The sequence below is a fragment of the Amblyomma mixtum genome, chromosome 2 (genome assembly GCF_055824585.1).
Source record: "Amblyomma mixtum isolate Tamu chromosome 2, ASM5582458v1, whole genome shotgun sequence".
In the NCBI taxonomy this organism is placed as follows: domain Eukaryota; kingdom Metazoa; phylum Arthropoda; class Arachnida; order Ixodida; family Ixodidae; genus Amblyomma; species Amblyomma mixtum.
The window spans coordinates 182,520,341-182,581,037 of record NC_143013.1 but is presented as its reverse complement, the minus strand read 5'-3'; the positions used below and the strand labels follow the sequence as shown (position 1 = coordinate 182,581,037).

General features: G+C 47.7%; 2 protein-coding genes across 2 annotated transcripts; one reads left to right on the top strand and one right to left on the bottom strand.

Annotated features, from left to right (window-relative positions):
• The first annotated feature begins 6,045 nt into the window (after positions 1-6,045).
• On the top strand, positions 6,046-12,052 carry LOC149361766 (monocarboxylate transporter 12-like). The gene is made up of 4 exons (XM_089568148.1): positions 6,046-6,265; positions 10,510-10,653; positions 10,954-11,829; positions 11,922-12,052. Exons 1-4 carry the CDS (start codon positions 6,067-6,069, stop codon positions 12,050-12,052), a joined length of 1,350 nt encoding a protein of 449 aa, XP_089424274.1. The 5' UTR covers positions 6,046-6,066.
• A 19,638-nt stretch (positions 12,053-31,690) lies between these two features.
• On the bottom strand, positions 31,691-60,230 carry LOC149361765 (uncharacterized). Its single transcript, XM_089569583.1, has 4 exons — positions 60,054-60,230; positions 40,176-40,918; positions 38,077-38,231; positions 31,691-32,019 (listed from the first exon to the last, which is right to left on the bottom strand). The coding sequence occupies exons 2-4, from the start codon at positions 40,808-40,810 to the stop codon at positions 31,883-31,885; spliced, it is 927 nt and encodes a 308-aa protein (XP_089425709.1). The 5' UTR covers positions 40,811-40,918; positions 60,054-60,230; the 3' UTR covers positions 31,691-31,882.
• Between the last annotated feature and the right edge of the window lie 467 nt (positions 60,231-60,697).

Below are 60,697 nucleotides of genomic sequence, written 5' to 3'. Positions count from 1 at the left end.
CATTTACTGCAAAATGTTGAAGAAAAGCAGTGCACTCTACTATCTTCTTTCCTTTCTTTCTACCCTTTCTCTCTTCGTTTTTACTTTCATTTCTCTCTTTCCGCATTTTTCCTTCTTTTGTATAAGAGGTTCGTCGTATAGAACAAAACACTCAAAACAAATAAATACAACTTCTCTCCGCAATTACTCTGTGGCTGTGGTTTTGGGCTTCTGGACTAAAGGTCGCAGGATCAATCTCGCCCACGATCATGTTTTCTTAGAGACAAAATTAAGCCACCCACTTACTAAGCTATTTCAGTGCACGTTACTGAACCCCGGGTGGTCTAGCTTAAACTGGAGCCCTAAAATACGGCATGCCCTCTAGTCTACGTGTCCTTTTGCGAAGTAAATCACTGCAGTTGACAAGATGTACAAATTCTGCTCTTCGATACCTAGAAGAGCCAAATGCGATCTTAAAATATAACTGACTACTGTCATACTGCGAGAGGTGATATTACATTTGTAACATAGCGCGAACTATTTCAATATCTTGATCACTTGTGGTCCGGTCAAACATTCACTTTTGTTGACCGCTTTTCATGAGATATGTACTGCTCATTCAGAAAAAAAACTGCTTAATCATTCTCAGTAATTCCTCAAAAAGATAAAAGCCGTAAGCGCAGCAGTGCAGCAGGCACTGCATTTGGTTAATGAGAAACAGTTCAGGAGATAAACTGAATATTGTATCAGCATGAAGAGAATAGCATCAAGATATCAAAATATGCACCATAACGCACTATCTGGGCCAGTTCAAGAGTAAAATCGTAGAAGCGGCTAAATTAGGAAGAATGCTGGCAGCGTGTGCGTTCACAATTTCCATCACCGAATCGAAGAAATACCTAGACTTCTTGAAGGAAAGCCAGCGCTTCGGATAATGCGTGCGTTTTTCAAATATTTGCTACATGACTTACACGCGTTTTCAAGCGTTTTTTTTCTTTATAGTGCCATGAAAGCGACATGTCTGCTCCTTCGTTTTTTATATGTTGTTCCGTTTGGATACTCTCAAAAGACTTGTCCACTTTTGATGCGCACACGTGTGTTGATATCTGTAGTATTTCCATCGCATATTGTGCGAATAAACTGCAGTAAGTTAGCACAGTGTTATTGCACGTGGTATTTTTTGTAAGGTGTAGGTCACATGAAACCTTGAAGCACTTGAAGGAAGGACGCTGCGATACTAGAAGCTATATTCAAGACGACAGTGGCATTGGCACGTGTGCACACCTCAGCGCGTGGACGCCAGTGTAATTTTTGAGTGACTACAGCTATGATAGCTGACATCAGGGAAGCTGAAGTTTCTTCGCTAGATGTCGCATGCCCGTGAAGCATTGTTGCGTTTGGCAGTGGCAAAAGCAGAGCGTCCCTTCGCCCGAAAGCGCTCGGCCGGAATAATTTCTTCTCTTCCGCAGGTTGGTACCATTTTTTTGTAATTTATATGTCGTAACTGCGAGCACTGTCTCCAGCGGCACTGCTTGTGGCTTTGTAGGAATGTCTGGTCTCTTGCCAAAATGTTGGACCTGGTAACGCTTCCTCAGCAGACCATTTTTCTACCTCAGTGGGTATAGAGGAAGCTGTCACGTGAGGACCAGTTGAAGCATTGGAACAAAATTGCTTTGGTGTGTAAAAACCGATTTTCGCTTTTCACTCTCACAAAGCAGAAGTTGCGTCGGTAAACGGCGTAGCGGTTTTGACTCGACTTGGGGGGCTATCGTGCATTGTGCGTAATTGAGTCGGAAAGGTGTTAGCTATGAAGGAGAAGTTGAACGATTTTGAGCGGAAATTACAGAAGGCTTCGCAACTGACAGATACTGAGCAGAGTGGTCAGACAAAAGTAAAGCCTTTGAAAAAGAGGATGACATGTTCTACAGACGGCTGTCTGTTCACAGCGCTGCAGTCATATATTAACTTCCAAGTAAAGCGAATGCACAGATCATCAGGAGACGAGCGCAGAATTTGAAATACACAGAAAATGGTCTGAACCAGTAGGACAGACGAGAAAACGTCGCAATTGGTTGCCTGTATATCAACGAATATGGTAGCCTTTGCCTGATATCAGTGAGTTCGCTGTTACTGAGCCGTTCGTCGTTGGCTGAGAGATTGAAACTAACCGCGCAAGCGTGAGGTAAAACTTATAGCTTATTTCCGCCAAGTTGAAGCGGAAAGTATGCACTAGCCTCACCTAGCCCATGTAAATTTACATAAAAGATAAGGAATACCGCTATATCTGGAAAAATCGGGTAAGCAGATAATTCTGCAGAAAAAAATACGTCACGACGTGCAGCTCTTTAGATGAGCAAGGGAGTATTCGCATCAAGGTAAGGTCTGCCATAAAATCAGCCCTGAAAACTTAACATTTCAATGATCACTGATTACAGAAAATTATTTACGTATTTTTCCACTACATCTTAAACATCGCTCAGGCTATTTGTCCCAATCTTCATCCTTCGTTGAAATGTCTCGATAGTGCAACTGCCGGCTAGATATTTTTCAACTGCACTAGGGGTTACCTGTACTCGGCATGAGGCCACAACCCTTGTCGCGACATTTTTGGAGCAAAATGTTCCAGTGCTTCTTAATAATTTATTTTCATGTAGTAATCGCTCGCGTTCACAATTTACAAAGCCTAATCTGAATGAAATATTTCAGAAATGAATGCTGTTTAAAAAGAGCGAGCCTGCTTAGTATGTACGAAAAGCGCGTAGCAAATGTGCTGTCGGCGGCAAAAGTTTCCGTGATCTGCGATGTGTGGCGGAGCGAAGCAAAACTGCATTGCAGCACCATGCGCCACACAGAGGGGCGCATGATGGCTCACGAGACACCCGGTGCGGCAGTCCTGTGAGTGAGCCTCGTAACCACGATCTTTCACGGCAGATGGCGCAGCAAGGTAGTTAGCTTTGCTACGCCACAGACCACTGAACCCGCAAACTTTTGCCGCCGACAATACAGCACCTGGAGAAACCCAGTCAAATAGACCGAGGGCGAAGAAATACAAGGCCCACATACGGCGACTAGACTATCAACCGTAGTTTATTCGATACATAGCACTGAATGCAATAGAAAATTTACTGTAATGCAATATCTTAATAGCAACGAAAGTTTATTCCGGGGTGACGGGAGCCTAGAGCGCGAATTTTTCGAAACCTACTTCATCACGATGCATAGCCGTTATTGAAATCATTCAACCTCGGTCTACTGGCTCGAAAAAAGGATTCATTTCTAATTACTGGACATAGGTTTCCTATCCTCCCTCTGTTGTTATCGGGTGATTGATCCTGCTCTGCTGGAAGTTTTTTTTTTGTTTTTTTAAATCAGCGAAGCAGAGTTGATAGCCTAGTTTTCATGTGAGTGCTTTTTTTTCTCGTTCTTCGGCTGTTTGGCAGCTTTCCTTTTGAATAAATAGCAACTAGTGCATATTTCGAGTCTCGTGAAGCAAACGAGCCGGTTGCGTAATAGAAGCCAACATAATTCCTCTGCGCAAACTTTTCTTAACAGCAAATCAAGACAGGGGGAAACGCGTCACGTAGTCACGCACATTTTCGAGAGAACAGCGATAAGATTCATTGATCTCTCATTCAAGCAGCACGTACACTTATCGAAAATAAAATGCCTTCAGCTCCAACGTAATCACTACGCGCTAAAATGGATTTCAGCGCTGAGATTACTTAACGTGGCAGCTTGGGAACCAGCAAGACTGATTTGAGCTAGTTGGTTGTAGCATGACATGGCTTACGCAGAAAGCGCACTGGCGCTAAAAGACGGAGACAACACAAGCAAGGCAGGACTGGCGCCAACATTTACAACTAAGTTTATTCACGCAGCGCTTGTGTTTGCGTCCTTCTCGTCTCGGCCTTGTTACTGCTGCGCTGCAATTTTCCAGTATGCAGAACCAACTAGCCAATCACTATGTTTTGAGCAAAAACCACTTAATGACCACCTGACCATCATCATCATCATCAGCCTGACTACGCCCACTGCAGGGCAAAGGCCTCTCCCATATCTCTCCAATTAACCCTGTCCTTCGCCTGTTGCGGCCACCGTATTCCCGCAAAGTTCTTAATATCATCCACCCACCTCATTTTCTGCCGCCCCCTGCTACGCTTGCCTTCACTTGGAATCCACTCCATTACCCTTAAGGACCAGCGGTTATCTTGCCTTCGCATTACATGCCCTCTACAAGCCCACTTCCTCTTGATTTCGACTATAATGTCATCAACCCACTTTTGTTCACTCACCCACTCCGCCCGCTTCCGATCTCTCAACGTTACACCTATCATTTTTCTTTACATAGCTTGCTGCGTTGTCCTTAACCTAAGCTGAACCGTCTTTGTTAGCCTCTACATTTCTACCCCATAGGTGGGCAGGCAAAAAGATAAAAGCAAATAAGCTATAAAGGGTGAATTAACAAAGGCACCCGGGCCAAAAAGTAGTCTGTCAGCGTTATAATCATTGCTTTGGTCCTTTTTGGCCCGACTGCCTTTGTTGAATCAGCCCTTGTATCTGATTTCCTTTTCTCCTTTTGCCTGCTCGTGTGGTTATTAAGTGGTTTTTCCCCGAATAAACTTAGTCGAAAGTGTTGGCGCCAGTCCTGTCTTGTGTGTGTTATCTCCGTCTTTCAGCGCCAGTACGCTTTTTGCGCAGACTATGTTACCTTGGGAAGTTGATCACATTGATTTCTACTGCAAAAACTAGATACCAGCTCTCTATTGCGGGTTGCACCTGAATTGGCCGGAGCACTGATCAATCCACAACAATACAGTGGAGGCTGCGCAGACATCGTGACTGGCTCCCACACGCGTCAGCACGTGGCAGCCTGAAAAAAGGAATTTTTAATCGCGCGCATATGGTTTGCAAGTGCAGCGATAAATTTTCATAAAGACGTAGAAATGTGCACATGCGTCTTGCAGATTGACTTTAAGTTTCTACTTTAATTTCTATTTTTTTGTCGTTTCATTTTTCGATGCCGCTGAACCTTTGTAAAACCACATATCTTTCTCGTGAGCTGAAGCCAATGTTTCTTACATAACCGTGTGTGCGTCTTGGACAGACGATGCGCTGCGAGTCTGTGTCTGGGCCTAATTGCATTGCTGGATGCAATTAGACCCTCACGATCTAAAAGAAACACGTTATATATGAAAGACGTAAAAATAAAAATGCTGCTTCCGCTTCATCTCTCCTGTAAGAGTTGATTGGTTATATTTTAAATACCTCTTAGGGCCATTAAGAGTCAAAACTAGGCACGCATCCTTAGGTGTGTGGTTTAAACGTTGCTGTCAACTTAACATTTCCTGTACGTACGACGTCAAATCAAATGGCAAGGAGGGTTTTTCTCTAAAAAAACAAAGGTGCTGCCATTTGTATACATGCACATATCTTGTCAGTATATGCACATGCATATTTTGTATGTATCTGCTCAAGTAGCGCCTCGTACACACGTAACCTGAAACTAAAAATAGAATATTCTGGGGACATCCGCGAATTCCTAGAACACACGCTGTCCATTTAGCTGAATCTTTAAGGCTTTGAAGTACCGTCCACTCTTACTTGGCAGTATTTTCGAAAATGTGTGCGAATGTTAACACCGCTTTAATCTCAAACACTACTTATGGGCAAAAATCAAAACTGCATTGATGCAGTCCTGCTTTTTGCCTATAAGTAGTATTGTATTCCTTTGTGTTGTAAGCAGAGTTGCAAGAGTGTATGGCTTTCAAAAGCGGTTCTTGGCTGACATAAGACAACTACACACAACTGAACCGTGTACACTGTCATAAAAATTTGAGAACAAATTGAGAGAACGTTTAGTAGCAGAACGTCGAATGAGAAGAACCGGAAATTAAGGTGCTAGCCCAACAGCGGCCAGTGCGTGCTGTCTGGTGACGATGTGGAATGGGTTGCTGCAGAGGTTCCTCTTTTTGCTTCATATAAACTGTAATTTTCTATCACTTGCCGGCTTCGTCACGTACGATTCACAGTGTTCTAGGAAAGGCGGAACTGCACGAACCAGCCAGGCGTGGATCCTCATCGGATGCTATGCATACCGCTGGGCGAGCTGCTCTGATGGACCGTTGCTGGGGCGTGCCCTTAGCCGTGGCATTGTCGGCTTTCATGTTGGTCATGGTGAGCTCCTGCCTCGGCTACATGACAATGCTCTTCAAGGAGAGGTATCTCGTCAACCACGAACAGGCCTCCAGGGTTGCTACCACTATGGTCATCGCTAGTGCCATCGCCGGTAAGATGTCGATCGCCGAGGATGGTGACCCTCACCTCCGCTGTGCCAACGCGCTAATCAGCTTTCTTGGTCTCAGCTCTCCTAACAAGTTTTGCTTATTTAATAGCAGTGCACTATAGTTCACTCCTTGAAGAAAAGCTACGCAGTCACTGCCAAATTTGCCGCTATTATTCTTTATTGATCTCCATAGCTCATGGCAACAATACGATTACCTCAACACAGGTAATGAACATCATATGATTAGCTTATAAGACGCCCACGCTGTTTCCTTTAGGCAAGCCTCATGTGCGCTGCAAAACTAGACTGCTTTCATATGCGTTCGATGAACAATCATAGAATAAAGCTGGGCAACTTTGCCTCCGTTGTATTTTTTACTATTGGAGGCGACGTCAACAATAAAGGAGGAGTGTGGAACGTTTTTAGTTTCTGCTTTAATGAACGTGTGTGAAAACCCACTTACACCAAGGATTCACACCAGCGACTACTGCGCCCACATTCCTGTGTTCTGAAGCAGCACTTCTGACCTTTCTGTGTTGCACGTGGCCTCCCAGTAAGCTAGGGGTCAGTTTTAATTATTTGCTCTCCTGGACTAAGGGGAAATGACGGCATACAGTGGCTGAACGGTCACACACCCTGCGCCCGCGGCAGGCTCCTGCTGCCTGCCGCTTGCATACAGTTGCAACGTCGTTCAGTACCTTCCTCAAAGCGCGCGTTGGCGCGTGGCACTATCATCATCATCATCAGCCTGGCTACGTCCACTGCGGGGCAAAGTCTGTCCCATGTCTGTCCAATTAACCCTGTCATTTGTCAGCTGCGCCCTGCGTGTCCTCGTACATCTTAATCTCATCCGCGCACCTAACTTTCTGCCGCCCCCTGCTACGCTTTCCTTTTCTAGGAATCCACACCGCTACACTTACCTACAGCAACGATATGCTGGCAAGATGGTTAGAGCGCACGAATAAACGAGAATGGGCTTTAAGCTAACCAAGCAGCCGTGCAAAAAGAGTTGCATAGTTTTAGCTTCACATATCAAGGAGGGGAAACTGTGATCCACATTGTTCAGAGCCCCGAATGAGTCATGAATTGGGTAGCCCATTAAAGAGCGCCTAGCCGCCGGACCGAGAACGACCAGCGCTCGACATTTCAAAAAGCGACCTGCACGAAACAGTTTTGTTGCATTAGCAGCACTACGCCAGGTTTTCGCCTCGTCGCATAGCCGGTGGCCGGTAGCCACGAATGGCCTTGAACAGCCGTTGCCTAGCAACCGTTTCAGCCGAGCTCCGCCAGGTGGCGTCGCCGTCGCCGGCGCCGCGCGCGTACGACCGGGCCCTCCGACTGCCTGGCCAGCCCATTATAATCCCAAGGCAGACCGCGCTACACACCGACAGGACCACCGCGAACACCTTCGCAATTTGCGGCACATGCGACGAACCCTTCCGTCACCCTCCCATTTCCTTTGCCGTGCTGACGCCACTCTAATTCGATAGGCACAGACTACCTCCCTTCCCTCCGAACTGTATTTCCACTATATCCTTCATAAACCGGGTAAACCCGCCTGTCTCGTGTGCGGACAGCATCCCTCCAACATTCATACATATTGGTTATGCCCCCGCGCCACTAACTCTCCCACCATACCTTCCTCGCATACCTTGCCTCCCCCCTTTCACCTCACGTGGGCACCGCTCCACCAACCTCTCTGCAGCCCACCCTCTGGCCGCTCCTGGCCGCACACATCCGACACATCCAAGGGACACGTGGCCCCACTCCACCACCGCCGATAAATGACGCCCACCAAACGGGCAGATAAGGAGGCTCGGACTTGAGCTGAAAAAAAAAAAATTTATCTCTCTCTCTCTCTCTGCCGCGCGCGCAGTCGCTCGCTCCCGCCGGATGCGTGCTCTCCGCTGAGGTAGAGGGCGAGTAGGTGGCGCTTCGCCTCGTTGGAATCTTATCGCTATGGGGAGCGCTAAAGAGAAGCAACGGCGACACTACCAAGCTAGAAAAAGAGAACGCGCTCGAGAGACAGCAGAAGAGCGCGCTGCACGACTCGAAAAGCGTCGCAGCTAACGCAACTGACCAGGCTTAGCCACAGCTAAACCACAGCTAATTTATTACACGTTGATAAAATCGGGTTAAAAAGACACGTTTCCGCAGTCGTTACTTCTTCAACGGCGCTCGTTCTTCACGACTATCTCCTTTTACGACAAACTCTTGATTGCTCGTTTTCGTCGGCTGGTTGTGGTATAAGTCGCCTGAAGCAGCGGAAGCACCCTTCGATATGAGAAGGCTCTGCAATACGAAGAGAACCGCGAAGAATATGAGTACAGACATTAGCAAGCTTCACTACAGTGCTTGAGCGGTGTGTTGCGTAACAAAGTGGTGTATTAGAGCAGCAGATCTCTTAAGGAGCACGAAACTGAAGCTTTTATCGCTCGCTTGCGCTGGGCACCGCTTGAGTGCAAAGATTGTCTGGTGCTCAATACCTGTAAAAAAATTTGCCTTCATTTAATTCGCAGCAGGCCGCTCGAGCACTGTAGTCAAGCTTACTCACCTCTGTACATTGCGCAAAACACCGTCCATACGTTTTCTTCTTTTCGGCTTATACCGAGCCTCCAAACCCAAGCACCAGCCGGCGCCAAATCCTCCTCAGTACTGTTTTATGTTGAGGCGTCTGGCATGAAGGTCCACTCACGCAGCTCTTTTCTTAGCATCGGCACTCAGTCTACCCTCGGTTGACCTCGAATAAAGTGTTAAATGCTGAATGCAACATTTTGACCACGCCTCCATTGCCTTTTAAATGAACATTTCGTTCATGAGTGTACTGCTGTGGACTTTCGTCTTATCTCCGGTGTCATTGCCTGTTTTCAAATGGTCTAATAATGCAGGGCTGTTCCACGCCATTCGATGCAGGTATCCCCAAGTAGGCGGTAATGGCAGGATGGCGCCCGAATTTAAACTGGCTGCGAAAGGACTTGCATGAAGCATACATACAACAGTATTGAACGGACCAAGGTCTTATTGCATTCGTGGGGTAAACTGTTTGAATTCGTCAGAAGCCTAGAAAAACAAAGGAACACACGTTCTGAATTTTGAGTGAAACTGGCCCCTCACGGAATGCGTTCGCTTCGCAGGTCTTTGTGCCCACTCAGGGGATCTTTTCGTGTCCGTTATAATATTTATATGTAACAACAAAAAAGTCATATTGCTTCCCTACCTTACTGTTAACAGATGCTTTAAATAGGTGTCGTACATCTGATCTGTTTGTGGAAACCCGTTTTCCGAGCTCACATCTGGCACACATTAAATGAGGCGCCACCAGGTGATTAGCCAGTGAGCCAACACTGCAGCGCCTCAGTCTTAATAATGTGATGCTGATCAATTGAAAAAAATGCTGAAGTGGTAGTTTTCTGCTGCTATAGAAGATTTTATAAACACCATCTAAGGCTCCACGATACTCTTCTGCTACGTCTGTCGCTTTTACGGCATATGTGAACAAAGTGCCCAAGTTTTTCTGTGGCCCAGAAAAATATTTAAACGCGCGTGCCGACACACATTCTTCTTCGATGAACTGCTGCGAGTTGAGCAGCCTCACATTCAAATAACCGTCGAAAACTATTAGCTTTATCTTACACTAGTGTCCGGGCAAACGGGCCAGTTCCAATGTGCTGAGCATGTTCCATATCTTCACCAGGATGTTCAATGTGCGCAAGTGCAAAAAGCTTCTGTGCAGGGTTCGCCCGTTGTCCTCAATCAGCACGAAGAGCACAACCACGCGTTACTATTCCCAGTTCTGTCATAGATAAACAGTCGATCGCTCAGTGGAACGTGATCCCCTGATTACGCACCATAACGGCAGCCGCTGTACCAAAGCCATTTCTACCGTGCCTGCTTCGAATCATATCACTGCTATAGCCTAATCACCTCAGGCACCACTGATGTTATGCCCAAGCAAGTTTAAGCGACCAGGTAGCCCTAAAAAATTGAGCTTCTTTCACGATCGCCTAGAGATTGTTCTGTAGAGTGGCAATTTGGGCTAGTTCTCTGAATATGAAGAGGCAAAGCGGCGCAAGAAACAGGAACGACAGGAAAAAAAGGCAAACAAGCATTGACTAAGCGCATGAATTTTCTTTGTCGTCTCGTTCTTTGCGATGCTTTGCTTTTTCGTAATCCATAAATATCTACCTTCGATAACCGGCTGCAGAACTTGGTATCTGAACGGCATCTCACTTTACGCTTCTCTGCAGGCCTTCTTGTCAGCCAGATGCAGCACAAGATATCCGTCTATCACATCACTCTCATAGGAGGCTTGACAGCTTCTGCCGGCCTCGTGGCATCTGCATTCGCTCCCAGCATCACCTGGATGACATTCACGTTTGGCGTAATATACGGTAAGTGGCTTCGCTTTACTGATCAGCTTCAGCATACAGCAGAGTCAAATGGTACGGCCAGCTGGGGCTATGGGTGCCAGCCATGGACACAATCAGTTGTGAACCCATTCAGAAATAATGGCGTAGCACATACGATCGAACCGTGTGCGCGTTGATGCAGCTCATATCGCATTTTTTCTTGTAAGACTACTATGTTAACAATAACAGACTTAACATCGTGGAGCCATGTGTTATGTACTTCACGGTCTGTAAATCTGTTACTACAATTCGTATTACTTCCCTCAATTCAATGCTTTTCAGGCACAGGTTTGGGGATGGCATTGCTTGGCCTTTGCTTGTATCTGCTGCTGTACTTTGAAGAGTACAGAGGGACGGCCACCGCCATCATGTGGATGTTCAGAGCTGCGTCAGGGATGGCGGCTACGCGACTCCTCTGGTACCTCACGCAGGCGTACGGAATGGAAGGCTGTCTCCTTATAACCGGTGGGCTGATGACCCACGTTGTGCCCCTCATCATGCTCATCAAACGCCCTGAACCTTGCACTCTGCCCTTCTCAAGGCTGGCAACACGCGTGACTCAAAGTTGCAAAGACTCAAACAAAGAAGTAGTCGATGTGGATACCAAAGAGGAGAAATTGTTTTGCTCGCAGCGGAAGGCACACTCGCCGTGTCGCGAAAACTCTGAGGAGAAAGCAACAAGTACCGCCCAGGTTGCTGTAGAGAGTTTTAAATCATTGGCCTTTTATGTGCTGGTGCTCTATAGTGTCATCTCGGAGTACGTGTTTGTTACGTTCTCAATAACCATCGTTGCGTATACTGTTGACAAAGGATGGGAACTTGAACACGGCAATGAGATTGTTATCTACAACGCCGTTGGTTATCTTCTTGGTCGAGCAGTGGTGCCCTATGTGTCCGACAAGATCCGCCACAGCCGCTGCCCAATAGCTGTCGGCACCTTCTCAATCGCCGCCGTCTGTTTCCTTCTCTTGCCTCTGGTGACGACCTTCGAGAGTCTCATCGCCTTAACCATCATTTTGGGCGTGGCTCAAGGGTACATCCTGTGCATCAAGATTGTCCTCATCGCTGACTACATGGCGGTGATCAAGGTTAGCTTTTGCTGTGGAGTGGCCGGCCTGGTTAGCATTCCAGTGTGGCTCGGGGGACCATCCATTATTGGTGAGTACTATATCTTTGTCTTTTTTCGTGTCGGGAAAAGGAACAAACTTGCATGCTGAAAAGTTTCCATTTTGTATGTTCCTACTTTCCAGGCCACTTCCGTGACACAAGGGGCTCTTACGATATCCTTTACATGGTTTTTTCCATATTGTGCGTCCTCATCGCAACGATGTTAGCATTCCTCGCCTGCTGGGACAGAGCTCGACGAAAAGAAGTCGCGTGAAATGTCTTGCAGTGTTGAAATGAAATGTTATGTATCTCACCAATTAAGTTGCAATAAGCACTGAGCGAGAAAAGGAGTCCAGTGCATAGCGGCATTGTAGCTGGCAAAAAGGAAAGGGACATTTACAAGGCTGTTCCCATCGATCCATTGAGGAGGCGGAAAAGGTAATTTATTGACTGACCTCACAGGCCAATTGCAAAAAGACGAAGTGTTGAAACGTTGTAGCCACGAGAAGCTTGTTGAAAATAGTTGAAATAAAATACATTGTTCTCTTGTTCTTTTGCATTCTTTTTCTGCGCCCCGCTCAAAGTAGTCGCTTTTGCATGCTTTTCCTGCGCATCGCGCAAAGTAGTCGCTCAAATAATTTAAACCCGCCGCATACGTCAACTTAGGATGGAAGCTGCGGGTGGCTTACGCCGTATAGCGTTCAAAGATCAGGCGCCAGAACTTTGTTTTTAGAGGCCACCTCATTGCGGATGTACAAAAAAGGAGCGCCTTTTGCTGCCTACACTTCGTTCGGTAAGGGTGCGATAACCTCTACACGGAATCCTCTCACGTCCGCCTCACCTTCAAGCGTTGTTTGATGGCGGCTCTTAGGTGGCGTCCAGATCCTGCTGATTAAGCAAGTCACCTATCAGGATTTAGTACCACACGTATAAAATTGGAGGTATTGGTCTGCATAAAAGTCTAAGTGCTGTAATCAATGTTTTACGCTCTTGCATGAAAACCATACCGCAAAGAGATCCCGCAGCAATGGAGGCAAACTGCATGCGCAAACTGAATGTCAAAATACAGATATTTAATTTCATTTATCGTTCCCTTAAAGGCCCGAAGGATATAGGAACATCCGTGTCAGTGCCGCCCGTGGGCGAGGTCATACGCGACGCACATCTGCCAAAATTAGCTTCTGTTTTGTGCATTCCTCCTTGCCTTGTGATTTTAAAGCGTGAAAAGAACAATGACAGCACCTAAAAGTAAATTCAAGTACATGCCAGAAAATACTCAAAACGATGGGCACAAATTGATGCGCGATCCGAAGAAATTCTTACTGCACAAATCGCCAGGCCGAATCTGCAGTTCCTCGAACGAGCTGCCAACAGACCGTCGATACTCACCTGGGGTCTATTAATCTTCACCTGCAGCACAAACTTCTCAGCGGAGCGTCTTGCGTTCGTCCAACTGCAGGCTGCCATTCGCCATTGTAAACGGCACATTGGCGTCGCATGCAGTTAAACGCGGGCATTGTAATGTTACTCCAGCCCTGTCATCTGATGTAGGTCCCCCATCCAATGTGCCCTGCAATGGAATTCTTATTTTTTCAGTGCTACCTCAAAAAAAAAAAGCGAGATTTAATCACTTGTGAAAATTTAGGGAGCTCTAATTTTCATTCAGCCATCAGATGCCAGGCCGCCTATAACTCGTAATACAAAGGCAGTGGCCACTGCTGAGTGCAAGTGTGCGGTGCACTAAGTACGGACGATTTGAGACCGCTCGTAATGTGGCTCATCATTAAACGCGGCCTTCATGTGATATGCAAAGAAAAACAACTTTCTAATGATCGAAATAAGCCGCAGAATATTTTTTCATACATGTCATGACGCTATAAGCATCATTGGGGGCGCGATTGGTACATGTAATAGACACGAAGTCAGGTGGCAGTTTCAAAATCACTGTTACTATTTTTCTGAATTTGCATTTCATTACCCTAATAAAATGAATGTGAAGTTTTTTGAAATTATATTGCAAGGTGATTTGTGCTTTAATGAACCTATGCTTAGTGAGTCCAGCCGAGCTCTGCGAGGCTGTTGAAAAGAGCAGTGGGAATATTTCCGGAAGACCTGCATTACCGTGCGCCTAGTTTCTTGCAAATATTCAACACATGGCAGTGATGATGATGATGATTTTTTTCATGGCAATGTCGTTGTAGTCAGTGTGTGAGCATTGACTTCATCGTTTGTTCACTTCATGTGGCTGTTAAAGAGTTGCTATTACAATATCTTCTTTCTAGAAAACTTACCCTTCTGTAAGTCGCTTCATGTGAAAATTCGGCATTGTGAACGTTCTCTAGCCAAGCAAATCCAGTTTTCCTCAGCACATGAAATGTGTTGAGGTTTGCCTTTCAATAAAGGAGATATGCCTTCGTGTTCCTGGATTCAAATATTTATGCCATGAAATTCTCTCACCTACTCTCACTCTTTCCTCTATTTTATTATTAAATGATGTTTGCTCCTACGTAACAGACAGCTTGGATGGCGGCATGACAAGTGTTGCTCATGGTCCAAAACGAGTCGCCACAGATGAAAGCATTTTGAAGCGCAGCGCAAACCGCGTGTATGGCACCATGCATTATGCCTGAATTTCAATGAAAACGTTCCGTAATAGAAGCAGCGTTTACCTCATGTGTAACAGATGAACTCTTAGATTCCAGCAAGTAATAAACGCTCAGTTAAAGCTATTAAAGCGCTCCTGATATTGCTTCTGCAGGTAGTATTTCTGATTTTCGGCTTTCATTAAGCCCTAATAATTCAGACCAATGCTCAAGCACACGTAAGCTGGATATACCGCTGTTGCCGAAAGTGCAACGTGTGCAAGGGCCCGCTGCGGGAAAATTATAGTGCTCCCATAATACGTTTAACTATGGGGACGCGCCTACGCACTTTACCGTCAACTGCGTATGAAATTGGAAAGCACCTCAACAGCCTTAGTGTAGCCCTGGCACGTTGTCTTCACGCAAAAATAATCCCTGGATTACGCGTAAGCTCTTGCACCTAAAACGAAAACTAAAGCGATTAGGTCTCATTAATAATGCTTCCTGGTGTTTTTGTAAAGAAAAAGACCGTGATGCAGAAAGCGCAAAAGTGGCTATGCGCACTTCAACAGGGAAATTCCGTATGTCTTATGGCCTCGTTTCTGGGTTCAGTGAAGGTGGCGATGCTGTAACTGGGACAGCGCGAGGGGGAACGCGTAGCGAGGAGAGTAAGACGACAGCGGCGAATAGTGTGTCGCCATACTAAGAAATTCTCGACAAGTGCATATATGAACGGCAAGCTGTTTATAAACGAGATTGTTTCATACATCGAAATATTACACTATAGCAATCAATATATCCTCAAATCGCCCCTTGGCAGGCTTGCATTTTCTTATTTTAACGTTTTCGTTATCGCCAAAAGCCACCCTCTGTGGGTTTTCGTAGCTGTTTCAACTACTCAATGTGAGCGATGGACAAACTTCAAAACAAAGATTTTGCTACGGAACAGAAGAATGGACGATTGCCTTAAAAATTTTCATAACAGTACCTCACAATTTCCACATTTGCCTCACCCATAAAGTTTATGTCCATGAATGATGATGATGATGATGTCCTCAGGCTGAATCCTGGACTCTGTGCGTCCAGGAGCGGCTTCTTCCAACTCTTTCTCTCTGGCCTTAAAAACCTGTTACGCCGTAGCGGCCTGCATTGCATGCGCCTGCCAAGTGCAAGTGTTGAAGACGCCGAAGTTGTAAGCAGTGAGAGAGAAAAACCTTTAACGCATAAAATGGTTGGGTGGGCCCCCATTGCCACCGCTCAAGCCAGGTTCACTAGCGAAAGCTGGTCTTCCAAATGTGAACCTCCCAGTCCTCAGTTGTCGGGTTATTAACGCGACAGCATTACTTGGCTATGTCGACAATTTTGTGTCCGCAATAGGCGTCGGCAGCGATTTCTTCGTTCGTGTGAGAGTTAAGCGAAAAAGAATAATGGTGTGTGACAGAGGATGATGTGAGAATGATGCACGTCAAAATTTGGTCTATGTGGAGTAATTAGTTAATTAGGGCCAAAAATGTCACTTAGATGTCAAAATAGTATCGGACGTCGACAGAGTGGGAGGACGTGAAAACAGTACTGGACATCAAAATTGCGAGAAAAAACGCACCACCAGAAAGACGATAATAAGATGTAATTTTACTACAAAATTGGTTCATTTGGAGTAATTAATTATTTAAAGGCTAAAAGATCATTCATCCGTCAAAAAATAGCACTCGAAGCGCATATAGTGCGAGGGCGTCAAAATTGCGGTAGACGTGAATATTGGAACAAGTGAAAAAGAGAGGCAAACAGTCAAAAGAGAGAAAAAGAGGCAGAAAGAGAGGCAAGCAGTCTAAAGTGAAGGAAAGTGAGGCGACGAGTGCCGAGGAGGCATCAATGCTTTCGCATTTTCTCAATGTGAGTCGCCGCAGTGATCTCTAACGTTTTGATTTTTTGTATGGCTGAGTTTTTCTGGCACGCCCATACCATTTGGTATAAGTCAGCCACTGCACCGCAGAAGGTGAAATGCGGATCGTAGAAATTTCGAAACATATATCTGAATTTGACAGGATTTATATTCCTTATAATTCCATATACTGAATTTTCCTTAAAACAGCCCCTTGTTCCGTGTTTAGATTTTTGTGCGATTACGCGTATACTTTCCTCGTTAATCTTCAATGATGGAGCAAATCCATGTAGCTTAATAGTGGTTCCGAACACTTGTGTTCTTGCGAATATTGGGGGACCCGGGGTAATAGCGCGCGGGTAGCGGCGTGATCGCGCCCTCGTTTCCAACATCCGTAGAGCGTCCTGAAGTCCATACGACTGGGGATTTAAAGTCTGTATCTTCTTTATTTCTGAGCATTTTGTCTGCGTGTTTTCCAATCCTTCCTCTGCTAATGAGGTGCTAATCACTGCTAATGAGGTGGGCCTTCACAGCCAGCGTGCATGCGAACCATAGAGCCTCGGTGCAGCCACTCCTAGATGGATGGTTGGAAAATAGAAGCGTCCCCTTTAAACAGGGTGGTGGCATTTGCCACCGTGTTCTGCTTTTTTATTTTTGTTGAACTGTGTTATAAATTCGTATTAATAGTTGCCCTTTTTTTCAATACTGTTTCCTACACTTCTAACCTTATGTCACTTCTCTAGTTTTGAACCACCAATCATTCAATTGCTTTTTTGCTAAATTCCACAACAGATTTACTTACGAGGCCATTGTTAGCTTTAGACTCTAAGGCCTTGAGAAGTGTGACTGGACCTGCATTGGCATCCGCATGGGTACCATCACATTTGAGTATGTGGTTTTCAATTGCTTCTACAGATGTACCGCTCAGCACGTGTCTCCCCGTCTTTATTGAATTTCTTTTTTTAGCTGTGCGTTCTTAGACACCCTGGCCAAGCTTCAACGAGTAGGGCAATGCCTCTGGCAGTGCAGAATGCTTCCCCTAGCTTTATGGAGTGGCTACATTAGCAGGAAGCTATCGGACTGTGCCCATAGGAAGCACCTTGCGAGGAATATTACGCAAAGTAAAACTTTTGTTGCAGTTGACCATTAAGAAAACCTATAGCCCTCTAAAATCTATTCTTGAGGCGAACTTTTGAATAGTAGCTAAGAGGCAGCAAAAATTAACAACGCAGCAATGCTTTACCCAGTGTAAGAAAGGGAAAAATACATCTGTAATGAGCGTTACAGCATTCGAACTTCAACGTAAATAAAGGAAACACACCTCAAAGCTAGTCAAAAACGCAAAAGGGCCTCTTATCTCGCTCCTATATTCTACCAGAATGAAGATAATTTTTGAAAGCATTAGCGCTGCGATTATTCTCGTGCAGCTGTCGTGAATGGCCAAGGAGCTCAGAGTTACGATATGAAAAGAGCATATGTAAGCGCCTAACTTAGACTGCCGCATATGAGCCTGGGAAGGGTTCATTTGGAGCACTATGAAGCTGACCACCAGAAAAACTTCCTTAGAAAACTCTAACTTACGGTATGTACCTGCACCGATATTTCTAGTTTAAATATTATTCCTGGCACTAATCAACTTTCGCTCTTAACTCTATCTTAAATGTTTGCTTAAAGGCCAACTGCAACGATGCCTTGATTTGGGTAGAATGAACCTTAATGTGTTTTGTGTGTGATGAAACTAACCTTGAAAAAGTTATACGTTTCTTAAAGAGACAGTTCTCTTGTTACAGGAGTCCTGAACAGATGATGTGTGCACCTGACGGAGTAACACGTACCTAGGCAACAATAAATTTTTAATGGCTCGTTAACGCTCTTTGGACAGGCTCAGACCTCTCCAACCGTGGTGATTCCAAGGTGATGAAGCGGGAGGCGATTATGCAGATTATGAGTTTGAGTATGTTTCCAAAAATGTAAAAGTGCAAAGTGGAAGTTGCAGAAACAAACGAGGACAATTTCATTAACTTTAACTTACGCGAGATATTCTCACACAGAGCCATACATTGCAGAACTCTACAGATGGTTTCTGTTCGATTAAACATACAATTAATGTCTAGGGGCGTTAAACATTAGGCGCTAAGCACATAGCTTCTACCTAGACTGCTGTCCGAGGTTTTTTTTTTTAGTTTTAAAGCCTTCGGAAGCAAAAAAAATTAGGACAGTCATTTCCTTAGATGTGGCCTAGGCTTCGATAAAACAAATGAAATTCTTTTGCAACTTCTGAGGGCTGGGCACTGCCTCAAAACTAGGGTTGCACTAAAAAAACTACAAAAATTATTTGAAACCACTCACCATGCCTAGTACTGTACTCCCAGCGTGTACTTTCCCTTTATTATGCTCCCCGCTGTGTATGCCTTCGACATGCAGTCGCTGCTTCCCCATAAACCTCAACCATAAACCTCAGGTACTGGATATTGATGGCGTATATTTTCTTTCCCTGACTCCACGAGGGTTGTCAGCGTATTTTCAGACGTCAGACAGACGAGAACAAAACACGTTGGTTAATTAGGTACTTCAGCGGCGACGGCTGCGGCGCGGTGGGAGAAGCCGACCTGAAACGGTGGGGTCGCGGCGCGTCGGACCGGGGAGACGTGGCGGGAATGCCACAGGAGAAAGGGGGCCGTCTTGCACACTTTGTTTTTTCTCTGTTTTCTGTGGTTAGGACGGTGCTTTCGGGCAAAGGCAAATGTCAACAGCGGCCTTTCGTTACGTGTCACCCGCGCTCCGACCTTATAGATGGATACAACTCGACAGCAAAGCGACTTTCTCCCCGTCCGAGAGCACCCTTCCGGCCAACGGCGTCTGCCGGTTCTCATATGATCCTGCTAGCGTCAAAATGCAGGGAGCGACTTGACAATGCATGGAGGGGTTTAGCTCCGACCATAGAGGGAATGGAGCACACGCTTTGATTTGCCACGCCTTACACTGTCAAGCTGGCAGCTTATAAGAATCGGCTGAGGCCATTGGATGGAAGGGGGCCTTTTGACAGGGAAAAGCCACTTAGTCCTTGGGTTGTATCCGATTACAGTACTAGCGATGGACATGGAATTATTGTGAAAGAAGCGCACCGTTGTCATATGGCGCCGTTGAGGAGGAGGAGGAGGAAGAACATTTATTTCCGCCGAATATGGCGCGGCAGTCCCCTTCGGGTCCGCACACAGGCGTCCGGAGAGGCAGTTAGTCGCACCGCGGCCGGAGGACATCCGATCCCGTCTGGGAGAAGAGGTCTTCAGCCTCGGCCGCCAGGCGGACGGCGAAGCGCTGAGTTTTCTCGTCGGAGCTTCTCAGCGTGGTCTCCCATTCATCGCTAGTTTTAGTCGCGTTGCGCCCTGGGGCACGAATGCATCTCCAAATTATGTGATCTAATGTTGCCACGTGGCCGCAAAATTGTTAAATTTCGCTTTCTGCACCGTCCCTCTTCCGCCCTCTGGCACCCGTCCAACTCCTCCACAGGGGCGAGAAGAAATTTTGAGCTTGGAGGCTTTTCCAGTTGTACGACTCCTTTTAACTCAGGGATCTATCCGGTGACGGATATATCCTCCGGTCTTTATTCAGATTTTCGGTTACATCCCTAAACGTACCAATACTTTCTTTGCTTTTAGATGATGTTGTGGAGGCATCCGCAGCACCCCGAGGTAATGAGGAGCGGGCGAGCATGTGGGCAGCCTCGTTGCCGGCGTGACCGGCGTGTGCTGGGGTCCAGATTATAGCCACGCTTTCGGCGAGAGACGACTCGTTCAGAATTTCGGCAGAACGATTGCTGACTCTACCCTTGAAAAAATTCCTAACCGCCGCTTTGCTCTCCCTGACGACGTGTTTCATGCCTGTTGGTGCAATGGATATGGCTATTGCAATCTCCTCCGCCTCTACCGGTGGTAGATCTCGGTTTCTTTCCATTCCTATGGCGATCCCGGTGCCTAATAGGGCGACTGAGGTTACGTCGCCTTCTTTCCCGATCGCTGCATTGGTGTAGGCTACCGATCCCGGCGGGAGTTTGTCCGATTTGTTAGCGAGGTGCTTAGCTCTGCTTTTCCTCCTCCCCTCGTTGTGTACGGGGTGCATCTTCTTCGGTATGGGCGAGACGTATAGATGCTTTCTGATTTCTCGATCTGTGCTTTCCTTGAGACTTTCGCGTGATAAAATTTATGGCGGCACTTTGGCAGCCTAAAGCGCGCTAGGCGACAGCCTTTTTCGCGCTACTTCGACTGCCAATGACTGCCTATGTTTGTTACGGCTGCACTGCTTCAGAGCCATCCTCTTCCATTAGCTGCCGCACATCGACTGACGACGGAGCAGTGCTCGACGCCGCCTAAAGTCCCTTGCTTACTTAATGATGCCCCCAGCAAGCCAGAAAACAAGCGCCAGCATTCAATGCTGCGGATGGCCTACGGGCGCCTGGATGAAAAAGCGTGCCGTGTGCAGCGTCGGGAGCCGGCGCAAGAGGAGAAACGAGGAGGAAAGTGTCGCGCGGAGCAGAGTGTCGTTACTTTATATTGGTCACTTCGACGAGTCAGCCAACACTGAACTGCACACAGACGCCAGCAACATCGGCCTCGGTGCGGTCCTTGTGCAGTGGCAGGATGGTCTCGAACGCGTAATCGCATACGCAAGCCGCACTTTGTCACGCTCGGAGGCCAACTATTCCACCACTGAAAAAGAATGCCTGGCAATTGTGTGGGCAGTGACCAAATTTCGACCGTACTTATACGGCCGCCCTTTTAGAGTCGTCAGTGATCACCATTCGCTGTGCTGGCTGGCGAACCTCAAAGATCCCTCGGGGCGGCTTGCACGCTGGAGCCTTCGCCTTCAAGAGTTCGACGTCACCATCGTTTATAAGTCCGGCAGGAAGCACAGTGATGCCGACTGTCTGTCTCGTGCTCCTGTTGAGGACAACCGAGCTTATCCCGACACCGATTTAGTTTTTCTCGGCGCCGTCTCCACGTCCGCCCTCACTCGCACACCAAAGAGACGACAGTGAACTACGGCCTCTCATTGAGTATCTTGAAGGAAGCGCTGAGTCTTCACCGCGAATCTTCTCTCGTAGACTGTCGTCGTTCTGTTTGCGCGATGGCGTCCTGTATAAGAAAAATTACCACCCGACGCAAGCTGTCTATCTGCTCGTCGTACCTGCGGCCTTGCGCGACGAAGTCCTGCAGGCGTGCCATGATGACCCATCTTCTGGTCACCTGGGTTTTTCCCGCACTTTGGCGCGGATACGCCAAAAGTACTACTGGCCCAGGGTTGCTGCAGTTGTACAGCGTTACGTCAGAACCTGCCGCGAGTGCCAACGTCGCAGGACACCACCGACTAAGCCAGCCGGACAACTGCAGCCTATTGATCCACCACACGTTCCTTTCTACCAAGTCGGCATGGATTTACTCGGCCCCTTTCCGGAGTCATCGCTGGGTAACCGGTACATTGTGGTCGCCACCGACTACCTCAGTCGATACTGTGAGACGAAAGCTCTTCCCCGTGGAACAGCTGCGGAAATTGCCGCCGTCTTCATGCACAACATCGTGCTTCGTCATGGCGCACCCACGGTCGTTATAACTGACAGAGGGACGGCCTTTACCTCGGTGCTGACAGAGGAAGTTATGCGACTCAGCGGCACCAGCCACCGACGAACAACGACTTATCATCCGCAAACTAATGGACTCACTGAGCGCCTAAATAAGACGATCGCCGACATGATTTCCATGTATGTCGACGACGACCACCGCAACTGAGATGCTGTACTCCCTTACGTTACTTTCGCATATAACACTGCCCTGCAAGAGACGACTCACTTCACACCGTTTCGCTTACTCCATGGTCGCGAAGCCACGACTATGCTCGACGCAATGCTTCTTCCTGGTAGTGTAAACTCCGCTGTCGTGGGGGCCGACCGCTTTGTTCACGAAGCTGAGGCCGCCCGCCAACTTGCTCGGCAACATATCCGGCATCAACAAGCAAGAGACGCTCACCGTTACAACCATCGCCACAGGGATGTCACTTACCAGCCTGGAGAAAACGTTTGGGTGTGGAGCCCAACCCGCCAACAAGGGCGCTCTGAAAAGCTGCTTCGGCGGCACTTTGGCCCCTATAAAGTAATACGCCAACTCGGCGAGGTAAACTGTGAAGTTCTCCCTCAAGAAACTGTTCGTTCCTCTCGACGACCAACGTCCGAAGTTGTGCATGTCGCACGAATGAAGCCGTACCTCGCCCGATAACAGCTCACTAGTCTACCTGCGGGCGCCGAAGACTAAGGTGTTCAGCGTGCGCGCCCGTCGAGATGGTGGTCGGCCAGAACCGCCTTATGGAATCCCACACTCGCCCTGCTGTCCAACCACAACACGCTGCCGCTTGAATACTCCGTCGGACAGAGTACCCACGCCTCGGTTTCGGGAACGCTCAACGACCGCGTGCTGCTGCACTGGAAGTAGCAAATGTCCAGACTACTGAGAGCTGTCTCTCCCTCCTCGCACAAGAGATCAAGACGGCCGAAACAGTGGATTCCGCGCCCGTCGACGATAACTGCTCCATGCACCAGGACTACTGCCCCTCTGCATGGGCACCCCATGAACAGCCAGTGTTCGTGTGCCAAAATCCCGTGCCCGGGGGAGCCGCCGTCGGTCCACACGACCTGCCGCGCCGAGGGCGGCGCTTTCCAGAGGGGGGAGCAATGCCACATTCGTGGGCACTCTCGTGGCGCCGTCTCCCGGCCGAACTGCCTTCCCCGCTATTCTGGCTAGCCTTAGCCATGGTGGCGGGCAGTGTTTTTCTTCTTCGTCGTCTCTTCTGTGTGGTCCCCTCGGGAGTCCGCTGCTGCCTGACGCTGCACAGTAAAACGTGTCCTGGCCGTCGCGACTGTCTAGCCGTGACAATATTATCAAGGGGCTTTAGTCAGTCGGTCTGCGGCAGCTAGTGGAGGAGGATGGCTCCCAAGTTGTGCAGCCATAACATTGGCAGTCGTCATCTTCATCGACAAGTGGAGCTGTCGGCGCGGCAGGACCTCCACCTGTCGACGAAGATAACGTCTCCTTTTGGCAGCTGGGCACGTCGATGAGTCACCCCAGGAGCACAATGTAATGCCAGACGGACGGATGGGAGAATGAGCCATTAAAGGTTGTCCCCTTAATAAATGTTTTAGCGTACCACAGACGTACTAACGGAGGCTTATAACGGTTTACCGGACGCGGGCTGGGCACGCGCAGTGGCCCATCCTTGCCCCACCGATGCCAGCGTGCGTGCGCTGGAGGCGCCCGGTAAACAGGTATACGTCTCCAGTATGGTATAAACGTGTATTTACTTCGGAATGCATCGCTCTTTTGAGTGCGCCTGCGAGGGGCCATGCGGCAAGGGAGCTCCGACAAAGTTCTGCAAAGTACAGAGCGGTAAAGCGACCTCTAACTAGGTAGCCTAATTTAAATAAAGCGAACGAGGTCGTAAGCGAGGCGCGGCCTTACAGCAACTTAGCGGCCATGATGTAGCTGCTAACCACCGAAATTCTTCCTCAAGCCAGATTAATTGGGAACGAAAGGGTTACGAACGTCGTGGTTTGAAAGTTTGAGAGCTGAAATTTGGCTTAGCAGTCCAAATGCGGCGCTGTGGAGAATTGTTTCAAAATTTTAGGCTAGGTTACCATGCAGAAGCGCTGTGTAGCCGTCGGGAGCATGAACTAGCGTGCTGCACACAGACAATCACACTGCAGCGGCATGAATTTACGTACTATGCACAATGCAAACGTTATGCGGTATATGATTAAATCTTGTCTTCCACGTGGTGTTTTCATACCAATAATTCTGGAGAATATCATATTTAAACAGGAAAAAATTTATAAACGCAATTTTTTCATATCTTGTAAAATTTCACAATTTAAATCTATATATCTCACAGTAGCAAGCTTGCATTTTATGAAATTAGCGTTTTTGCTGTTCATAAAATTGTTCGCCATTGGATTTCTGCGGAAGTCTTAACTGTTCGATGTGACCGATGGAAAAACTTCAAAAGAAAGATTTTCCTGCGCATCAGAAGAATGGATCATTCCTGCAATATATCCATGACAGTACCTAATTATATTCCGATATTCAAAAATTTTCCCCAATATTGATGGACTAGGTTAGTTGGTTGCCTCGACATCCGGGTACTTGGCCTCCACATCCAGAACAACGGCAAAAACACACTCACCATACGGAAACTCAAGCAGACAACTGTGTCGATATCCCACCTAATCCGCCACGTTTCTGCACACCACCGGGGCATGAAAGAGCATGACCGATGTCGTCTCATTCATGCCTTAGTCCTCAGCCGCTTTATCTTCACGCTCCCTTACCTGAAACTCCAGGCCGGGGAAATCTCCACCCTGGATGCCATGATTCGAACCGCATTTAAGACAGCACTACACCTACCCCTAAATACCTCAACCGAAAAACTCCTTCAACTAGGCCTACACAATACGATAGTGGAGCTTATCGAGGCCCACCGACAGACACAATATATACGTCTTGCGAGAACCACCACCCGGAGACACATCCTACACACCCTCGGTATACGCCTACCAGGCACGGATCCCACACAGTTCCAGGTCCCCCGCCATATTCACCGCGAACTACTTATCAAACCTCTCCCCAAAAACATGCACCCTACCTACCACGAACCCCGACGCAGAGCTCGCGCTCGGGCGCTCCACAAACACTCGATTCGGAACAAAACACTGAACATAACGGTTGGCGACTTTAAACTGCTGCTTCCTGTAATGTGCACTTAATTTAAATGCATGAAGTGTACCGCCAAGATATCTAGGCAGCACACATGACCATTCTATTCTAGCATAACGGAGCGGTGTTAGAGCCCCATGAATCGAACCACAGGCCAGAACCTTTGGAGCAATTTATCCCAGCCCCAGAGGCTATGCCAAATTGATATCTTGTCGACGCAGCTCTGTAAATGCCGCGCTTTTCAGTGCATAAAAATGCAAGATCATCAGCATATGCAAGCACTTTCATTTCATTACCCAAAACAGAGAAGTGGTGTATATTACTTTACATAGAACCCTCAAACGAAGCGGCTCCAGATAAAGGGCACAAAGCAGCGCGGACATTGGGCAGCCTTGTCTCACAAAGGAGCGCATTAGCACAGGGTTTGACAAATAACCATTGACAATTCTTCGAGTCGAATGAATGCTGTAGCAAAGTTGCGCCCCTTTAAGTACAGCAGACCCAACATTTGTTCGTTCTAGAAGGGAAAACAGGAATGATTGGCGAACACGGCCAAACGCCTTTGCATGATCGATCTGAAGGAAAGCAAGCTGATCACGAGAGCAGGAGGAAGCCTCAAGAATTGTACGCGCATTGTGCACATTACTTTAAATAGAGCGGCCTCTCAAACTACATGTTTGGAGAGGGCCAATCAGAACCGACATAGCGAATTGTAGGTGACGACAAAGTTTTAGCAAAAATTTTGTAATCCACATTTGCCAATATGATCGGCCTATAGCTCTCCACTGAACGCAATTTTTCTCAATCAGTACTTTTGGGAACTGAGACTGTGTGCCTCTTTGTAAATGACTGTGGAAGAGCCTCTACATCAAAAGCCATTGTGAAGACCTGCAGCAGGATAGGAGTTAGAATGGATTTAAATGCGTTATAAAATTGACTCGAAGTCCCTCAGCACCAGGTGTTTTTGAGAGAGGCAAGTGATCACTTGCTAGTTCTACCGCCTGATGTGTGAAAGAGCCACTAATAACGCAACAGTCGTTTTCCGATAAAGGCGTCGCCAGAAATGTGAAAAGTGCGATACCACCCAAATTTCGTGTAGCAGGACCAGCACTAAACAACGCCATGTAGTAATCCACAAATATGTAAATTACTTTCCTAGTACTTGTCACTACAGTTCCATTGGACATCATTTCCGGAATCTGCTTTACAATCACATGACGACGCTCACCAAGCAAAGCTTGTCGTGTCGGGCGTTCGCAATGCAAAGCACACTTGTTACGAGATCTGATTAGTGCACACCTGTATCGTTTCCCATCATGCCTCTGTAACTCACTTTTGTTACTAGCAATTTCATCCTTCTGCAGGGCGATTCACGTAACTTGAACCAAAGATTTTAAAAAAGCAGGAACCTGCAGCCCGCTGAAACCAACGGTACATTGTTCGCCATCATGTGGCGCTCCTCAGAATATCTGTTTATTGCGCTTAATTAGTTAATTAACTAAGATGAATTATGCATATGTTCAGATATTCATTTTAGTGCCAAAACCGTTACGTTAGGTTGTAGAGCAAGTTTATAAACAACCGACCCAGTTTATTGTAGCATCGTATCTCCTAGGGGGTCCTTTTTTCCGGCACCTAAAGAAAGCCCGCGAAATATGAAAACATACCACGTGATTACGGTCGTGCGCTACTAAAGTCACTGGAACTCTGAAAGTACCGCAACCAGCGGGCGGCGCGCAGGCAACATTGGGGTGTTGTTGCCAGAGGTGGTCCAGCGCGGCGAGCGCGTCGTCTGCTAGGCGAAGAAAGTCTCCCTTGCGGCGGCCTTGTTCATCGGTTTTGCGCAAAAATTAATGAAAGTATTCATGATTGAGAGCTTAGATGAGGTGAGAGTTTCGAAAACCTTGAAAGCGTTGCACGACAGCTGCGCAGCCTCTCGTATTCTTGAGCCCATGGGTGTGAGCTAACAACGCAAGAAGCAGGCTTGTCCTATCGCTTCCGCGAGAGGCTCGCAAATGCATGTTTTCGGGAAAACTTCAAAGCCGGCAGGCTGCGTACTTACCAGCGGTATATAACAAAACGTTTAGTAAATCGGTTCACCTGGAAGTCTGCTGCGTATAAAACGTTCCCTTTACGCTTACTGTTTCCCGCCGCCTGTTCTTCCCTCCGTGTGGTCAGTAGCCGGTCGGAGGCTTGTGGGAGGCAGTTGGGCGACCCTAAAGTCGACGAGCTCTCCGAAATCTCGTAAAGCAACGTCTCCGAAGACATTTATAGCTGTCACGCTCACACAGACACACGACGCACAGAGACACGCACACGCGGTGCACAAAGACACGCGCGCACACAGATACGCACGCAGACACACGCACTGACAGAGACACGCATGCACAGACACACGCACGCACACAGACACACGCGGTGCACCAAGACACGCGCGCACACATGCATACACAGACACACGCACGCACACAGACGCACGCGGTGCACAGATACGCACGCAGACACACGGACTGACAGAGACGCGCATACACAGACACACGCATGCACACAGACACGCGCGGCGCACACACGCACTGACAGACACGCATACACAGACACACGCACGCACAGACACACGCGGTGCACAGATACGCACGCAGACACACGCACTGACAGAGATACGCATAGACAGACACACGCACGCACACAGACACGCGCGGTGCACATACGCACGCAGACACACGCACGCACACAGACACACGCGGTGCACAGATAGGCACGCAGACACACGCACTGACAGAGATACGCATACACAGACACACGCACGCACACAGACACACGCGGTGCACAGATTCGCACGCAGACACACGCACTGACAGAGACACGCATACACAGACACACGCACGCACACAGACACACGCGGTGCAATGATGCGCACGCAGACACACGCACTGACAGAGACACGCATACACAGACGCACGCACGCACACAGACAAACGCGCGCGCAGCACACTGCGCGCACACAGATACAGGCGCGCGCACAGAGACACGCACACGCACGCAGACATACGCTCAGATAGAGGCACAGACACGCGCGCGCACACGCACACAGACAGACACACACGCACACAGATGCGATACTGAACGTGCTACTTCGTAAAACACGCAGTCCAACCCCATCGGAAGCACTGCGCCCCGTCGGCTCCTAGAGCGAGTGGACCATCTATGGAGGCGCCTGATCACGTGATCGCAACTGGCCAATAGGCGGCGCGGCGGCGAAGAGAAAACAGCTGCGGTACTTTCAGAGTTCCAGTGACTTTATGCGCTACTAGAGTTACTGTATATGCTATGCTACCAAAGGTAGCAGAGTTGCGCGTCTGTTTTCCCTCGCCGCTCCGAACGCCATTCGCCGAGAGGCGATCACATGATTTTCGTGACGTCGTTCGTTCAACACTCCGCGGAGAAGCTGACTTCACAGGTGCAGCGCCGAGCGAACCCTTGTCTGCTCGACGCGTCATGTGAGCCCGCGCTGTCGGCTACATTCATTTGTTTTCCGTGCACACCTGCGGCGTCAGGTTTGGTGTTCTGCAGTGGCAGTGACGGACGCAGTCGTCAGCTACGACTGGGTGCAGTGCGCCAAACTGAGCAACCGCACGGGAAACGGCAAAGCGTTGGAGTGCCATGTGGAAGGTCGGCGGCCGAAGTGCGTCGGCGCCTCAAGTGGCTCTTGAGAATGAACCTCTCCTGTTTGCGGCTGTGGAAGGCTTACAGCATTGATAAATACATAAAAATTTCTAACATGTTCCAAGATCTACCAGTGCCATCACAACCAACATTTGCCTGTTTCGAAAGCGAAATCAGAATTGCATTGGTAAAAACATTTTTCATGTGTCGACATTTGTTTACCTTGAACAAATCACTACTTTTTTTTTCTAGCTTACACACATTATCAAATAAGGAACTGGCAACGAAAATCTTGTTTGTCTATATCTTTCACTTAGTGTCCTTTTACGGATACTAGTTTGAGCCTATACCTGTCCCTCGAAGCAGTATTTGTAGCATATCACTGCATTAAAATTGTACAGAATTTACAGTCTGCATCTGTAACTTTTTGGCCCTTCACTAGGGCAGGCTCTGCTTACTCTGCTGCTGCTTCGAGCCTCCTGTAGTGATGGTTCGAGGTGAAATATAAGGGACAATGAATGTTCAAGAAGCAAATTCCATGCAAAGTTTTGCTACATTTCGATGCCAGTCTCACCTGCATAAACATTTAATTTGCCTATGCAGTCGCTGCGGTGGCTTAGTGGTTATAGCTCTCGGCTGCTGACCCGAATGAGAGAGAGAGAGAGAGAAAACTTTATTTACCCGAATGACGCGGGTTCGATCCCGGCCGCGGCGGTCGAATTTCGATGGAGCCGAAATTCTAGAGGCCATGTACTGTTCCCTGTCATAGCCTGAGTCGCTTTGGGCAGTTAAACCCCTCTAAACCATTTGTCTGCCTATGCTATAAAGTGTTGTTCTTAGTAAAAATGCCCTTAAGAACCATCTGACAAGGATTAAGTGAGAGATGTGAGGATAAGATAGGCAAAAATCGCATGTAAACAAGTGTCGCAAATATTGATGCCGCGAATAATTTCAGCTAGAAGACAGCAAATCAGCCTATAACCTCGGGTTTAAAAAAAATCCAGGAGTCGCGAAATGTTTTGATACTGCGACCTAAGCCGAATCTACGAAGAAGGAGTACAAAAATGCAAAGAGGAACATTAAATTAGTTTTTCCGAGCAATAAGGATGAAGCAGGCAGGAAAACCTACCACAGTAATCAACAACTATTGTAATTTAATAACTAAGGTGAAACGATAGTGATTTTCGATAAAAAAAATGAGGAAAGTTAAATAATATCTACGTGTAAGAGTACTTTCAAGGTCCTTTAAAGATCCGCCCTATCACTGCATTTAGCAACGGGGTACATTTTGCGAAATGTGTTGGGCAAGCAATTGAGTGTTAATTTTTTCGTTATGTCAGACTCGCCTCGTCCAATGCATTGGTGTTGCTTTAGTCTGCTTGCCTACAACAAGTTGCGCAATTATTTTAATGTGGTTCTAGAGAGATGCGTTTTCGTATTTTCCGCGCATAACTCGTACAGAACGCGCTGCGGTGCTAGTTGTGAAAAAAAAGTAATTCATCGCTATACTTTGTTTGTTCTTAAGACGTGCACGCAGGAAGACAGGATGGGACAGAAGCTGCCTCATCTGGAACGGAACTGCTTGTTCTTGTGAAATTACTGGTTCCAGAAAGAAAAAAAAAACTCGCAGGCCGTTTCCAGTCTTTTTTCGTCAGTGTGTCATGGTTACGATTTGCTGTTAACCTTTGGCGATTTTTTTTTCGTGCTGTATGCACACCCTCGGCAAATCACAGATTAGTTTTCAGCGTTACGTTTAGAAACTTGCCATCAAGTCAATCTATTTAAAGGAGAAAAAAAAAAAAGAAGCCCAAGCGCCCTACACAGCGAGCTACGCAGCCCCTGTACGTACGAGAAGTGGCTTTCCCGCACAGCTTGGAACATGATGGCGGACCTTCGCGCAACTCTGCTCCCTGCGGGAGCATATACAGGAACTCTATGCGCTACCAAATTGCAGCGCTCTCAACGGCGCTTCGAGCAAACGGAGCGTGCCCGCTGACCGTGAACGGCCGCCGCGCCGCTGCGGAAAGTGCTGACCACGGTGGAAGAATATACGGTGGAAGAGTCTGTTTCTTCCACCGTGGTGCTGACGCACTGTCAAGCCGCTGCTAAGAGCGGCGGCCGTGAACTACTTAAGCGCAATAAAAAAAATAATCTGAGGAGCACCACATTATGGCCAACTATGTATCGTTGGTTTCAGCCGGCTGCAGTTTACCGCTTTTTTAAATCCTTAGCCCAAGCTACGTGAAACACCCTGTATAAGCCAGATGCTTCACATTGTAATTCCTACAAGTTGCTCAAGTTTTTCTTAAGTGCCCGCTCCTGATGCTTCTTGTAAATTGACTTAACAGATCCCAGTTCAATTGCTATCACACGTACTTCCTGGTTAAACATTTCTTATGCGGCGAGCAAGGGTAGGCTGCCAGAAAAACAGGATTGCAGCTGTGAGCGCACATGGACTGCTCATTCTCAAGCGACTGCTCGACTACTGAAAGTGAATAAAGGCGCGTCTAGTGAATACAGAGATGTCTAGGGAACGTTCCTTCGAGATATGTACTCAGACATGCATGAATAATTTAAATATGAGAATGTAAATTACAGATATCCAAATTAAGCGAGTAGCCAATTATGTTTCCGGTGAATTTCCTTCGTGCATGGCGTGTAGTCGCCGCGCCATCATGCGGCTTCCACTGAAACCTCAACACGCGATGTGCGACGACGGTCCAGCAGATGGCGCGCGACTAGTGAATGCAAAGATGTCTTAGAAACGCATGCTCGGTTGAAGTACTGCGGGGTTCATGAATAATTTAGTTATGAGCGTGTGAAATACAGATGTTTATTTAAGCAAATAGCGAAGTTATCCGAAAGGCGCTCAGCGTTAAAGACGCCAAGCTGCGTCTAGTTGCCCGATGCACCACAGCTTTCGCTCTAGAAACAGGTTCAACAGCAGTTAAACCACAGCTAATTTCTGGCAGATATTTAACGATACAGGAAAAGGAATCATATCGGCTCTCTCGCTGCAGTTCTTCAAAAAAGTTTATTTTCTTTTCCATTCCTTCATTTAAAGCTTATTTTCCTTGTTTGTGGGTTTTATCAGTTCACAATAGAATTTTAATGTAGTAATGTCTTTCTGCAGATCATAAAATTGTTATGCACAAGTTAACTAACATTCATGATCAAAAAAATTAATTCGATTCACTGTTTTCCCTTTTTTTTTTTTTCTAATTTTAGCATTGCAGGTCTTCGAGTCCAAGATCGTCGATTCTGCGACGGCGCAAATTATCTGGTGAAGAGCACGTCCCGGAGATGCGGCCTTTGGGAAAATCCAGCAGTGGACGAATGGCGCAGTCGCACGGGATAGAACCTGCGAAATAAAAGCTTTTAAACTCGTGGTCGATATGAAATTACTTACAACGTGACAAGAACGTGTTGTCTTGTCCCGATATCTAGTGCCTTCATTGTAGCCCTGTGTTGGAGAGAGGAAGAACTTACACGTGATCGTAACACATGTGATATTTTAATTTGTGAGAAGAGAGATGCGTAATTTTCTCACTAAGGGATATGTGCAAGTCGTTTTACACTACTAGGGACGCTGCTTCAAAGGCAGGCTCTTATTCGTTCAAATTCATCGTATTCATGAATTAAAGATAGATGTTGGTAACCGCCGCAAAAAAAGCTTGAACGGAACTATGACGTGCATTTCACTGACTGCTGACGCCAAAAGATAAGCTCCGTAGTTCACTATTTTACATTACACTCTCTGTACGGAGTTCTGACTTCTCTCACTGCACACAGAAAACACAAATTCACCTACCGCCTCTGAGGGCCAAAGCAATGTAGCCAGTAAGCTAGTACCCGGTCCTAGAATATCTCACATGTGGTTAGTTGAAATTTTGGTTCGTTGCAAATTGGTTTGTTTTGTAGCGAGAGCTACACTACGCCAGCTCTGCGAGCCTTCAGCGTGGCACCCCTTGAGCTCCGTGGCGGCGCAGTGGCCTTGAGCCGGTTGGTCACGTGATGCGGAGCAGCTGCTGCTGCCGGCGGAGCAGTGCGCCGGCGAAACCGAGCTGCAGCAACTGTGCGCATGCGCCGCGTCGAGTGGGGGAAGAGTGTAGGGGAGAGCGCTTGCTTTCGCGTGACTCCAGGTTTAACCAGAGCTAAACCACAACAATTTTTTTAGGGCGACTAGTGAACTCAGCAAGTAATATTTCAGGGTATTTCTTTTATTTTTTACAATGAGCCAAATCCACCTTCACAGCTCAGAATTTATAAAAATGAGTAATGTTTCTCTGTGTTTGTACTATAATTCTACACAAGCCATGCTTTACGTGCATTTTGAAGCAACTCTAAACCAGTCAGTAAGTACAGCAAAAATTATGCAGGTAATCTAGTCGAACTCGAAATCAGGGAGCGAAGTTTAAATATATCTCATTTCGCTGTGAGTGAGTAGTTTTACCAGTTTTGTTCCCTAAACTAAAGGTGTACAGTTGTAATTAAAAGTCTGTTAATGAAAAACATTGCTTAACAACGATTATATCAGGAGCGCTGCTGTGCTAGCTTCACCAGCACAAGTCATCTAAAAGTGAAAAGCATACTTCTGTCTCATGAGCTGATATCAAATCCTAGTTTTGCCGCCGAGATGGCTATGTTGAGATGGCCGAGATGGTTATGAGTACTCAGTTGCTGACCCAAAACATGGGGGTTTCGATTCCTGCCGAGACAGTCGCATTCGGCAGCGGCGAAATGTTAGAAGTCCGTGTACTGTGCGATCCCACTACACGTTAGAGAAAATCGAAAATTGCTTTTGAGGAAGGCAAATGACGCAGTAAATGTCTCAATATCTTGTTGGAAGCCCGAACCGCACCATATGGGAAGAGAAAAAGGAGGGAGTGAAAGAAGAAAGGAAGAAAGAGGTGCCGTAGTGGAGGTCTGCAGAATAATTTCGACCAGCTGGGGATCTTTAACGCGCATTGACATCGCACTGCATACGTGCGCCTTTTGCGTTTCGCCTGCATCGAAACTCGGGCGTCATGGTCGGTTTCGAACGCGGCTACTCCGGCTCAGTAGAGGACCGCCTTAAAAAGTGAGCAACCGCGGCGGGTGAAAGAACCACAGATGGTGGATTTTAAACGGAGCACCCCACTACGGCGTCCGTTATATCATCAGTATATTTAGCACATTAAACGCCACAAACCAAACCAAAGAGGCTTGTTTAAAAAAAGAAACGCGATAGCGTTTAAGGCCTCATTATGCAGAAAATGCGTCGTTGTCGTCGTTATTTCGGGCGTTGTGAGCGAAAAGTGGTCGCAAAAGCTACCTGTTTGGCGACCAACGTAAGGTGACAATGGTGGTCCAAATGACATTGCTCCCTAGATTGTGAGCACGCTTCTGGCAGGGGTAGGCGGCAGTTAATTTAATGATTCGTCTCAAGACGTTGCTCGTGAAGAACAGCATTGCCTCGGTCTCACGACCTCTACCTTTGGCACCACCTGCCATCTCAGCGCAGTGGCGCGTCGCTTAACTGCTGCATCGCGACGTCAGGAGTTGTATGGGAACTTCTGGGGATCTCTTAATCTCAAGACGAGAATGACCAACTCCGCAATCGTTAACACTATCGCGTCATACCCTTATGGTGGAGCTTCACTTTTCTTTTAAGTTTCTATTTTTTTATTGCGCCCGCATTTCGGTATAGCTCAAGTGAACTAGCTACAAACTCTAGAAAGTACAATGTGCTCTAGTTCAGTGAGGGATTCTAAATTATGGTTATTAGCGGTGCAGCGGGGAGAAAGGACAAAAACGACAGGACAACAGCTAGTACTGTCGATTACTATGTGCGTCCGGTGTTTCGAAGGAAATAACTATTTAGGATATGGCAACGTCCAACGTCTTCCGTCGTCTTCAAATTAGCAATTTGAAGTTGAATGTATCAAAGACACGCGTCTTTGCCAACGCGGTTAATTATGACTTCGTTTTCGTCGTAATCTAGTTTAAGGTCTTTCAACAATATCTTCACGTCTTTCGCTCTCGATGAGAATATAACTTGCACTAGAAAGTAGTGCTGGGAAAGCAGGAAATGAAACTCCGCCTGAAATAAAGATATGACGCTGAAGCTTGCATGCTTTATTTAAAAATCTTTATCTTTTGCAGAAGAAAGCAGTGCGCGCTATCGCTAATTCCTCATATGACGCTCATACGCAGCCTCTTTTCAGTGCCCTTAACTTACAGCCGGTCACCTCCATATATCGTAGTATTTTACTCAAGCGTTTCATTACTGCGAAAAAACAGAACACCAAATTCTTCGAGCATTTATCTCTATTGACAATGAGTTCTAACATTTACAACACACGTCACAGAGAAACATGGTACGTTCCTAAAACGCGCACTAACTACGGTCAACAAATGTTGCGCCACACACTGCCATCTTTGTTAAACTCATTAGAAACTTAATAACAACGTAGCTCTCCTTTTATGAGCTCATTGTGGATTCGTTTTTTTGTTTTGTTTGCTTTGCTGTAGTATACACTGACGCCATGAATGTCTAACCAATTTTCTTTGCTTGTTAGTAACTTATTATTTATGTTTGTGAATTTCAAAGCTATTTTATTTGTATAATTTTATGCTTTCTGCTTTTTAAATCCTTTCAGCATTCTATCATTGATTTTTTTTTGGCCGTATGTACTTCTGTTATAGCATAGAATGTTATAGAATGTTCACTAATACTTTTTTTTCGTTTATCCATTATTGTATCTTTGCGTTCTCTTTATTGTGCATAGTGAAATTTCTGTAGGGGGTACAGACCCCGTCAAGCCAAATCCATTTGGCTTTTTGTCTGCACTCCCGTCATCTGTACATGTATAGATGCAAATAAACTTGAATTGAATTGAATAGTTTGATGAGTAAATTTGGCCCATTTCGATACTTACAGGGGCGATGAAAAGAAATGCGAACAAAGCAATGCCTAGGCGCTTCTCCGTTTGCTTTTATTTTCATCACGCTTTTTTTTCGGCGATATCAAAAATACGCTAGAATCGTCCATGATACATTCCAGGACGACTCTAACCTCTTTTTCTAACCACAGGGGTAAAAGCGCGATAAGCACAAATTCGAACGACGGAGCCCTTCGGCGCCGCTTTGTTGGCGTTTCTTTTCATCGCGATAGTAGTACATCAGAAAGACCTAGATCATTTTTGCTTTGAAACAGGCTTAGAGCGCAAGTTTTGCACTGGTGGCGTGGACGGTTTGTTTTGCTAGTTTTTGCAAGCGAACAATGCACGGACTCGGTTGTCATTAGAGCATTATTTCATTTATTTTAGGTTTTTTGAATCGGTTAATTTTGAAAGAAGCTCCTTATTTTTCAAAACAGCAGAACGGGAATACTAATATAATAGAATGTCCTCTGCGATTTTTTTGAGCAGACAAATTTTCCACTACAAATATTGTCATTTTTTTACATTGGTAATAATATTTGCATGCTCGAAGAAGAAAATGATTTACGTTAAGCAGAATTATTTGTTTCTTAAACATTAGTATTTTGTACAGTTTCTAGTTATTTTCCTGGTTTCTAAGAAATATTGTACATGCTTATAAAAATGATCATTAGTATGTTCAATTGAAAAATAACGAATTCGCTGTCTTAATGCTTGATTGTACTACTTACGCGGAACAATATTTGTTTCTAACGAAAACAATAAACAGAACCTGGAAGGGATATTGGTCGCTTTGTAAAGACTCTTTTCAACAAAACATTTGTTACGGCGCCACATTTCTCAAGTATTTTTGGGTTCTAAACTTCCTGGAAATAATTTTATTCGTGGGTTAGCTGCCCGAGGGCTAATCCAGGAGCTAAGATTTTTGAGGATGCGCCCATTGGCATTAAAAATGGCTGATATAATTCAGCGTATTTTAATTTCGAAATTGTCCAATAAATCCTGACAGTTGCAGAAACCAATAGTTTGTGTCAAGTTTCCACATCCATGAGTGCGAGCCGTGAAGAACACACCACGGCTGTTCAATTTCTTTTTGCTTAACCTCTTGTTGTTACTTCCAAGATATTAGAGATATCTCTCGGGCGTTCTTCTGCACTGAAAATATGAATACGATGCTGAACTTAAGGAAAGGCTGTAGTTCAGTCGGAAAGATGGAAAATCGCTCAGATACTAACTTGCCTTTTCTCTAGACCTTTGTGCGCAACGATAGAATTGGGACACTTACACTAGTCGCATACTGGTACAACAAGCTGTAGCTTTTCAAATCTCGGCGAACCTCACCTAGAAGAGCTTGTTTTTCCGCACCATAAATGCTTGCATATTGCTTCGCGCTGGTCTTTCGTGTTACCTCGTTTCTAAACATCCGGAGACCACCTCACGTTTTCACATTGCCCTGCATTTGGAAGGCTTTGGTCTCGCAACAGTAGCAACCGAACAGGCTAAGCAAAAGAGATCAGACTGCAAGTATGATCGGCATGCAAACGGTATAGTTTCGTAATGGCGTTCCATGGATAAAATAGAGTACCAGCGAATGCTCGCGCGGTTTGCCAGTACATTGCTTTTTAAGTCACCACTCATCCAACCGATTTTTGCTCTTTCAACTGGCGCTTCTTATATAGCGACACCTCGTGGAGAGGTGTCGCATATTTTGTTAACTATATTTTAACTATATTTTGTTAACGCATATTTTGTTAACTATCAATTTCCGCGGTACATCGCTGGTGGTTGCTTGTTCATTCTCTCTTGCTTCGCATGTGGATAAGAAACGAAGGCGTCGGTTAAGGTGGTAGTCGAGGGCTTCACATTAAGGAAGCAGATGATGTTGCTGGCATTGAAATCGAGGAGGCATTGGTATAGCAGTGAAAGAAAATTTCTGTCCTCGCAAGAGCAACGCTTGTGTTGCTGTCCAGGTTCGAAACCTTGCGCCTTTCATCGAGGGTGAGCCGCTTGCCGTTCATTCCTGAAGCGGACGATAAAATGAAGCCTGCCAGGCTAATCAACGCCACGCAGCCAGACTAAGCCCAATGTTCCGTTAAGACCAGGTATTAGCTGTGATAATAAATGTCTCTCTAACAGAATGCGTTGCCCTTGATAGTGTCTCGTTCAACACGACATCACCGAGTTCTTCGAAAGCGCGGAAAATCTCTTTGTTCTTTGAAAATAATTCTATGAAGAACAAAATTCGTCGCGAATAAATGGAAATGAACTTGAATTTGAGGCATAAATTCTACTTTTCGAAGCTGACACGGGGAAAAGAAGATTCCTTTCATGTTCCTTACACGAGTTCTCTGCTATTACGTCTTGGTGCAACAGAATGTGCTTACTTTCTTATCCATTTATCTGGCAAGAATTATACTGGTTCAACGAGCCCCAGAAAGGGTAACAGTGTTCACAATAGTTACCGATCTTGCCAGCAGCCTAAGCAAGAAACTTACCGACAACTAGTTCTGGGTTATTTGGGTGGCTGCGAATGGCTTGCAGAGTATCTGTATCCCAAGTTGCAATCCGGTTGGTCTCCAAGCGAATGCTTCTCAAAGCAGGAAACTGCTGACTCGTCAAGCCCCTCGGGATTTCGGTGAGCTCGTTTTCTCTGAAAGGAAGCACGAATTGAAAGCAGGCATTATAACAGTTTACCTGAGGAAGCGCCTGTCGACACAAAATCCAAGTTAAAAGCGAACACCGAAGTTCCCCAAAGCCCCCTCTTTGCGAACACTGTTCCTGTTTGGTTTCTCTGGTTGTGCTACTAGTGGGCGACTTATAATGCATTGATATCCCCGCTGCGGTAGCGCAGTGGTCGTGGCGGTCGGTCGCGGCGCTCAGGGTACACGGAGAGCGCCCTGACTGCGCAGGCCGCATTTCGATGAATGCAAACTGCAAAAAACCTATCTGTGCTGCGCCGCAACCCAGCAGGTTAAATAACATCACGTGATAGAACAGCCAGGAGATGGGAAAAGAAATGCTCGTTGCGACATACATATGAAATAAGCCAACAGCCATCGATACCAATGAGCACAGGGGAATGTTTCTATATGTTTTTTTTTTAAGTTGAGGTTTGTCAATTGGAGTTTAATAGTGCAATTTTTTTATCACCTAAGTATTTCAAACCAGAAGAAAAAGCAACCACGTGCGGCCGGTGGGACCTGAAGCCATGGTTTCCGAATTGCTCGTCCGGTGCTCTATCAACTGAGCTACGTGGCGACTGGTCTCCAGTCTTATATTTTCAGGGGTGTTTATTTTATCGCGTAACCTAACCTTGAGAGTGTTGACGGCCGCCACCCTCGTCCATAGCGATGGGCGTAGTAGGGCGTGTATTAGTGCAAGTGTGACGTGCAGTGACATCAAACTGTCACATCGGAAACTGCGAGGACACTTTTATGCTACCCATGGCATCTAGACTGCCAGAGCCGAGGTGGTTGTTAAAGTATTTATTATACAACAGAAGGAAAATGAGAGGCTCGTCATGAGACACTTATGAAAAAAAGCAACGGCCACCAAACTAAGAAGCGTAGGGGAGTCTCTCTCTTTTTCTTTTAATTTGTGGAGTTAGTCGAAAGTAATGTTAATAGCTCAATCTGGAATGCGATCAACGTGGTTATTTTTTCTGTGCTTTATAACCAATTATCTTTACACATAAAAAAATTGCGCTATTAATCCCTCAACCAACCCCGCTATCAAGCTCGCAAATTAAAAAAAAAAGAAAGAAATACCCCGTGCGCTCATTACGTTAATGGCATTTTGCTTCCTTCATATGTAACCGGATGATAGAAATTATTCTTGAGCTCTCCACTAAAGTGTCTCTCAATGCCCACATCTAGCTTCCCTGCGTTGATACCATATAGCGCGGATAAAACAGAGTTGTGTTTGTTAAAATGAGATCTCAACGCAAAAAGCTATGGACGGCAAAATATCTTTGTAACATTAAGAGAAGGGAAGAGGGCAGAATGGCTGAGGGTATAAACCCTAGAGAATGATGTCTTAGTTAAAAACAAAACAAAGAAATGGTCGTGGCCAGAGCATGTAATACAGAGGCAGGATAACCGAAGGTAGTTAAGGGTAACGGAGTGGATTTTAAGAAAAACAGTACGTAGCAGGTGCCAGCAGAAAGTCAGGTCGGCGGATAAGATTAACTAGTTTGCGTGTATAAGGTGGCTGCAACTGGAATAGGAAGGGGTCAGTTCGAGCAATAATAGAGAAGCCTATGTCCTGCAGTGGACATCATTACCGAGTACATTATGGTGATGATGTGATGTATTTGCATTGCGCCTATAGTCTTGACAGCAATACCAGTCCAAATGGCTGCTGAAAAGCATAAAAATATTGTACCCCCTATAAGAGTGCCCTACAGTAGGTCTCTTTATTATATCGTTAGATCCTTAGGTGGCCCACGGTGATATAATTCTTCACTCAAAGATTAATTGTTAGACTGAACAAAAATTTCTGCACACAATCGACATGTTCCAAAAGCAGAGAAAGCGTACGGATATAAAAACTTTCGTACTGCAATGCCACTGAAGAAGTGGGTTATTGAGCTTACCCCAAAAGGATGGTGTCCAGGTGCGGCGCAGGGTTTGGCAGTACGGCCCAAGTAAAGTTTTGAAGCTTACTGCTGGTGATGCCAAATTTCTCCAATTTCAACAATGGTGCTAGAGCGCCTTCTTCCAGGTTGGATACTCTCGAGTCAAAGATGAAGACGTTCTTCAGACTGCGTGGCAGGCTGCCCCAGTCACTCCCGACAGACACCGTTTGGTCTTGGAACCGCAACGTTAGCAACGAGAGGACGTCCTTCAGCACGCTCCAGGAATTTGGCAGTGTACTGTCAGCCCTGAAGAAAAGGTCTTTGAGGGTGCCATTGAGACTTTCGAATGCGTTCGGATGAGAGGCTTGGAAGTCATCGATATGAACGTTGCTTAGAGTAAGGTTTGTGATGGCCAAGTCACGAAAAGCGTCAATAGGGAGGCGTTCCAAACGGCTGTCGGAGAGGCTGAAGAAATGTTCCTGGTGCTCGGGACGTGGAATGCCTGTGGCCAACTCCGAGGCTCTAGAAAAGCCCTTGCAAAGGAAGAAAATGCTGCCATCATCCACTTGAAATTTTTGACAGGACGGTTCGCAAAAAACTGACGCCAGGCTGACGCATTGCAGCAGTAGAATGAGCCAAAGCTGTTGCAGCATTTCCGGTCTCGTTTCCTTTTGAGGTACGAAGCCTTGTGAGAGCTGTGTACGGCGCCTTTTTAAAGGGGCCGAGACGCGCTACTGTGTAATCACGCCACACTTGGTGGGCTGAAAATATAAAACATAAACTTATTTTTTGTCACTCGCTTTCTTTTTCAGTGTAACGTTATACAGGACGCCGCCGCAAGATGTTTAGATTCCATGTTATCATGTTCCCGGACTTTGAACCCTGATGCGGTCTTATACAGAAAAAATATAAAAAGTACATCATGGCAGAGATACACGTACGACACAGCCAACACATGCGGGCAGGATTTCGGTAGAAATTTTGTAAATAGCGCCAGGCTGCTGTACGCAGTTTATTTATGTCAAAACGATGTAAACCGTTAAGCTTGCGGTCTGCGAGTATTGTAACTATTACCAGGTGTCCCAAGTAAATGTAGCCAAGTTGTTTTCGAAAAACTACGCAGTGTGCTAATAAAATGAAGCCACCGCAGCGCTATTGTGAACCATGTAGCCTATTTGACAGTAGTTTATCATTCTCCAATGTTAGGTGTTTACTTAATTAACACGTTAACGTTCAAATATTCCATTCCAGTCGAGAGTACCAGTTCTATAACTGTATATTGATCACTTTGCAAAATTTGTGGCTGACATATTGCCGCCAATGTACCGTTTACGTGGATTCTTTATCGCAACCAAAAATAAACAAAATTAAAAATGCACCATTTTACGGCGGGGTTACTTGAGCATCCCAAACGTGATGTAAGGGTGAAATGTACGCCTATATTCAGCGCCCAGGAGATACGCAAAGCCGCAGCGCAACCGCGTTTCAGAGATATGTGTATTTTATTATCGGACATTGTCTGTTGATGCGATGAAGTTGTACCACTCTAAATTGGCAGATTTTACATTCTACGGGATTCCGCTCAGCGCCGGTAAAAACAACTACGTAAGCGGTAGCTTTTTGCAAACATCATAGAAGGCTCTTTTTCAAGCTGAAGTGCAACTTTTGCTTTGACACTTTTGTCCCAAAGCCAATAATTAAATCTACTGAACCATATTAGCAGTAGAAGAAATACTCTCGACTGGGCTACCTGACTGTCAAAAGCTGTGATTTTGTTTCACTCCTCTTAGACAGAGTATTTTAAAAACATGGTTGCATTTCGCTCAGGCACCAGTTAGAGAAACGATGTGGGAAAAAAATTCAGAAACCTGTGTTTGCCGAGAAAAAGATGTGCTCAGACTGCCCACATAGGGGAAAGGCAAATAGGTACAATATGGAGATTTCGTCGAAGTCAAAACTTTAATCTCGCCCGACGTGGTAAAGATCCATTTCTGAATGCCACGGTGGTCCATGCGGTACGGGCAAAGCATCCGCGGTAGCTCTGTGCATTAAATCGTCATAACAGTCTTTAAGCTCAAGAAAATGTAGCGGGAGATGCGTCTCAAAGATTTCTTTTTTGCGCAGATTTGCGAGGCATTCTTATTTCTGGTTACGCTAGAGTCACCCAACAAAGAGGGTTAAGCTTAAGTTAAGGAAAACGCAGCGAGCTATGGAAAGAAAAATGATAGACGTAACGTTAAGAGATCGGAAGCGGGTGGAGTGGGTGGGAGAACAAACGCGGGTTAGTGACATCCTAGTCGAAATCAAGAGGAAGAAGTGAGCTTGGGCAGGCCATGTAATACGACATCCTGCCAGTAACGAAGGAGGAAGTAAAGAAAGCCTTAGGAGCAATGCAAAGAGGGAAAGCAGCTGGTGAGGATCAGGTGACAGCAGATTTGTTGAAGGACGGAGGAGAGATTGTGCTACAAAAACTAGCCACCCTGTATACGCAATGCCTTGTGACCTCGAGAGTACCAGAAGCTTGGAGGAACGCTAACATTATCTTAATTCATAAGAAAGTAGACGTCAAGGACTTGAAGAACTACAGACCAATCTGCTTATTGTCCGTTGCCTACAAGGTATTTACTAAGGTAATCGCTAATAGAGTCAAAACAACCTTGAACTTTAGTCAACCAAATGATCAGGCAGGCTTTCGTAAAGGATACTCGACAATATACCACATTCACACTATCAATCAGGTGATAGAGAAATGCGCAGAATATAACCAACCCCTATATATAGCCTTCATTGATTACGAGAAAGCATTTGACTCAGTGGAAACCTCAGCTGTCATGCAGGCATTGCGGAATCGGGGTGTAGAAGAGTGTTATGTGAATATATTGGAAGATATTTATAACGATTGCACAGCTACTATAGTTCTCCATAAAGTCAGCAATAAAATTCCAATACGGAAAGGTGTCAGGCAGGGAGATACGATCTCGCCAATGCTCTTCACTGCCTGCTTACAGGAGGTATTCCGGGGACTGGAATGGGAACAGTTGGCGATAAGAGTTAATGGAGAATACCTGAGTAATTTGCGATTCGCTGATGACATTGCCTTGCTAAGCCACTCAGGACAATAACTGCAAAACATGATCAATCAGTTAGACAAGCAGAGCAGAACAGTGGGGCTAAGAATTAACAAGCAGAAAACCAAAGTAATGTTCAACAGCCTAGCAACGGAACAGCAGTTCGCAATTATTAGCGAGGTGCTGGAAGTAGTAAGAGAATATGTCTAGTTAGGGCAGGTAGTGACCGCAGATCTGGATCATGAGAGGGAAATAACTAGAAGAATAAGAATGGGGTGGAGCGCATATGGCAGGTTCTCTAATATCATGAATGGTAGCTTACCAATATCCCTGAAGATGAAAGTATACAACAGCTGTATCGTACCGGTACTCACCTATGGGGCATAAACGTGGAGGCTAACAAAGAGGGTTCAGCTTAAGTTAAGAACAACGCAGCGAGCTATGGAAAGGAAAATGATAGGTGTAACGTTAAGAGATCGGAAGAGGGCGGAGTGGGTGAGGGAACAAACGCGGGTTAATGACATCTTAGTTGAAATCAAGAGGAAGAAATGGGCTTGGGCAGGGCATGTAATGCGAAGGCAAGATAACCGCTGGTCCTTAAGGGTAACGGAGTGGATTCCAAGAGAAAGCAAGCGTAGCAGGTGACGGCAGAAAGTTAGGTGGGCGGATGAGACTAAGAAGTTTGCGGGAATACAGTGGCGGCAACTGACAAATGACAGGGTTAATTGGAGAGACATGGGAGAGGCCTTTGCCCTGCAGTGGGTGTAGTCAGGCTGATGATGATGATGATGATGTAATGCGAAGGCAAGATGACCGCTGGTCTTTAAGGGTAATGAAGTGGATTCCAAGAGAAGGTAAGCGTAGCAGTGGGCGGCAGAAAGTTAGATGGGTGGATGAGATTATAGCGCCCGGCGACGCTATAAAGCGCCGGCGCTAAGATCGGCGTTACAGCGCGCGCTAGAAAGAGAATAAAGATGGACCGCGCGTGCTCGGGGCGCACGCCCGGCACGGGCAGTCCGGAACTAGAAGCCTGCCACGCTGGTCGTCTCTGTCTGGTGCTCCGCTGCGACCCCGCAAAACCTCAACAGTGGTGACCTGGCAAACCGTGCCTTCTATCTCAGCGGCGTTCCAGCATGGCGTACTGGCAGCACCCAAGTTTCGACCCACCGCTCCCGGCGTTCCGGCCTGCAGGCGTCGGCGGGTGGTTCGCCCAACTGGAGGCTGCGATGTACCTGAACGGCATCACCATCCAGCCGTTCAAACACGAAGTCCTTTGCGACATCCTCCCGCCCGACCTCCTGCGTCGGCTCACCTACTCTGCTTTCGGCGGCCGGCCATACGATGAGCTGCGTGCGGCCGTCTTGGCGTACTTCGGCGCCTACTACGTTCCGCCGCCGCTCTACGACGCAGCGGACCCGTTTTCGCCGCCGCCAGCCTCTGGCCCTGCACCGGCCTCGCTCGCGCCCACGCAGCCTTCATCAGCACCCGGCCCGCCTCAGCAGCCCCTCGCCGCCTCGCCGCCACTCCCGTCCAGCGTCTCCAGCCCGGCTGACTCTCTCGACGCCACACCAGGTGGGATCCGCACGAGCTTCGCCTCGCGTCCTTCTCCCACTCCTATCGTACCCGCGTCTCTGGCCCTGCCTCTTTGCGCTTCAGTAGCGTTGTCGCCAGAGCCTCCTGCAGCCAAGGACGACTCTGCGGCAGCAGCCGTGCCGAGGCTTCCGGCATCTCCATCTACCTCGTCACTACCGCCAACAGCTCTGCAGGCCTCTTCTGTGAGGTTGAAGCCGTCGCCTGCTGATGCTAAAAAACCCTCAACAGTGGTGACTCCGGCCTAAGACATGACCGACCCCAGCAACCTACCGCCCTCAGGCGGCCTTCCGCCTGACGCTACCTTGCGCCCACGGGACGTCGCAGCTCTCCAGCTCCGCCTACAAACATTCTGGCCCAAGTGTCCGCAGACCTGGTTCGCCCAAGTGGAAGCCGTCTTCCATCTGCACCACGTCACCTCGGAGGCATCTCGGTTTCGTCATTTGCTTTCCAACCTGCCTTCGGCGGTGGCTCAAGAGGTAGCGGACATCATCGCTGCACCCTTGGGCGATACCCCGTACCAGCGACTAAAGCAGGGCATCCTGGACCGCACCACGGCGTCCGAGAGTGCGCGCCTCCAGCAGCTGCTCACCTACGAAGAGCTTGGAGACCGCCGCCCCTCCCAGTTACTCAATAGTATGCGGCTGCTCCTGGGCGAAACCAATGCAGACCCGAATGGCGCACTGTTGCGGCAGCTCTTCCTGCAACGCTTGCCGCAGTCGACCCGCATCGTCTTGGCTGCTGCGGGCGACTTGACCCTTGACCGCCTCGCCCAGCTCGCTGATCGAGTCCACGACGCGACTTCTCCTTCCGTCGCCGCCCTCTCTTCTCCACCGGAGACCGCCGTCATTTCACGGTTAGAGGCCCGGATCGATCAGCTGGTCGCTTCTATCGATGCCCTTCGGACGTCCTCTCATGCCCCGCACGGTTTATCCTCAACACCTCGCCGCCGTTCGTCTTCCCCGAGTGGTCCGCACTCGTCCAGTCCTCGCCGTCCGCGTCTCTGCTGGTATCACCGAACTTTCCAGCACAACGCTCGCCGCTGCACTCCACCATGCAACTGGTCGGGAAACTGACGGCGGCGTGTGACCTCGCTCTTCAACCTGGCCGCCTTTTCGTCGTCATGGATCGCATTTCTGGCCTGCGCTTCCTCATCGACACTGGTGCCGAAGTCAGCGTACTGCCGGCCTCCAAAGCAGACCGTGCTTCCAAGTCACATGGATCTACTCTTCGTGCGGCCAACTCAACCTCCATCGCAACGTATGGTCTCCGATCCCTCACTCTGGACATTGGCCTACGGCGCACGTTTCGATGGGTCTTCATCGTCGCCGATGTACATCAACCTATCCTCGGTTCGGACTTCCTGACGCATTTTGATCTGGACGTCAGCATGCGTCACCATCGTCTCATCGACAGCAAGACGCGCCTTTCCATCACTGGCGTTATATCAGCTGTCGCTTCCACTGGAATCCGAACTCTGCTTCCGTCATGCCCGTATGCTCAAGTCCTCGCAGACTTTCCCGAGGTCACGAAGCCTTGTAATCTACATCAGCCACCCAAGCACGGTATCACCCACCACATTGTCACGCGTGGTCCACCTGTCGCAGCTCGCCCGCGCCGCCTCTTCGGTGAGCGTCTGGCTAATGCAAAACGGGAATTCGACCACATGCTCCAGTTGGGTATTATTCGCCCTTCATCCAGTAGTTGGGCCTCCCCACTCCATCTGGTGCCCAAGAAAGAACCGGGTGACTGGCGTCCGTGTGGCGACTAAAGGGCTCTCAACGCTCACACGGTCCACGACAGCTATCCCCTTCCACACATCCAAGACTTCACGGGACATCTGGATGGCTGCAAGATCTTTAGTAAAGTGGACCTTGTCAAGGCGTACCATCAAATCCCTGTTGAGCCGGCCGATATTCCGAAGACGGCCATCACTACACCCTTCGGACTGTTTGAGTACGTGCGCATGCCTTTTGGGCTACGCAACGCAGCTCAAACTTTCCAAAGATTCATCGCTGAAGTGACGCGTGGTCTCCCGGCGGTATTCGCCTACATCGATGACATCCTCGTCGCGAGTCGTACTCCACAGGACCACGAGCGTCACCTCCGGGAACTCTTTCAACGCCTCCAAGAGTTTGGCTTGGTCGTCAATGCCCAGAAATGTGTCTTCGGCTCTTCTGAGCTCGAGTTCTTGGGCCACCACATCTCGGCGCTGGGAATTCGTCCATTGCCTTCTCACGTGCAGGCCGTTAAGGACTTCCCAGCACCCACTACCCTACGCAAGCTCCGTGAGTTCCTGGGCCTAGTGAATTTTTCACGGCGCTTTAACCCACACTGCGCCGAGCTTCTTCACCCCTTGACTGACCTTCTCCTTACCACGAAGTCCTCATCCTCTGCGATTTCCTGGTCTCCCGAAGCTCAGGCCGCTTTCACGGCTGCCAAACAAGCCCTCGCCGATTCAGTCGTCCTCATCCACCCTAGGACTTCCGCGCCCACTCGCATCATGGTGGATGCTTCCAGCGTGGCCATTGGCGCGGTGCTCCAGCAGAAGATTGACTCCGAGTGGCACCCACTGGGTTTCTTCTATCGGAAGCTCCAGCCTGCTGAGACTCGCTACAGCGTATTTGGCCGTGAGCTGCTTGCTATCTACTCCACCATCCAGCACTATCGCCACTTCTTGGAGGGCCAGCCTTTTTACGTTCTCACGGACCATAAGCCTCTGGTGTATGTGTTCCGTACGAACTCTTCGAAGTACGTCTGCCGTGAACTTCGTCAGCTGGCCTACATATCGGAGTTCACAACCGATATTCGACATATCAAAGGCACCGACAACGAGGCAGCTGATGCACTTTCACGCATTTCCACCATCGGCGTGTCTCCACCTGCTGTGGACTGGCCCTCCCTGGCGCGGGCACAGCTTGAAGACCCTGAGCTGCACGCCCTGCGTGACCACCCTCGAGCACTCCGTCTGCAGCTCGTGCCTCATCCGTTTGTGCCCGGATCACTCTGGTGCGACTTATCATCGCCTCTACCGCGACCGTTCATCCCGGAGGCCTTTCGTCGTGCCATTTTCCATTCCCTTCACGACATCTGCCATCCTAGCATTCCGGCCACGCAGCGCCTCGTTACCCAGCGGTACGTCTGGCCGAACATTAACACCGACGTTCGCCAGTGGGCCCGCTCGTGCCTTGCTTGCCAGTCCACCAAAGTGACACGCCATACCAAGACTCCCCCTCAGTCTTTCCTGCCGCCTGGATCACGCTTTGACCATATTCATATCGACCTGGTTGGACCGCTTCCCCCTTCTCAGGGCTACAAGTATATTCTGACGATGGTCGACCGCTTCACCCGTTGGCCCGAAGCCGTGCCCATTCCGGACATTACTGCGGAAACAGTTGCCAGAGCCTTCGTTTCGACGTGGGTTTCCCGCTTCGGCTGCCCCGGCATTGTTACCACGGATCGCGGCCGCCAGTTCGAATGCGCCCTCTTCACTTCGCTCACCCGGCTATTCGGCACTAAACACTGCCGCACCACATCGTACCATCCCTGTGCCAACGGCATGGTCGAGCGGTTCCATCGCCAGCTCAAGGCTGCCCTTACTGCGCGCCGGAATCGCGAGCACTGGGTAGATCACCTCCCTATGGTGCTCCTAGGCCTTCGCGCCGTCCTTCGTCGTGACCTTGGCTGTTCGGCGGCCGAACTCGTCTTCGGTACCTCCCTGCGGCTTCCCGGAGACTTGTTCGTACCTTCGGCTCCCTCGTCCCAACCCCTGCAATACCTTCACCGCCTACAGGACTGTCTCCAGCACCTGCGCCCAGTGCCGCCTCGCTCAACTGCCCATCAAGTCTTTGTGCACCCGGACCTTGCATCCTCGACGCACGTTTTTCTCAGGCGAGACGCTGTAAAGGCGCCTCTTACCCCTTCATACGATGGCCCGTACCGCGTCCTCACCCGGACGACAAAGTCAGCGACAATCCTGCTTGATGGTCGTCAAGAGGTAGTCTCCCTCGACCGACTCAAACCAGCGTACCTCGAGACACCTCCCCAGGAGCTCCCCTCAGATGTTGCCGGCCCACCTGCAGACCTGCTTGCCGCTGTGGCTAATCCATCTCTGCCCCGTCGGCGCGTACATTTCGCCGTTCCGTCTAGGCGGGGGGCCCTATAGCGCCCGGCGACGCAATAAAGCGCCGGCGCTAAGATCGGCGTTACAGCGCGCGCTAGAAAGAGAATAAAGATGGACCGCGCGTGCTCGGGGCGCACGCCCGGCACGGGCAGTCCGGAACTAGAAGCCTGCCACGCTGGTCGTCTCTGTCTGGTGCTCCGCTGCGACCCCGCAAAACCTCAACAAGATTATGAAATTTGAGGGAATACGGTGGCCGCAAGTGGCGAAGGACAGGGTTAACTGGAGAGACGTGGGAGAGGCGTTTGCCCTGCAGTGGGCGTAGTCAGGCTGATGATGATGACCTGGTATCGTATCTAAATAACGTGCGTTCTTGCGCACTTTGTCTATTGTTATGAGCAACACTTGTTGTTGGGCTAGTTGGTAATACATACTTCTGAAGGAACCAGCGCACAAAACACAACGGACAAGAAAAAGGTGGTACACGACGGACAGGAGCGCTGAACTTACAACTTTATTTCGGAAGTAAAGATGCAACATATATATACAGCCATGTCAGGGAGGCGTGTCACACAGGGAAAGCAAGAACAAGTGAAATCTACAAGGTCATTATGAGACAAGCGGCACAAGCAAACCAAAAACCTTAACTAATATAACATGTGAAGGTCTTTACTTCCGAAATAAAGTTGTAAGTTCAGCGCTCCTGTCCGTCGTGTACCACCTTTTTCTTGTCCGTTGTGTTTTGTGCGCTGGTTCCTTCAGAAGTATCTATTGTTATGTTCCGTTCCTACTCACAGCATTGTTTTCAATTTGCATCCAACTATAGTGAATGCAAAAGTCTTGCACTATTTGCTATTTTACGTTGTGCTGTAGAGCCTCTCCCTTGTATTATTGTTTCTTTTGCCTTAGTGTGTCTTGAAATGAAGATGAGCAAATATTTCGTTATTTAACTATTGTGTGCTTCTCCGCTCCCTGCTAGTCGCTGTGCCTAAAGCAGAACAAGGTTAACTGAAAAGGAAAGTTTCTCCCTGTTTAATGGCGTTGCTGCGCGAATCTCCGCTTGTTCTTTGACATGCGTACCATATCAGCTTATTTAAATCTGTGTGAAGGTCAGACCTTAAAAATGCGTCAAGATGTAAATGCCGAGAATTAGCCTAGGAAAGAACTTACAGTGTTGCCAGACCATTACTTGCTTTAAAAAAAATGTTTCTCTGCTTTTACTCAAAAGTAGATCATTTAACATTTCAAATTTGCACGAATGCACTCAAAGACTGGTCTTGCAAAAAAAAACAGCCGTTTTCTGCGTGCTAGATTAGAGAAGCATATGAACCACCTATGTTTAAGAGCGACAGCATATGGCAATTATTGAAGTGAAACAACGAAAAGTAGCCTGCGCATATAGCGCGGGAGTTTACTACATTCAGTACATTTTTATATCTGTCGCAGAAGGAAATGTCTTGTTTCTTTTTCTTCAGTAATTTCACACGCCTTTGAAAAAAAATCAGCTGAGACACTTTATCAGTGTGTTCTACTGGCGCTTCCGGCCTTAAATATCAGCACTGCAACACTTCGAGAGCGGCGAATTTGGCACACAGGCGTCTCACACCTGAAGGGTCACTTTATCTGCGCAGGCCGCATAAGTACTACCTTTAAACTACGAAATTCATTGTCGGCGACGTCATTTATCAGGGCTGATGTCGCGCGAACTTGCTAGGCATCATTACCTAGAGTTTACAAAGTGCTTCGGAGGGCCATCACCAGGCAGTGGGCGGGGATCCTGCGCCTATTGCTGGTATTGAATTATCGTTGAGGTTGGCTAAGAGCCGCTGTAGCCTCGAAGTTATTGCCTGAAGTATGTAAGAGTATAATGATATCGCACAGTTATCCATGCGTGATTTATGGCTTGTCGCCTCCTTCGCGCTGCTTTTAGTATCGCCTTAGATGATATCATTAGAATATAGAATATTGGATGACTTCGGTCTATTTATTTTATGCATCAAATCAGGAACATAACAAGGGTGTGCGTAACTGATAATTTTTCGCCAAAGTTTGAGTCGACGAAAACGGAATTAGCATTTCTGGAAGTGCAAAAAGCATCAGTTTTAACAAACAGCATCAAAAGAACATCTCGAATAGTAATATTAACTTTGAGGGGCAGCATCAAGGTTTGCATTAAGAAGCTCGAAATGGAAACCTAACCACGGCAAAGAACGTTTAACACCTTCCTGGACAAAAAAAGACAGCATCGTACACATCGCCCCTTCTTGAAACATTCTTCATTGCAGAATGAATTGCAGCGCTGCTTACTAGTATTTTTTCTCAGTAGCTTGCTGCTCTTTCGTAAGTTTTTAAGGCGTCATTTTATTTTACTAATGGAGTGCCTGCAATCGCAAGGATTACCCCAAAGAACTAAGGCGGACTAGTTCACCATAGCAGCGCATACGATTGCAAAAAACGCGCATTGAGCCACCGCTGATCTGGACACCTTTTACTGGCCTCTGGTTTGCCGAGCTTAAAGGAAATGCCTACCAAGCAGCTCCAGTCACATGCGGCAAAAGTGGGTCTGAGGATAAATTAGAGAACAGAATTTGTAGTTACCTCGCATCGGACGCATTTCACAGAAACTTATACCCGCAATATTGTAACAGTTGTTACAGTGAAAGGGAACTGCAGCGGCTGAACGAGGGCACCGAGAGCTGAACCAGGGAACGAGGGCACCAGAAACCGGACCTACAGGTCAGCGTCGTCTACCTCTACCGATTGCCCTCTCTTTCACTTTCTACTTCCAATCCACCTGTCAATATTATACTGGTTTATGTGGTGTAACGTCCCAAAGCGACTTGAATGGCTTGGAAAATGAACAGGTTCGGGTACCTTCAACAACTTGAGGTGCATTAACGTGCTTCAAAAGTCGCATAGTACACGGGCCACTAGCGTTTGTACTCCATCTAAATGCACCGCCACCGCCGGCATCGAACCCGCGTCTTTCGGATAAGCAGCCGAGCACCATATCCACTGAGCCACCGCGGCAGCTTGCAATAACGTGAACTTCGTTTAAGATACAGCACATACCTACTCTTGGACGTCATAAAGGGGGCAAGAAGGTAGAGGAGTGAAAAGAGTACCAAGCAACACCAACAACACAAATTAGCAGGTAGAAGCTGCACACATACGTCGACGCCCCCGACGCCGCCAGGTATTTTCTTCCTTCGTGCCCGTTCTAATACTCTCGCATTAAAACAACAGAACCGGCTCCGGTCATTTTCATGTGCCTCCTTTGGACATGTTACCTTTCGTGCGGCCTTCCGAAGAAAGTTACAAATCTCAACCAACTCGCCTCAAAGCTAAGGTAATGGTACCTAATAACTAATACTAATAACTAATACAGTCGGGGCAACCTTAGACATTAGACAACCAAAGGATCAGGCAGGCTTTTGTAAGTAATACTCATCAATAGACCATATTCACACTATAAGGTGATAGAAAAATGCTCAGAATCTACCCATCCCTATATATAGGCCTCATTGATTACGAGAGGGTAGTTGACTCAGTGCAAACCTCAGCAGTCATGCAGGCATTGCGGAATCAAGATGTATAAGTCTTATCTTAAAATATTGCAAGATAGATATCTATAATTAATGCACAGGCACCATAGTCCTCCATGATATGAGCAATAAAATTCGAATAAGGAAGGATGTCAGGCAGACATACACGATCTCGTCTTTGCTATTCACCACCTGTTTGCAGGAGGTATTCTGAGGCCTGGATTGGAAGCAGTTAGGGATAATAGTTAATGAAAAATAACTAAGTATTTTGTGATTCGCTGATGACATTGCCTTGCTAAGTCACTCAGGAGATGAATTGCAAAGCATGATCGATGAGTTAGCTAGAGCAGAACGGTAGGTCTTAAAATTGACAAGCAATAACAAAAGTAATGTAACCAGAGTAAACAGTCTCGCAAGGAAACAGCAGTTCACAACTGGTAGCCAGGTGCTGGAAGTGGTAAGGAAGTACGTCTACTTAGGGCAGGCAGTGGCCGCTGATCTGTATGGTGAGACGAGACAACTAGAAGGATAAGAATGGCATGTAGAGCACATGGCAAGTACTCTTAGACATTGAATGGCAGTTGACCACTATCCCTCAAGTGAAAAGTGTACAACCGCTGTATCTTGCCGGTGCACACCTATGGCGCAGAAACGTCGAGGCTAACGAGAAGGGTTGAGCTTAAGTTACGGACAACACAGTGAGCTATCGAAAGAAAAACGATTGGTGTAGCGTTAAGAGACCGGAAGCGGGTAGATTCGGCGAGGAAACAAACTCGGGTTAATGTTATCTTAGTCGAAATCAAGAAGAAGAAATGGGCTCGGGTAGGCATGTAATACGAAGGTAAGAAACCGCGCGTCTTTAAGGGTAGCAGGGTGAATTCCAAGAGAGGGCAAGCGTAGCAGGGGGCGGCAGAAAATTAGTTGGATGGATGAGATTATAAAGTTTGCAAGGATACGGTGGCCGCAGCGTGCACAAGACAAGGTTAATTGGAAAGATATGAGAGAGGCCTTTGCGCTGCAGTGGACGTAGTCAGACTTGTGCTGATGATGAGCCGTAAAAGATTATTACTTGAAGAGTGCTAAAGAAGCGTCACAGGACTAGGTTCAAGTAGTAAACGTTCCCAGTGTGAGCTTCCAATGGCAGCCAGTCCGGATCTAGATATTGTTAGCACCTTCTGCTGGTCCCAGATCTGAGCAGTTGCTTGGAGAGTACATACACAGATGCTCGGGACTAAGGTCACGGGGTCTTCGATTGGTCAATGAATATAGGATGTCGTGACCAAGTACTAACCAGGGCCACGAAATCCTCTTCTGGTGAGAGGGCCGCTGTCGGCTTTAGCCAACAGGATCTGGCCGTGTTCCTAGAATTGATATTAAAGTACTTACGCACTGAGATAGTGTTGTTGAGGTATTAGCGGGGTCGCAGCGGAGCACCAGACAGAGACGACCAGCGTGGCAGGCTTCTAGTTCCGAACTTCCCGTGCCGGGCGTGCGCGCCCAGCACGCGCTGTTCATCTTTATTTTCCTCTAGCGCGGGAACGCCGATCTCAGCGCCAGCGCCGCCGGGCGCTACAGGGCCCCCCGCCTAGACGGAACGTCGGAATGTGCGCTCGGTAAAAGAAAAGAGAGTAGAAGTGTCCAGTAAGTTCATGTCAGGAGCCGGGAAGAGCTGTCGGGTGGAGTGCGCGGGCTCAGGTGGACGAGCCTGGCTGCTGCGCAATGGGCGAATGATGCAGGGTGTCCAGCTGACAATGGACATCGGGGCAGGAGAGGCCATGATTGGGCCGGCACCGACTGTAGTGCTGCCCGCGGACACAAGTGTCGTCGGTGTGGGGACGGTGGAGCTGGTGTCGGTGGGAATCCGGCGCGCCGAGTACGTCGGCACAAGCGCTGGAGTGGGCGAAACGGCTCCGTGGCCTGACAGCAGCTGTGTTTTGACCATCGACATAGCGGCGACAGCTGTGACGATGCCGGAGCAAGTTGCTGTGCTCAATGCCAGGTGCTTGGGTGAAGCGAGAGTGACAGTCCGGAGAAACTGGCCTGTGCTGATGCGCGTGTGGGCATGGTCGGCTGTGGGTGGCTGCAAGAAGGTTGTGCCAGTGACAGGCCGTGGAGCCGAGACGCCTACATCAGACGGCTGGCTGACAGCAACAGACACAGCTGGTGGATGGACAGTTGCTGCACTACACGGTGTGGATAGCTCTGCCATTCGTTCCTGAAGGTGGCTCAAGGCAGGCACCAAAGCAGACGCTTGCAGCGACAGTGTCGAGCTGCCAGGGTCAGACTCCGAGAAGCGGGTGACAGAACTCAGGGCTTGGGGTAGGGCCTCTTGGGCAGGCGGTGTGGCCGCCGGGGTAGTGGGGCTGGTATGTGGCATATGCTGCGGTGGCGGCTTCAACCTCACAGCAGAGGCCTGCAGAGCTGTTGACGGTAGTGACGAGGTAGGTGGAGATGCCGGAAGCCTCGGCACGGCTGCTGCCGCACAGTCGTCCTGGGCTGCAGGAGGCTCTGGCGACAACGCTACTGAAGCGCAAGGAGGCAGAGCCAGAGACGCGTGTCGGATAGTAGTGGGAGCAGGACGCGAGGCGGAGCTCGTGCGGATCCCACCTGGTATGGCGTCGAGAGTGACAGCCGGGCTGGAGACGCTGGACGGGAGTGGCGGCGATGCGGCGAGGGGCTGCTGAGGCGGGCCGGGTTCTGAGGAAGGCTGCGTGGGCGCGAGCGAGGCCGGTGCAGGGCCAGAGGCTGGCGGCGGCGAAAACGGGTCCGCTGCGTCGTAGAGCGGCGGCGGAACGTAGTAGGCGCCGAAGTACGCCAAGACGGCCGCACGCAGCTCATCGTATGGCCGGCCGCCAAAAGCAGAGTAGGTGAGCCGACGCAGGAGGTCGGCCGGGAGGATGTCACAAAGGACTTCGTGTTTGAACGGCTGGATGGTGATGCCGTTCAGGTACATCGAAGCCTCCAGTTGGGCGAACCACCCGCCGACGCCTGCAGGCCGGAACGCCGGGAGCGGCGGGTCGAAACTTGGGGGCTGCCAGTACGCCATGCTGGAACGCCGCTGGGAAAGAAGGCACGGTTCGCCGGGTCACCACTGTTGAGAATTTTGCGGGGTCGCAGCGGAGCACCAGACAGAGACGACCAGCGTGGCAGGCTTCTAGTTCCGAACTGCCCGTGCCGGGCGTGCGCGCCCAGCACGCGCTGTTCATCTTTATTTTCCTCTAGCGCGGGAACGCCGATCTCAGCGCCAGCGCCGCCGGGCGCTACAGTGTTTATCTGATTGAGAATCCCAGCCAACGAACACAGTCGAGATTATTTTTAGGACAGCGAAGCGAGAAATAGAAAAGAAAACTGTTTGGTTAACACTAAGAGGAAGAAAGAGAAAAGAATGATTTTGGGTACAAACGCGATTTAATGATATTCGTGCTGAAATTATGAATAAATATGGATGGGCAGGTCATCTAACCCGAAGGCGAGATAACAGATTATCTTCTGGTCGTAACCGAACGTCTTTCAGGACTACGGAACCGTAGCAAGTATGGCTCACAGACTCACGGAAGGAGTTGTCATTGTACGCTACACCATGAACAAGAACAAATATATCGTAGGTTATGGTCACAAAATTCAAATATACACATAGAGGCACTGCGGCGATGTTATAAACAAAATATATATGCATCGCGGGCTCCATAGCAGACTGTATACTGCGAGAGGCAAATGAGGGTAACAGCAGCGCGTTGTCTTCGCTCACTTGTGAAGCGCAAATAGCGCAGAAGTAAGAAATTAAACATACAAAATAGAAGCGACAGAGTAGCAGTCAATCAGCGCACAAGTAAAAAAAAATCTATAGAGCCCATTTCGCTGGACTGCATTCATGTTTCTTCACGGATGCAGTACTTCCTAAAAATGAGCCGGACCCATTGCACAGCGGTAATGCCCAATTTCACCTGATTCTTGCACACCGAACACATGTGTTAAAACTGTTTTAATCCCATGTTCTACCAGCATTGGGCCTTCTAGAAAATAGCCGGATTATGGTGCTCGGCTGCTGTTTCGAAAGACGCGGGTTTGATCCCAGCCGCGGCAATGGCATATCAATACAGGCGAAATACTAGAGGCCTAGATACAGTGCGATGTCAATGCAAACGAAATTATCTGTAGCCCTTTACTACTGCGTCTCTCATAGCCTGAGTTGCTTTGGAACATAAAGCACCACAATTTAAATGAAACCAAGCATTATAGAAAACATACTTTTCTTTCTCCGAGCAGCTAAAGACACCCCACGAATACATGCCGGATTATTTTTGCTTATCGAGAGTGGTGTTTTGTTTGAACCGATGACTTTGAACCACTTAAGACACTTTTCATTCATGATGCGGCTCAATTTGATAATTCTGGAAAGTGATAATTCTGGAAAGTAGCGGCCCAAACAAAGCTAGTGAGCAGGAATATTATTCGCATCATGGGGCCCAGCACTACACACGCCGACGATGTCATGCTGTAAACCATTGCGTTAGAGATTGTCGATGTGAAAATGAATGCATATTGTTGCAATCTACAAACCAAGGCAGGCAGGTATCCATGGACGAGGGAGTGCTCCGCAGAAGGTAGTACTATACACGACAAAATTATATGCACATCACGAGAAAAGACAACTATCTAATTCGGTAAGCGGCTTTTATGTCCACCTGCCATTTACGTCTTGTTTACAAATATTGAGCCAAAAAAGTTGCACTTTTACCCACAGCAAAGGGAACGGTCATAAGAAAATTATTAAGATATTTAATTCAAATATTGCAGCAAAAATTGCGAGAGGAAATCTGGATTATCGGTGTTTTCGCTGAATTACCCTATTGGTTCCCCAATTATAGCTAAAAAAATTCCCCAAAATTTGACAAAAATAATTATACCTGGAAACGAAGTGAGCCTAGTTATATATCACGTATACGATGGGTGGCAGTAATACAGGTAAAACAGGATCTAAAAAAAAGATCTCTGCGGCACCCGATCGAGCAAATAACTTTAGATTCCCCGATAGGTAGCCAAAGGGTTTAATTTTCTCGTCAACCCGATATAACGGAACTAATTTTACCATCAAACTCGATTTCCCGAATGTTGTAAAAAAACCTGGGTTAAGAACGGATTATTTTTGCCTGACTTTGGTCACAATGCCTAGGAGCTTTCTTTAACATCCCACCAGTAACATCTAGGCGCCCTAGTCAAGGCTCTGGTTCTGTTTTAATGGGGATGCACGCTGAGCCACTGCTTGAAACAGCGAACTCGGTCGTCCCGCCTAAGTTTGAATCTCTTATACGAGATGGCGCTAGGCGAACGGTTGTTCTCGTCATTTCACGTCTAGTGAGACAGATGGCACTAACCATCTCCTCCACACTTTCTTGCTACGCGCGCTTGCAGTTTCTTTGTCATTATTATCCGTGTCATTGCATTAAATAACTCAACCCTCTCGTAAGTGTTAACTGAAGTGTTTTTCAGTTCTTGTCGTTATGTTTAATGTGAGTAAATTTCAGAGGTGAAATGCAGGCTGCTAAAAAGTCCCGGTGGAACATGAGAATTTCATCTGTTTTAACCAAATATCCCTATTTGCCACCAGAATTCAATTCTACCGTATTTATGTGTCCAGAAATCGTGGGAGGTGTGATCGCCCTAAATTTCAGGGAATGTATAAGGGTGTTTTTCTAACCGCTTAAAGTTGTAAAAAAAAAAGGAGCTGACAGTATCGTGCATGCCGCCTTCACAGAGTGTATATTCGGCTCGGCGGACATAAAATAAGGAGATAGCTGTGAAATACAGTTAATTAATTATTACCTTTTGAACACTTCACTTAACGCTGCACATTTCAATAGGAATACTGAAGACTGTAAAGATTCAAATCTAATAAAATTCACAGCTTGTCCCTAAGTGCAACAGCTATTGAAATATTCGCGATTGAACTGAACGGTCAGAGTGCGCTAGAAACCCCGCCCACGATACTACGTAAGAGATTTACGAAATGATAACAACTGATGGCATCAAGGCTAGCTCCGACTGCGGCAGGCAGTCGCTCGATAAGAGCGCATAGTTACTGCCTCAGTATGCAGCGCGCGCTCTTTTTTATCAATTGGCATTGAACTTGAAGGCACGTTTCATGCCGTCAGCGACTTCGAAAAAGCAGCACAGTGATATTGCGCACGATTTCCCTTTCCGCTCTTGCTTGGACAAGAAAAGATCGGCGGCTTCTGGGCTTGCGATTTATTATTTTTGACACCAATTTACGCTTCACCGCTGCGGGCTGTCGATTCGGTAAACAGAACGAACAAGGCTGCTGTACGAGGGGGTACCCAAAAGTAACCGGACTTATTTTTCTTTGAACTTACTTGTTCACATTTTAAGCGCAGACCTTCAAACTCCTTCAAAGTATTCCCCACTTGCAATGATACGCTTGTCGAATCTTTCATTCAATTTTTCAAAACATTGTTTAAATCCATCTTTGGTGATGCCTGACAGTGCCTCCGTCGTTTTTTTCTTCACCTCAGCAACATCGGCGAAACGCTTTCCATTCACCTATTTTTTCATTCTAGGAAACAAAGAAAGTAGCACGGGGCAAGGTCGGGAGAGTATGAGGGTTGAGGAATAGGGGCATGCCATTTTTGGTCCAAAATTGTCGTACAGACAGAACTGTGTGAGCAGGGGCATTGCCATGAGGGAAAAACCAGTCACCCGACCACCAAAAATCTGGCCGCTTCCACCGCACACTGTTGCCCAATCTTTTCAAAACATCCAAGTAGAAATCCTGGCTAACTGTCTGACCCTGCGGAACAAATTCTCAATGGACGACCCCTCTCAGGCCGAAAAAACAAATCACCATTGTTTTGAGGTTTGGTTTCACCTGACGAGCTTTCTTAAGGCGAGGTGAATTTGATGTTTTCCATTGGCATGATTGTTGCTTTGATTCAGGATTCGATTCAGGAACACTTCAGTTGTCCCCATAGCATCATCCTTCTACATCTTTCTTAATATTTCAAGAGTTTCCATTCAACTTTTTCCGAGCAAAAATCAGAATTTCCCCGGCGCACGCTGTTCACGAAAATCAGCCATTGCAAAAACGACATTCACACAAAACACTCGTCACTCTAAGACTCTGCCTAAACTAGTCTGACCTCCTTCAACGACGGCACTCGGCTTACTGACTCTGGAATGTTCGTTCTATGCGATCCTAGTGTCAAAACGCGGTTCCACAGAACCCTTGCCGACCAAAAAATTTAGTCCGGTTTCTTTTGGGTACCCCCTCGTATACTATACATATGAACTCTGAATGCGCGTTGAAATGGCGGGACAGCTGAAGCCGCGATACTCGTTGACCGGGAAGGTGCAGATGGTTGCCTATGTAAAAACGAATGGCAACGCTCGCCTCGCATCAAGACTCTCCGCCTCCTAGAATCCTGGCCGCTATGTTCCTTTACATACCATAATCGCTAAAATGCACACGCTGTTCCGGACCACAGGATCTTTGCTTCATTCAAGAAAGTCAAAGGAAGTTATCGTCAGTGAAGAATTCGAGATAGATGTTCTCGCCCACCTTCGTGCATACCCCGAAGCCAGCATCAGACAAATCGTCGAGGGCGTTGGATCCTCCCGCTATTCAGTCTGGAGAGTGCTCAAGAAACCTAGTTTCAAGCATGAAATGCTTTTAGTTCCCGTTGTCGGCAGTGTGGTGACGTCACGCCGAGACCGAGAGCCAACATCCGGGCACTGAAACAAGATCATCCGGGCACTGAAACGAGAGCATCCGGGCACAGTACGAGATTTAACGAGACTCTGCGAGAGAGGGCCGTAGGGGGCCGCTTCCACGCCGTCCCCAGGATGGCGCTGCGGTCCCACACTCACGCATATAAAAGACCGGCCGCTGGGCCTTCAGCTCATGACGTTTGCCCCTTTGCCAGGCAGATGTATACACGATCGCGGAGTATTCGAACGCGTTGCATATACATTCTTGTCAGGCCTGCGTCTCGTCGTGTCTGCGTACGCTTCTGCATCGTCCTGCATTTCAATGCCGCCACCGTCACAGCAGCTTAAGCCGAGCAATGGAGCCTGATAAAACGAGAGGTAGCTAGGAAGCGTCTTGCGGAAAGCGATGGCTTCGCGAGTGATACGCCACAGAAGAAGACTGATCGCCCCTGCCCTACCGACTACGAACACTGACCCATTTCAAGATTTTGACTA

What these genes read in the sequence shown, in the direction of transcription:
- LOC149361765 (XM_089569583.1), bottom strand. Translation starts at nt 40,810, where the DNA reads ATGCTGCAACAGCTTTGGCTCATTCTACTGCTGCAATGCGTCAGCCTG. An exon ending in CTGGACACCATCCTTTTGGG is followed by an intron (nt 38,232 to 40,175) that starts GTAAGCTCAATA and finishes GCTTCCTTTCAG; the next exon opens with AGAAAACGAGCTCACCGAAA. An exon ending in TAACCCAGAACTAGTTGTCG is followed by an intron (nt 32,020 to 38,076) that starts GTAAGTTTCTTG and finishes TTTATTTCGCAG; the next exon opens with GTTCTATCCCGTGCGACTGC.
- LOC149361766 (XM_089568148.1), top strand. Translation starts at nt 6,067, where the DNA reads ATGCATACCGCTGGGCGAGCTGCTCTGATGGACCGTTGCTGGGGCGTG. An exon ending in CATCGCTAGTGCCATCGCCG is followed by an intron (nt 6,266 to 10,509) that starts GTAAGATGTCGA and finishes GCTTCTCTGCAG; the next exon opens with GCCTTCTTGTCAGCCAGATG. An exon ending in CACGTTTGGCGTAATATACG is followed by an intron (nt 10,654 to 10,953) that starts GTAAGTGGCTTC and finishes AATGCTTTTCAG; the next exon opens with GCACAGGTTTGGGGATGGCA.